General features: G+C 38.0%; 1 protein-coding gene across 6 annotated transcripts; it reads right to left on the bottom strand.

Annotated features, from left to right (window-relative positions):
• Positions 1-16,994: 16,994 nt before the first annotated feature.
• Positions 16,995-65,530, bottom strand: Rmdn2 (regulator of microtubule dynamics 2). 6 transcript variants are annotated; one of them, XM_070025395.1, is made up of 13 exons: positions 54,091-54,395; positions 53,285-53,560; positions 51,488-52,444; positions 47,408-47,582; positions 45,743-45,845; positions 41,892-41,952; positions 32,208-32,283; positions 31,071-31,148; positions 27,202-27,300; positions 22,670-22,723; positions 22,498-22,578; positions 20,287-20,336; positions 16,995-17,316 (listed from the first exon to the last, which is right to left on the bottom strand). In XM_070025395.1, the coding sequence occupies exons 2-13, from the start codon at positions 53,305-53,307 to the stop codon at positions 17,268-17,270; spliced, it is 1,806 nt and encodes a 601-aa protein (XP_069881496.1). In that variant the 5' UTR covers positions 53,308-53,560; positions 54,091-54,395; the 3' UTR covers positions 16,995-17,267. The 6 variants fall into 6 exon arrangements, with proteins under 6 accessions (XP_069881496.1, XP_069881497.1, XP_069881501.1 ...); XM_070025396.1 differs by lacking the exon at positions 54,091-54,395 and adding an exon at positions 53,615-53,729 and having other exon boundaries at positions 53,285-53,524; XM_070025400.1 differs by lacking the exons at positions 51,488-52,444; positions 53,285-53,560; positions 54,091-54,395 and adding exons at positions 57,102-57,569; positions 65,373-65,530.
• Positions 65,531-72,089: the final 6,559 nt, after the last annotated feature.

The following is a 72,089-nucleotide window of genomic DNA, read 5'->3' as shown; positions in this document are numbered from 1 at the left end:
GAAGAAAACAGAATGTAGATGATTGCTTTTCCAGTCCTTCCCCACCAAGGCTGGGAATTAGAATCAAAGGAGGGTTTGCTCCTCATGCAGCTTTGTCTTGCAGAGCAAGGCCTTAAGTCATGACTTAAAAACATGCTGAGGGATAATGAATGGGTAGTTGAATGTGATTTTTCCTTACCTGGGATTCTCCATCTGGGCTTTCTCACTCCTTCCTCTCGCCTGTATGGGCCAATTAATTCTAGCCTGGTCTTTACCCACAGAGAAGCCAATGCTCCACATGGAAAATAAATCAGGTCAAAAGAACAAGATATAGTAGAAGCACAGTTTATTTCCAAAGAAAAATGTAAATTTCTGAGAGCTAGCATGGTTTGCCATTGCTGCTACTACACGTTGTACATTTGCCTACATGGGTCTCTGCTATTGTTCCAACAGCCTCCATGGACTCCATTGGTCCCCAGCCTTCTTGGTAGATGAATCTTCTGTGGTTTGTACTAGAGGTCAACACACTATGGTCCATGGCCCAATTCTCATCCATCACCTGTATTTGTGAACAATGAATTATCTGACATTTTTTAAATGGTTGGAAGAAACTAAAATAAGAAGAATGTTTCATGACACATGACCAATTTATGAAACAAACATAATCATGCTTATTTGTTCACTCATTGCTTATGCCTGCTCTCATGCTGTGATGACAGAGTTGAGTAGTTGTTAATAGAGACCTTAGGGCCTGCAATGTCTGAGATACTTATTATCTAGCTTTTTAGAAAACAAGTTTGTCAACCCTGATCTAGGCCATCGACTTCACAAGGCACTGTGACAAAGAACATGCACATGAATCATTTTTTCCTTGCTTCAATAGCCTCGGCTCACTAGAGCCCTGACAGTCTCTGATTGACAGAGATTCATAACCTCACAAAACTAAGACCTCCCTGTCCCCCCCAAAAAGAAACAAGTTAAAGGCTTTTTTCCCACAAAGGCAATATTTCAGATGAAGATCGTGTGTCACAGACTAGACAGCTCAGCAGTTTAATGGAAGGCACAGTTCAGAATCATATAACTGTGAGAGGATACATCAAGTTGATATTTCCAACTCTTTACTATACAAGTTAAGATATGTCACCTGTCAAGTTAAGCAAACAAATGACAACTTCTTACAATGGCACCTCCAATAGAAACCACTGACCAAAGAAAGGGTCAGTGCTGGCCAAGAAGTTGCTAAGAAAAGATGCTGCGATCTGAGGGGGTAGACTCAAGAATCAAGTCTAGCAAGACCAAAGTGTCTCTGATCCTACTCATCCACAGCATACCCATTAGTCCTAACACTGGGAACTTGTGAGAAGTTTTTCATGTAACCAACTCACTTTCCATTCTGGTTTCAAGAGACTTTTACTGGGAGCCTGCCATGTGGAAGGTTTTATTCCAGATGTGGTGGAGGCAAAGCCTGTAGCTCTGTGGTCTCTACTGGGCTGTAGGAGAGCTCAGGAAACTCAAAGAACACAACTTTGTCTCCAAATGTTAGAGTACTTGCTAAAGGCACTACAAGCTCCATGGCTACAGATGCAGACAGTGGTAACCAGCCATGAACCATACAGGAGACATTTCAGAATTTCCCAGAAAACAACTTACTCAACATGGAATATCAGCTTACCTCTTGGCCCTTTGCCCCAGACATCAAAATTCACACAGAACTCATTTGATTATTGGAGAAGCCAGAAAACATTCCCAAGGAAATGCAAAATGCTATGGAGAGAACAGGTTACAACTGTCAGTCCACTGTTACTGGACTGGATCCTCCATGCACCCTGGGGTCGCTGCAACCACCTCCTCCAAGGACGCTGAGTCCCCCAAGGGCTCCCACAGCCAAGGCAGGTGCCCGCCAGTGGAAAGCCCCCAGATCCTGCTTCTGGGCTTAAAATTTCTGGCTGAACTGGAGACTGGAGGCACCTCTTTACTCTCTAGATGGGGAAGGAATGGAAGAAAGGAAGGGAAAGGGAAGTGGAAAGAATAGAGGCCTAAATGGCTACGAGAATGTAGAAAGCACGTGATGAGCTCTTCAGGGCCAGCCTGCAAGTATATCCAATAAATGTCAGTCTCCACAGGCCTATCAGGCAGCTCTTAAAATGATTCTCTCGCCATCCCATTCTGAACTATTTGTATGTCACTTTTGACTTGGCAGTCTCTATCTCTGGCACCCTGCTTGGGTTACTTAACCTCAGCAAGCTTGTGTTTTGTCATCTGTAGAATGGCATCATGGCCTGCTCAGGAGAGAGGTGTTTTACACTTGTTAAGTGCTTTGGGGTTGCCATTCCTCAGCTTCTTGCAAGCTTGTCCTGGCCAATCAGAAGCTGAGAACAAATGTGCATTCAAGCACATATCATGAGCATTCTGAACTTTTTTTTTTTTTTTTTTTTTTTTGCCGGTCAAGGGGCCTGAACTCTGGGTCTGGGAGCTGTCCATCAGCTCTTCAGCTCAAGGCTAGCGTTCTACCACTGGAGCCACAGCACCACTTCTGGCTTTTTCTGTTTATGTGGCGCTGAAGAATCGAACCCAGGGCCTCATGCTTGCAAGGCATGTACTCTACCGCTGAGCTACCTTCCCAGCCCAATTCTGAACTATTTTGAGACTTGATCAAGTCAAGAAAACCAGCACCAACTCACCAGCAATGTGCTGGTGCAACTCAGTGAATGAAAATTGCACTAGTAAGAAACTTGCTCTCAAAGTTCCTTTGGTGTTACAATGAAATTCTGGGATTCTGGGAGGTGAATCCACTTCTGAATATAGATATTTATTAGAAGTAGAAGCTATATGTAGGCAACTGCAGCAGTGAATGGGGGGTGTGGACATGCAAAGCCGTGTATACATCTGTGCTCTGTGGAGGGTGGAAGTAGCTAGAAGGGCTGGGGAGGGAAGCTGAGAAAATATTCTCCATGTAAGTGTGCCAGTTGCTTTATGTAAGTTTATTTAATGTTTTAACAAAATCATTCGCAGGATTTTTTATCCCCACTTTGCAGAGGAAAATGAGTGTCAGAGAACTGAAGTCATTGATCTAGTTCCCACAAGTAGACAGCGCGAGGTCTAGAATTGAATCAGGCTCCAAATCGAGTAACTTTTTCTTTTTTATATCACACTGCCTTGTCTAGAGGCCTAGTTCCTATTATTAGGAAGTAGATGGAATCTTATTTTAAATATATGGAATCTTACAATATAGAAGTTTCTAACTAAAGAAGTGAAGGACCTCTATGATGAAAACTTAAAAAACCTGAAAAAGGGAAATTAAAGCAGAACTAAGGAAGTGGAAAAACCTTCCATGCTCCTGATTAGGGAGGATTAACATTGTGAAAATTACAATACTGCCAAAAGCTATCTACAAACTCAATGCAATACCTATCAATATTCCAACCTTATTCTTCAATGAAATAGAAGAAGCAATCTAAAAATTCATATGGAATAGTAAAAGACCCCGAATAGCAAAAATAATCCTTAGCAGAAAGAACAGTGCTGGAGGAATAACAATACCAGACTTCAAACTCTACTACAAAGCCATAGTAATCAAAACAGCCTGGTACTGGCACAAGAACAGACCTGAGGACCCATAGAATAGAACTGAAGACCCAGAAATGAACCCACAGACCTATAGCCACCTAATCTTTGATAAGGGGGCCAAAAAAATAGTATGGAAGAAAGACAGCCTCTTCAGTAAATGGTGCTGGCAAAATTGGCTAAACACCTGTAGAAAACTAAAATTAGATCCTTATATATCACCTTGCACCAGAATCAACTCCAAATGGATCAAAGATCTCGAAGTAAAAGCAGACACCCTGAAAATATTACAGGAAGGAATAAGAAAAACTATAGGGCTCCTTGACACAGGCTGAAAATTTCTTTTTTCTTTTTTCTTCTGTCATGGGGCTTGAACTCTGGGCCCAAGTGCTGTCCCTCAGCTCTTCAGCTCAAGGCGAGCACTCTACCACTTGAGCTACAGTGCCACTTCCAGTTTTCTGGTGCTTTGTTGGAGATGAGTTTCACGGACTTTCCTGCCCAGGCTGGCTTTGAACTGTTATCCTCAGATCTCAGCCTCCTGAGTAACTAGGATTACAGGCATGAGCCACAGGCGCCTGGCTCAGACTGAAAATTTCTTTCTTTTTTGGGGGGGGGGTCCAGTTGTGGGGCCTGAACTCTGGGCTTGGGCACTGTCCCTCAGCTCTTCAGCTGAAGGCTAGCGCTCTACCACTTGAGCCACAGCGCCACTTCTGGCTTTTTTCTTTTTGCTTATGTGGTGCTAAGGAATCAACTCAGGGCGTCAGGCATGCAAGGCAAGCGCTCTACCACTGAGCCACCTTCCCAGACCTTCAGACTGAAAATTTCTTAATAGAGACCCAGAAACACAACAAATCAAAGAAAGGTTGGACAAATGGGATTGCATGAAACTGAAGAGCTTCTGCATGGCAAAGGACATAGCTAGCAAGATCAATAGAGAGCCATAGACTGGGAGAAGATCTTCACTAGTTATACAACAGACAAGGGCCTCATATCTAAAATATACTTAGAACTCAAAAAATTAAATCACCCAAAAACAAATCCTCAATGAAACAACCACCCCATTAATAAGTGGACTAAAGACTTAAAGAGAGACTTCTCTGAAGAGGAAATAAGAATAGCCAATAGACACATGAAGAAATGCTCAACTTATCTGGCCATAAAAGAATTACAAATCAAAACAACCTTGAGATTCCACCTCACCCCAGTTAGAATGGCTATAATCAAGAAATCTAACAACAGATGCTGGAGGGAATGTAGCCAGAAGGGAACCTTACTGCACTGTTGGTGGGAGTGTAAAATCGTTCAGCCACTCTGGAAAGCAATGTGGAGTTTCCTCAAAAGACTCCACATAGAGCTCTCCTGTGACCCAGCAATCCCACTTCTGGGCATTTACCCAAACGATCACCAACTAGGCCATACTGGAGCTACCAGCACAACTATGTTTATCGCAGCATTATTTATCATAGCTAAGCTATGGAACCAACCCAGATGCCCCTCAGTAGATGAGTGGATCAAGAAAATGTGATATATAGTATCATGATGGAGTTTTATGCTTCCATCAGAAAGAATGACACTGCCCCATTTGTTAGGAAATGGAAAGACTTGGAAAAAATCATATTAAGTGAAGTTACCAAGTCCCAAAGAAATTTAGGTCCCATGATTTCCCTTATTTGCAATAATTAGTATACATATAGGATAATCTTATCAGATGAGCTGAAAAGCTCAAAGGCCATGTACAAATGACCATATAAGATGATGCTAAGTGAAATGAACCCCAATATAAGGACACGAGAGGTCTGTCTTTATTGTTATTGTTTTAAATTACCTTGTGATTTTATTTGTTGTTTCCTTTGTATGTTCTTTCCCCTATGGCAGATCCCCTGTTGTCACTGTACTTGATTTTGATACCCTGCATCTTGTATATACATATGTCTATGTATATAGACATATGGGAAGGGGAAGGGGAAGGGGAATAACAAAGTGCCGAAACAAGGACACAGGATGACCCATTGCAACAAGGATACCACAAGCCAGTATATTGGAAACGAATTTTACAACTTCAGGCAGAGTGGTGGGGGATGGGGGGAATCGGTGTTAGTTTTTTAAAGAAGAGGCGGCTGAGTAAGAGCAGCACCACACACGTGGTATTCAGGTAAGGGGTAGGTTTATTCATCGTTCTGACTGGCATCAGGCCATGCTGGCACTCCACACCTCTGGAAAAGGGCGCGTCTGGCCCTGGGCTAGGCCTTATCTAGGGTAGGGACAGGAAAAGCTGTGGCCACATTGAATCCAGATGTGACCTCAGCGGATGCAGATGTGACCTCTTCCAGGTGTGCCAGTTATGTAGGCAAAGCAGGTACTAGGTGGAGACCTGGCTGCTAGGAGGGCGGAGTCTGCTCGCCATCCTGGAGCGGATCTTACAATTGGGGGGAAGAGGAGGAGTGTGGGAGGTCGGGGAGGGAAGGGATAGTGGGACAACAACAAGGGAAGGGGTAACAATGATCGACAAGTAATGTACTCATTGCCTTACTCATATAACTGTAACCCCTCTGTACAGCATCTTAACAATAAAATAAAAAGAACAATACAGAAGTTTCTTTGCTCTGCATCTCAGTCTCTGGAAATAGACCAGACAGCCACCACAATACCTGTGGCAGCATTGTTCATCCTTGCCAATCAGTATTTGACACTTCACAACACACCTCTGGCCCTGTTTCTTCCCAACAGAAGCCCGCTAAAGAGTTACATGTGGCAACACAGAACAGAGCTTTAATCTGAGCTCTGCAGCTAAGAAAGTCCTTGCGGGTTGCTGTTTCCTGGCTTGGCTTTGTGACTTCCCCAGGGTTCCTGCAAGACTCAGTTGTCTGCTGTAACGAATGCAAAGAAAGCATTGTAGGAAGATGTTCATTACTTGGATGGAAGGTATCGGGACTCTGGCAGGACCTACATGGTCGGTAGCATCAAATTCTCCTATGGCTGTAAAAAGTGACAATAATGAACTTAGTGCTTGTCACACACTAGACTCAACTCTAAGTGAGCCATTATTCTTTGAGCATCACTCACCAGAGTTCAAAAAGCGTATTTCACGTTTGTCATTTCCAATATTCAAGGTGACCTCTGGGGGTGGATGCCACAGGGCTATGCCTCTTGGCTCCTGGAGTGATGTTGCCACACAGACAACTCTTTTGCAGATAGCACATCAGCATCACTCATCATCAGATGAGATCTTCAAAACCACCTCCCATGGGCACATCTTTATAGTCAACCTGAGCCACATCTATGAAGGATGGGCCCAGTTAGGCCATTTTCTTCCTTTCATCTTTCTTTCTCCTTGTACTTATTTCTTCTAAGCCCTAATTTCCTTCCTAGCAAGCACATACTTCCTTGCTATGGTATTCAGAATGTAATAGCAAATACACCTGTTGCTTCTGTTGAACAACTATGTTGTAACATGGTGCAGTCTCTGTGCTTGGTATGTAAGGCTGGGTCAAACACATGCACAGGAGCCTCTGAAATGGATCAGTGAGCATTGTGGATGAGCTGAGGATGTTTCAGTTTGTTGCTTGAGCTAAAACAATTGCTTGGTGATTTTATAGCCTATTTCATCTCTCTGTCACCTTTGTGACCCTGCACGGTGCATTTATTGAGCACTTTTCTATGCTACTTTTACTGTATATTAAATTTGCGTGTGTATTTGAGACTTTTTAAATTCTGTTATCATTTGTTCTGGCTATTCACTCACAATATTTCTTTGAGCAATACAGCTTTGCACATTTTTTTCCTGTCTAGTTGAAATTACTCACATCATTTAACTTACTTGATATTTTCAATATTTTCATAACCACTCAGAACTTGCAAGTTGTTGCTTTGTCTTCTTTTCATTTGAACTTAGAATACAAAACAATCCTATTATTTATATTAGAGTTACATCATGTTCGTTGATTAACTGAAGGGTATTTGATTATTTTAGGATTCTATGTCCCTAGTCAAAATATAGCATGTATTTCTGTTTGTTCAAAGCTTTGTGGGGGTGGGGGTTTATCCATTGGACATTGCTGTTATGTTTATTCATAGATTTTCAATTCTGTTGTGGTCAATGAAGTGTTACTGTCCAGTACATCTTCTGAATGACCTCTATATCCACTGCAGTGATTGATTTCTATACATTAACTAATCCTCTTATAGTTGAAAATAGTGTACACATAGTTCCCTTTACACATACAAAGTTATTAACCAGTATAAGTGATGACATGTATTTTCTTAGTACATTACTTTTCCAATTGATTAGTCTTTTCCATTAGTGCTAATACCCCCTAAACACTATTAAACAGTAGTATTGATATTATGCTTGTCCACCCCCACCCAATGTCAAGGCTCTGTTCAAAAGTACAATGAGTTCAGATAGATTTATCATATTAACAAAATATCCATTTATGTCTTCCTGAAGGATATTTTAAATCAAGAAGGAGAGATAATCTTACCTTCTCTAATGCCTTATATTTGTACACGTGTTATGAACAGTTTGGTAAGGTATTAATACGTATAATTTATAGATAAATAAGTGTAACTACATTACAGGATGCTAATTTTTACAAAATGATTCAAGCATTCAATCAAAACGTTTGTAAGCCAGATGTGGAGGCACACATCTGCAATTCCACCACGCACACTGGAGAGCCTGAGGCAGGAGGGTCAGAGGTCAAGGCTAGTCTGGGTTACCTAGAGAAACCCTGTCTTAAACAAAAAAAAAAAAATTGAGATCGCGAGTTTAAAATATTATCACAGGGGCTGGGAAAATGGCTCAGTGGTAGAGCGCTTGCCTTGCATGCCTAAGGCCCTGGGTTCGATTCCTCAGCACCACATAAGCAAAAAGAAAAAAGCCGGAAGTGGCGCTGTGGCTCCAGTGGTAGAGCGCTAGCCTTGAGCTGAAGAGCTGAGGGACAGCGCCCAGGGCCAGAGTTCAGGCCCCACGACCGGACCAAAAAAAAAAAAAAAATTATCACAAAATTACTATATACTATGTTATGATGAATGCATACAAATTTCTTATTTTGTAATATAGAATACCAGTTAGGATCTTTAATGCTTCAAGATCATGATTGTTCATTGATAGGTTGGTTAACTGAGAATCAATTTGTGAGAAGCTGAAATTCCCCACTTAAAAAGCCTAATTTTTATGGCCCTCGGGGCATCTTATTCTGTACCAGACAGTTTTCATAAAGCAGCTAGGACTAGACTCTCCTAATTTTCCTGAACTTTCATTACACAGAAGCACCAAAATTTGTCAGAGGTAGGAGAAGAGGTTAGCCATCCAAGCTGGGCCCAGCCTGTCTAGATCAGAATCTACAAGTAATGTCCTGGCTGCACGAGGCAATGTGGGAGCTGACACATCCACGGGCAGAGCAGGCAAAGGGTAGGACGGAGCCAGGCCACAGAAAGACCCGATGCCGTGTTTCTGCACAGTGGTGACTTCCTCTTGGGACAACTTCCAGAGTTTTCCTGTGGAGATGGTTCTGAAAAGGAAAGAAAGACCAGCACTCTGTAGTCAACGGATTACCAAAAAAAGAGGAAAGATAGCTGGAGGCATAAATATCTCTACCAATAGATCTTTTTATCTTAGTTTCTGCAAATTTCTTCTGAACCAAGACATGTTATTTTAAAGTGAATACATGCTGTTCAAAACTCAAAACAATATGCTGATGTACTTCATAACGATGATTCCCAGACTGGGGTTTGTTTTACATTGTCAACATAGTGGAGGTTGGGGGAGGGAATCTCACAAAGTCCTGGAGCTGGAAAGTTTGTTTTCTTATGAAATGACTGTTCTGAATGTTAGAGTAAATTTGACCTCAAATTCTCTCATATGCTCTCAATTGTATAAAGAATAGGCAAATTAAACTTTTAAATTGGGTACTATGGGAACACAAAAATGAGAGAAGTTGGAGTGCTTTTTACTGAACATGTGTCCCTATGAAGTAGATGCCACCTGGAAAAATGGAATTGAACAAAATAAGGAGCATCGATTGTGTTGCTAGAAGTCTGAGAATTTATGACTGGCTGTTGGGATTGTATCAGTGGAGATTCCATAAGTGTAGCTGAATATGAGAGAAAGAAGGTTATATCTCTCCATTTCTCCAACAGCGTTTCAACGCCACAGGCTCAGTCTTTCTGTACAGGAGATTTCTGAAGATCTATTCTGAATAATCTCATTTGGAAGTAAGAGTGAAAGGAGGTCCTCTGTCAGTTTGTTTATATATAGACACTGTTAAGTCAAGAAAGACAAGGATTAAGATGGCTGAAATCAGAGTAAGACAGAAAACATCAAGTGGAAAGGAGAAGGTGAAACAACTGGAACTCTCATGTATTTCTGATAAGAATTAAAATGTTCAAATCATCTGAAAAGTTGTCTAGTAGAAGCTGGGGTGCCAGTGGCTCATACCTTTAATCCTAGCTACTCAGGAGGCTGAGATGTGAGGATCGTGGTTCAAAGCCAGCCTGGGCAGGAAAGTCCTGAGACTTTTAGCTCCAATACATCACCAGAAAACTGGAAGTGGTATTGTGGCTTAAGTGGTAGAGCTCCAGTCTTGAAGAGCTAAGGACGGCATCCAGGCCCAGAGTTCAAGGCCCCCCCCCCAAATTGTCTAGTAGTCTTTTACAAATATAGCTTGTTAATAAGTATGCTCAGGGCTGGGATGTAGCTCAGTGGCAAAGCGCTTGCCTAGCAAGTGCAACATCTTGGGTTTGATCCCCAGTACCAAAAAAGAAAAGACAAAAAAAATACAGTTAAAAAAAAAACCCAAACAAACAAACAAAAAAAACCAACCCTTGCCGGGCGCTGGTGTCTCACACCTGTAATCCTAGCTACTCAGGAGGCTGAGATCTGAGGATCGAGGTTCAAAGCCAGCCCGGGCAGGAGAGACCGTGAGACTCCTATCTCCAATAAACCACCAGAAAACCGGAAGTGGCGCTGTAGCTCAAGTGGTAGAGTGCTCGCCTTGAGCTGAAGAGCTGAAGGACAGCGCCCAGGCCCAGAGTTCAAGCCCCATGACTGACAAAAAAAAAAAAAAAAAAAAAAAAAAAAAGTATGCTCACTAAGTGACCCATCTATGTCATTTGTTTGTACATCTTCTTCCCATCCCCCCAGTGAAAACATACTTCCAAATATTTGTCATATTCTTTCAAAGAAATAAACAACCTGTAACCTTTTCTTTTCTTTCTTTCTTTGTGCTGGCCCTGGGGCTTGAACTCAGGCCCTGGATGCTGTCCTTGAGCTTCTTTTGTTCAAGGCTATCACTCTACCACTTGAGCCACAAATCCCTTCTGGATTTTTTTGGTAGTTTAGTGATGATAAAACACTTTCCTGCCTAGGCTGTCTTCAAACTGTGATCCTCAGATCTCAGCCTCCTAAGTAGCTAGGATTACAGGTGAGAGCCACCGATGCCCAGCTTTGTAACTCCTTTTACTTTTTAAAAGTTATTAGCACAAATTAGTTATATAAGGAGGCTTCATTCTCATTGTGATATGTGTTTTGATCAAATATATAACTATATACTCATGTATGTAACTCTTTCTTATCCCTTTTCTCCTCCATCCTCCACCTTTTCTCAAGTTGTTGGTGGGTTTCATTATGATATCAAATTATCTTTAATCATAACCCAAACTGTTAGTTTCACACGGGTGAGACTAATATAAATTAAGGAATGCTACTCACCAACAAAAGAGAATTATTTATGTGCCCAATAGCACAGATGGATCTCAAAATCATGCTTGGCAACAGAGCTAAATGTAAAAAAAGAGTCCATTCACGTGGTGTTTTAGCAAAGCATGTCACCTGGCAAATTGGTGGTGGACCCAGCTGGGGTGCCTGAGTGGAAGGGAATGTCAGGGGATCTTTTCCAGTAATGTACATATTCTATAGTTAATGATGATAGAGATACATTATATGTAAATTTGTCAGACTGCATCCAACTATAATTAAAATGTGAATATTTTGATGTATATTTGTTCATCAATAATTTAAGGTGGAAAGGAGATCACTTTTCTATTTGCCTGGTTTCTAAGGAAGTAAGAGGTAAAATCCACTGTTAAGAGAACTCCTTCAAGTGTTGAAGTGTTGGGTCTGTGAGCAGCTAGTCTTCAGACCTACTAGTGAAAAGATTAGAGCCAAGTGATGCTTTGTTACATGATTCCTTTGAGATCTGGCACAGTCCACCAGCTCCTCCCTTAAACAAAAACGTGAAGCTAGAGTCTAGCTATTTTTGGCCATTGCATTCCTCCAGGGCTCTGTGCATCCTGAGGATAGCACACTTTGAAAGCAGGTCTACCTTTGAGACCAGGGCGGGGGACAGTCAGGAGGACACAAGTAGCTATTTCTGCACCCCAGCAAGTTGTTTTTCTTGTAGAGAAAGTGAATGTTGATAATTTTTAGTTAATTTGGCTTGTTAAAACACAGATAAGATTTGTCCCTTCCTCCAATTTCGCTGGCCAGATCAGGCTGACAAATGGAATAGCTCATAAGTGAGATGGGGCTTTGCAACTGCCAGATATATCATAATTCAAGTAACTATGTTATAAAATGTTAATTACTCTGTAACAATGAACATCCACATTTTCCACATTTTTGCATGAAAATAAAAAGAGATATAAAGCATATATGAGCTACCAACATCTAGTGGCAAAATCACCAATCCTAGGGGAGGGAAAGGATAGTAGGAAAAAATCAAAGGAGGGGGTAACGATGTTTGACAAGACATGTACTCATCACCTTATTCATGTAACTGCAATCCCTCTGAACAGCATCTTTACAATAAAATAAAATTAAAATCACCAATCCTGTGCGAGAAAGTTGTTCCCTAAGGAGAGGAGGGCACCTTTTTAGGTCATTCCCATGAATTTATCTCATATAGACACCAAACTTCTTGTCTCTTGCTCATCTCAAATTATTATTTTCCCTTCCAATCAACCATTCCTACATTCCATGGGAAATACTGACTTGGCGAAGCTAGCAATTTTACAATTTTCAAGAAAAACATCTTTTCCAAAAGAGTCTCCCCTTTTATTTTAGCAGCCTTAAACACTTTGGAGGCAAATAGGAACAGAGAGCTAGTCCCTATAGACTTTAATTATAAATGGCTGGAGACTATGTGATTTGAAATATGAATTCTTTCAGTGATATCCAGGCCAGGGCTAGAAGTCTGGCAACAAGTTCTCTTCCTTCACACTAAATAGGTATATGGAATACATCGTTTCAGCTTTCTCCCTGGTTAAATGAGAATGGTATTGTTTTTTTAACTTATCCCAGCAACAAAAGTTTTATTGACTAATTAGCTATGAGAAGTCTAAGGCTTCCCTTGGCCTTCCCTCAGACTTACTGTCTCTTGTCTGGCCCCTGACAGGTAGGGCTTCCCATTTCCTGACTGTCCTCCCTTCCTCTGCCCCCTACCTTTTTTTTTTCAGTTGGTCTTGGGGTTTGAACTCAGGGCCTGAGTTTTTCTTCTTGACACTAGCCCTCTACCACTTTGAGCCACAGCACCACTTTTGGCTTTCTGATGGTTAATTGGAGATAAAAGTCTCACTGAGGGACTGGGAAGGTGGCTCAGTGGTAGAGCACTTGCCTTGCATGCCTGAAGCCCTGGGTTTGATTCCTCAGCACCACATAGCAAAAAGAAAAAAGCCAGAAGTGGTGCTGTGGCTCCAGTGGTAGAGCGCTAGCCTTGAGGTGGAGAGCTGAGGGACAGTGCCCAGACCCAGAGTTCAGGCCCCATGACTGGACCGAAGGAAAAAAAAAAGTCTCACTGACTTTCCTCTGCCTGGGCTGGCTTTGAACCTCCATCCTCAGATCTCATTCTCCGGAGTAGCTAGAATTACAGGCATGAGCCACCAGCATCCAGCCCCTGCCCTTTTTGTACTTCCCTTCCCTTTGCTCTTTCTCTGCCCTCGCCCTGTCATGTCTCTCGCTAAGGGTAGGCATGACTCTCAGCTTTCTCTTTTATGCTCCTAAGGAACATGTGAAGTGTCTCTCTTGAGTTGCTTGATTTGTTTGTACAGATATTAATGGGGCAAAACTACTCCTGATGTCACCTGAAGATCTTAAAACCACACACACACAATGCTCTTGCTCTTGGAAGTAAGCAAGACTGCAACTGATAATGTAGATCCAAAGGTTTTATGGATGATCTTCCATTGTTCAAATAGGGTTTTATGGGAGAGGAAGATTTTCATGGGCAGGCGTGGGAACAGGGAAAACAGAATAAAACCAAACCACAGGACAGAAGAGTACCAAATGAATTTTTTTGGGGGGAGGGTCCAGTCGTGGGGCCTGAACTCTGGGCCTGGGCGCTGTCCCTCAGCTCTTCAGCTTAAGGCTAGCGCTCTACCACTTGAGCCACAGCGCCACTTCTGGCTTTTTTCTTTTTGCTTATGTGGTGCCGAGGAATCGAACCCAGGGCCTCATGCATTCAAGGCAAGTGCTCTACCACTGAGCCACCTTCCCAGCCCCACCAAATGAATTTTGAGCAACAATCAATCCAGTCTGTTTGGAATGCAGACAGAGTAATCATGACAGGATGGTGCTGGAAGTCTGTTGCAATGGCAAGTAGTATAGGAACATAGGGTACCACTGATGCCTGGCTAACTCCTGACCTTTTTGCATGGACAGTCTGGAAGGAGATAGCCAAGTATTGGGATTAGTTAGCTATTGTTCAATGGGTGTCATTTACATGAGCATGTGCTCACTCTCGTCTCCTAGTCTTTCCTCTACCCATCCACTCAAGAGCAGCCCTGTCTCCAGGAGGAAGGCTTGGGGGAGCCTGGCTCCTAAACATTATGGTGAATCTGATGATAAGTATGGTTAGCAGGCAAGCTTCTAACTTCTAAAGCATCCAGTTCCTAGGGCAGGTTATTTCTGGAGGCCTACACTGAGCTTTATTTAGATCCTGCCTTTAACCCTCCTTCCTGCAAAGAGAAGAATATAAACAAGATGTTGCTTGTATCCATCCCTGGACCTACTATGACTCAGGCTCCAAGGCGTATTGGGATCCACCCACAGCTGGGTTGAGATGGAGCTGGGCACTGGAGGTGCCAAGGTTTGGAAGAGTTGAACTGATTGCTCCAGGCAGCTTTAGTGAGGGAAATTCAGCCTTTGGGTGGATGTGCTCAAAAGCTCTCTAAGGGCTCACCCTGGGAAGAAGGGCTGCTGAGGAAGTTGCTTCGGGCCCCTGCCAACAAGAAATGAGACTGAGCAGAGCTTTCCTAAATCATGTCTAATATAACACAAATGTCTCTTGATCATGCTAAATACCAATATTTCATCTTCTACCATTTCAACAGAAAATGGCATTAAAATTAATGCCATATGGTGAAATGAGAAAAGAATGCATTAAAGAAAATATGCTAAAGACAAAATGCTAAAGAAAACATGCTAGAGGCATGCCACATCATTAAGGAATAATCAGATGTTATTTTTCTAGCTTTTGTGTTGTCTGGGCTATTCATCAGCTCTTTATATCATATAATTTGTCACAATGTCTTTTTTATTACAAGCTCAATTTTATATTTGTAGCATTATATCCTTTTTTCCTAAAGATCCCCAACTTGTATATTCTTCAGACCCTCACAAAATTTGGCACAGCTTCCAGATGGCCCCACAATATTCTCAATAAATCTCAAATTAATTACAATTGCAAAGTACACTGAGCTCCTTAGAACAAAAGAATGCAGGGAAATTAAATGTGTCTCAAACAGAGACAAAATAAACTATTGAATTAATGGTTTGGCTGGGAAAATCACTACCATTATGATTGAGACCTTTAAAAAATTATGATCCTCAGTGCTGGGCACCAGATGAATTCCATTCCCAACATGGCTAGGACTGTGCAATTAGGGCTGGAGGCACAGTTGCATGACACCAGTAACTTCCAACTCACTTTCCACATGTAACTTCCAGTTCATAATTTTCCCAGGCACAAATTAGATTTCCAAATTTTAAATTAGTTGGGATGTCATATCCCAACCAAGTATTCAAGAACTTTCCCTTTCTTGGTGGAGGTAGTAGGGAGAAGGTGGGAATTTGAGACTTAATAATGTAAGGGAAGATAACACATTTATTGTGAATTAAAGATGTGAAACTAGAAAATACAGGCTAATATTAAAAAACTAAGTCTAAGACTTTTCATTACTTCTTACTGTTTTCTTTCTCTCCATCCATAATCCATGTTACTTTTTTTTTTTTCCCCCGGTCGTGGGGCCTGAACTCTGGGCCTGGGCACTGTCCCTCAGGTCTTCAACTCAAGGCTAGAGCTCTACCCCTTGAGCCACAGCACCTCTTCCGGCTTTTTCTGTTTACGTAGTGCTGAGGGCCTCATGCATGCAAAGCAAGCACTGTACCATTGAACCACCTTCCCAGCCCCATGTTACTATTTTTAAATCAACCTTTTTTCCCCCTTCATCCTTCCTTTGTTTCTTTCTGTTCTTTTTCTTTCCTTTCTTTCTTTCTCTTCCTTCCTTCCTTTCTTTCCTTTCTTTCTTTCTTTCTTTCTTTCTTTCTTTCTTTCTTTCTTTCTTTCTTTCTTTCTTTCTTTCTTTCTTTCTTTCTTTCTTTCTTTCTTTCTTTCTTTCTTTCTTTCTTTCTTTCTTTCTTTCTTTCTTTCTTTCTTGGTGAGGGACCTGAGTTTCTTTTGCTTAAGGCCAGTGCTCTACCACTTGAGCCACAAATCTCCACTTTCAGAACTTTGGGGGGTAACTTTTAGTGGAGGTATGAGTCTCACAGACGTTCCTGCCCTGAGTGGCTTTGAACTGTGATTCTCAGATCTCCGCTAGGGTTATAGGCATGAGCTATCAGTACCTGCTTCCTTCCTTTCATTTTTAGTGCTTCTGCCACCTCCTGTCGTTCATCTCCCCATTCTATCTTCCCCCATTTGCTGGCAGGATTGCACAGTAGTCAGGAGCAGTTGTCCAATGTCAAATCCCTTGCTCATTGTGTTAGGCATGGGTTTTTAGTATCTTGTGCATTTCCTTCTCTACCTACAGATGGGGCAAAAATGAATGCTCCTTCCTCATAGGGTTGCTCTAATGATGAAATGAGTTGATCCAGAACAAACATACAAGCAAACACTTAGAATCAGTAATGGCCATGTAAGTTACAATCCTCTCAGCCAGGATTCTCTGCCAGACTCCATTTGATGCAAATAGCCCTTGGCTTGATGTAGAAGACAATGAGAGTCCAAGGCCTGAAGCCCAATCCTGTCTTGTCTACTAACAGTTTTCTCTCCCTTTATACACCAGAGCTTAAACTGTTCCTTGGTATAATGTGAAGTTTGGTTTCAATGATTGTATTTTACCACTGCCTTTTTTTAAATTTCAAAAGTATAAAAGTATTATAAAACAAAAGCCTCTTCACAACTTTTAGATACAACTAAGAAATCAGACTAACTTTCTTGTTACAATGAAGGCCATCTGTTTTATTGTATGAAATTACAGGGACACCACAACTGTTAAAATTTTAGTGGAACACGCAGTTACTTCGTGAATGTTTTATGAGAAATATCACAGACAGTTGGACGAGTATCTTCTGAAGTTGAACCTATTCACATTTCTGGTTCTGAACTTCACTTTTCCAAAGTTGTACACAAAGTCTCTTGAGAGGTCAGCAGTTTGTGTACTTCATCTGTGAGTGCAGAATGTACCAGGAACTTGACCTTAGCTGTCCACCAGGAGAAATCCTCATTTCAAGAGTACTGCTGCAGAGATAATCTGGGCTTTCCAAAGTCATGCGTCCTGAGTGATGAATGAAGTAACCACAGAAAATTAGAGTCTATGTGGTTCACTTTGTATGACATTCTCTGGAGCAAGTATAATATTCTATATGTAATGCTGTCATATAAAAATAAAATACTCAGCTCCTTTGCTGAAAGCTAGTGCTCTACCACTTGGAGCCACAGCACCACCTCTGGTATTCTGGTGGTTAATTGGAGATAAGACTTTCATGGGGACTTTCCTGTCCCGGCTGGCTTTGAACTGTCATCCTCAGATCTCAGTCTCCTGAGTAGCTAGGATTACAGGCGTGAGCCACTGGTGACCAGGTTAGAAAATTGTTATAGTTGACTTCATCACATTTTTATTTTGTGTGGTTTTTTTTTTTGATCATGTAATTTGGTAAGGACTGCAAATATGACTAAGTGTAAATTTGGAACTAAGCAAATGGTAGTGCTTATTGGTAACTTGAAACGGGTATGACCATGTCCCAAAGGGGAATTTTCTTTAATACCCTATTGGAGAAACTACTAAATGTTCTAGAAATTCCTATTACTCTGAAGCTCAATATTATTGAGTCAAGCCTTTATCCATAAACTACTATACCACTTATCCAATCGGTGGATTCCAACTTGCCTAGAGAAGACATTTATGAAAAGGACAAAATAGGAACATTATTAAAATAAATGAATGTTGATCAGACATTATGCCATGTTTCAATTATGAGTTCCAAGTCTTACTTCTTTTTTTGTTTTTTTGATCCGGTTGTGGAACCTGAACTCTGGGCATAGGCTCTGTCCCTCAGCTCTTCAGCTCAAGGCTAGTGCTCTACCACTTGAGCCACAGTGCCACTTCCGTCTTTTTTTTCTTTTTGCTTATGTGGTGCTGAGGAATCGAACCCAGGGCCTCATGCACACAAGGCAAGCACTCTACCAGTGAGCCACCTTCCCATCCCCCGAGTCTTACTTCTTTATCTACAGGAATGAGCCTCTATAGTCTTCATAATTTTTAGAGGAAGTCTTTGTACTATTTTCTACTGGAAAGAGCTGTTTTCACAAGGCCTATGATGTAATTTTCTATTACTTGCTGCTCTCACAATTTTCCAGTTCTTTTCATTATGTAGAGCTAGCCAGAGTATCCATAGTACTGTGGGCTCTAAATCCATGAGGGCATCTGTGAGTCCCTGGCCTCCATCTAACCTGCACTTCCAATATGAGACCAGTTGCAGAAAAGAGTGGGTGAGAATTAGTATAAAAGATGAAAGAGAAAAAATAGTTCTATTTGATTAACTGACACCTCTAAGGTAAGGCTTGAAACTTTTGAGTTTGTAAGTCAGTGTATATATGTGTGCATGTGTGTGCACGAGCACATATGTATTAAGAAATTCAAGTTTATTCTGATTTATAGACCGAGTTTAGTTAAAGGATACCAGGGAATCCTTTATAGATTGTTGCAAGCTAAATTCTTGGTGTGTGTGTGTGTGTGTGTGTGTGTGTGTGTGTGTGTGTGTGTGTGTGTGTGTGTGTGTGTGTGTGTGTGTGTGTGTGTGTGTGTGTGTGTGTGTGTGTGTGTGTGTGTGTGTGTGTGTGTGTGTGTGTGTGTGTGTGTGTTACTAGGAACTAAACTCAGAGCTGTGAATTTGCTAGGCAGGCTATCACTTGACCCATACCTCCATCCTTTTAGGTTTTAGTTAATTTTTTTCAGATAGGGTCTCTTTTTGTCTGGGCCAATTTTACATTATGATTCTTCTATCTCTACCTTTTAAGTAGTGTGATTACATACTTCAGCCTCTATGCTGCTCTTATATTCATTTTTTAAAACATTATATACATTTTTATTATTCAAATTGGGAAATGCAGCAAACAAAAAACAATTTTACAGAAATATATAAACTATAACCATTTTAGTGTATTTCTAACAGAATGACTTTGAATTCAATCCAAAGTGCATGGATTTCAGTACCACCACACCAAACAAATACTAATTTCTTATGTCAGAAATAGTACTGTAGTGCATTTTAATTCTGATGTAACTGTTCTCTTAAAATTGGATATGGTTGGGCTGGGAAGATTGCTCAGTGGTAGAGTGCTTGCCTTGCATGCCTGAGGCCCTGGGTTCGATTCCTCAGCACCACATAAGCAAAAAGAAAAAAGCCGGAGGTGGCACTTGTGGCTCAAGTGGTAGAGCGCTAGCCTTGAGCTGAAGAGCTGAGGGACAGCGCCCAGGCCCAGAGTTCAGGCCCCATGACCGGACCCCCCAAAAAAAATTGGATATGGTTATACTGGTATGAACATTTGTATATAAAGCATTCGGACTTTTTTCTTTAGCAATATCTCCATAAAATGGAAGGGTAAAGTTGGAGTTTATGTAGCTTAAAGGCTCTAGATACATTTTGCCAATAGTTTGTTCCCAAAAATGTCCTCCTGCTAATAGTATATGAGACTATTTCCTCTTGTGGCATTGGCATTAGTATTTTCTGAAAGAAGAGAAATCCTTACAAATTTGATAGTAAAGCAATATTTTATTATAATGTACCATGTATCTCCACTTAGTAGTTGTATTTCTTCTTTGGGTTTTGCTACCAACAACTGTGCTTATTATTTTCAGTTTTCAACATTAATAAAATTATTTTGCTTTACAAAATCTCTATTGAAACAAGGATTCAATATTAGAATTTATTTATTGGATTGATTTAAATATTTTATTTAAAGAAATATTCTTAAGGCTACAGTTTATTGATAGGAAAAATACAAAGCATACATGTTTATAGATCATTATATACTGACATTATAGTAAATAGCATTCTCCAAATAACATGATTTGTTTATAATGCTGCTAATAAGAGTCATTATGAAGAAACACATTTTTACCTTCAAATCAGAGCACATTACCCTTACATAGTAAAGAAAAAAATGATGATTAAAAATATAACTGTGAGAAACTTAAACTTTAGTAGACCCATCGGATTTTTGAAGAGTAAGTTCTTTTATTTACCTCTTCAAGGCAGCAATTATTTTTTTCACTTCTTTATGCGCTTCTTTGTCCTATAAAAGACAAATATAATGAAATTTCACACAATTACTCTGGTACTTTGAAACAGACTACAGTGGAGTACAGGCATATTTTTTGAATGGCCTTTACTGAGAAACTGGATTTCTTAGTACTGAGCAGGATGGAGATCTATGAAAATGTGAGTTAATGTGAAGAGTTATCTTCAGGCTCTTCCTCCATCAGAACTGGAGTGGTAAGGACTCAGGAAGAGGAAAGCCTTCCATGTAAGTTCACACAATGGATCCACCAGCATGTCAACAGGATTGCTGTTTTTTCTCTTCAACTGTGAGATGTGAGGAAGCCCTAGTGTGCGCTCTCTCTCTCTCTCTTACTCTCTCCCTCTCTCTCTCTCGCTGTGTGTGTGTGTGTGTGTGTGTGTGTGTAATCTGTGTATGTGAGATGGCCTTTATATATTTTTTATAGCCACATCCTGCTGTGAGCTGAGGACCTTCCATGTAAGTTCACACAATGGATCCACCAGCATGTCAACAGGATTGCTGTTTTTTCTCTTCAACTGTGAGATGTGAGGAAGCCCTAGTGTGCGTTCTCTCTCTCTCTCTTACTCTCTCTCCCTCTCTCTCTCTCTCGCTCTGTGTGTGTGTGTGTGTGTGTGTGTGTGTGTGTGTGTGTGATCTGTGTATGTGAGATGGCCTTTATATATATATATATATATATTTTTTTTTTTTTTGGGTCCGGTCGTGGGGCCTGAACTCTGGGCCTGGGCGCTGTCCCTCAGCTCTTCAGCTCAAGGCTAGTGCTCTACCACTTGAGCTACAGCGCCACTTCCGGCTTTTTTCTTTTTGCTTATGTGGTGCTAAGGAATCGAACCCAGGGCCTCGAGCATGCAAGGCAAGCGCTCTACCACTGAGCCACCTTCCCAGCCACATCCTGCTGTGAGCTGAGGACCTGTAACCACATGAACATTCATTCGCTGTGCCCTAAGTGTGACGATTTGTCTGCTGCACAGAGTTTAATGATCAGCTCCTTCCTGTGGGGCTTGTCTTGTTCCCTCTAGTCTTACACCTAACTAGCAGCATTAGGATGCTTTGTATGCTAGCTGCCATGTGAATGTCCATTAACGATTCAACTGATCTCTCAGGGAAAGGTTATCTCACAGAAAGGGAGAAAAATTTGAAACTTTATAGTACATGTAAAAATCTAAGTAAGAAATTTTTTTTAGAGCAAGGAGGATCATTTAGTGCTAATATACTCAGGAGTTCATCAATCTTTTTCAACAGTTGACAGGTGAAGGATGGAATAGCTTCTTTGTAATATGAGGACAAACGTTCCATTCTCACATGTAGTTATAGAATACCAATCACACTAGCACTGACATTGTAACAAATGAGTTCTTCCAAGGAAGAGTTACTTAATCCATAGACCAAGACAATAAAGAGTTTGCATGTTACTTTGGTTAGAGAAAAGAAAATAGTGGGGTGTGGGCAAAGAAACTAGGTCTGTCTGAGAGTTTGCTACTAGGCTATCTTGATATAACATTTGTAGTGACAAACTATAACATGGTCTCAGTTCCTGTTCAATAAATCCCTGTCAGGTTTATAGATATTTAAGGCCAAAAAGCCCAAATGTTTTTGTATAAAAGAAAATGCTGGAAGTGGCGCTGAAGCTCAAGTGGTAGAGCGCTCGCCTTGAGCTGAAGAGCTGAGGGACAGCACCTAGGCCAATTGTTCAAGCCCCATGACCAACAACAACAACAAAAAATGCTATGACAGAAGCAGAAAATAAGAGAGTGATTTACAACTCCCCTTTCCCCCCACACCAAATGGCTGAAGGGTACAAACTTTCAATTGTAGTATAAGTAAGCTGTAAAAATATCCATCTTGTGACTGTAATTAATAACACTGTATTGTACACTTGACGTTTGCTAAAAGATGAAATTTTTGGTGTCAACAGCAGTAACAAAGATAACTGTGGTAATGGATATGTCATTTAGTTTGATGGTGATTATCATTTCATAGTATATACATATATTAAAACATCAAGTTATACACCTTACATATACAGTTCTATTATATTTTAGCAAACCTGGAAAATAAAAATAAGCAAATATTTAGAAAATTAAGAAAAATCCATATATACTAAGCTAGCTGTTTATGTTTTATCTTGCATAGTACTCTTGTCACTGGGTAGACTTACCTCTTTGGAAACAATAGGGAGTAATAATGCCATGTTACAGAACTTCCAAGCATCCTGATTTTTGTCAAGATCAAAACAACACTAGAAGTGAAAAATAATTATATTAAAGGTAGCAATCTCATTTTTATGTAAATAGATTCAAAGTGATCTTTAAACAAGTAGTCTTCATTACCTTGGCCAAATACATGTAATTGGACATAGAATAGCCAGATTGGAGTTCTTCAGCCTGATTTAAGAGAAAGCCGACAGAAAAACAGTCAAATATCACAATAATAACATTAGCTACAAGAGATATTATGAACCAAATTGTGCTAATGACTTAATGTGGTTATTTCACAGTTGACTCCTTAGCCAGTACCATTTATCAATATCTTTGGGGAAAAACATAGTCTTTGAACTTAGCCATTAAAGTATAAATAATCTCATAAAGTAATGTCAAAAAAGGAAACTCACAAATATGTGTGTATACATATACATACATGTACATACACATTCATATATAAGCATATGTCTTTCCCTAGACTAATAATTGATTTCGGATTAATTCAAACATGACTGAATAACATCAGAATTACTTCAAATGTTTTAAAAGGAAAGACAGATCCTTGAAACACCTATTTCAAGTAGTACACAACAGCAGAGAAGGAACTTAAGGAGGTACTTTTATTTAAAAGGGATTTTACCCTTCACTATTTCTCCTTTATGGACCAATTATGTATCTTTATCTTTGGAAGAAAAGGCGTCTTTCCTAGATATGGTAGTGCTAGAGCAAAGTATTAACCTCAATCCCCAAAGTGATAAACCCAAGCATAGAAGGAAGCTGAATCTAAGAGAGGGACAATTCTAAAACCTTCCAAAAATATGCTTGTTTTACAAGGCTGAATCTAAGAGAGGGACAATTCTAAAACCTTCCAAAAATATGCTTGTTTTACAAGATACAAACTATCTTGACATTTCCAAAATTTAAAAGGTGAAAGCTTCTCCTTTCAAATTTTCTTCTCAGTTCAATCCCATTTCCCAGGAGTAACCACTATCAACAGTTTGACACATACCCTATCAGATTCTTCATAAAAGTCCAGGGCAAAGGAAAAAAAAATGAGACCATTTTTTAAAATGTGAGCCTTAAGCTACTCCCTCCCTTCAGGTATTACAAACACATTTTCATGTTAGCATTCAAAGTTCTACTTCATTATTCCTAGGAGACATATTTCATACTATAGGTATTCCATGATTAAATTAAACATTCCCTAATGGTATTCTCTATTTCTACTATTATCAATATTGACCAAACACATGCTTGATCCTACATGCTTGTTGGAAAGAGACTAAAACACATGTCTAACTGTGAAGTGGAAGAGAACTAGCAAGGCCAAAGGAAGCTGTAGCTCAGACCCAGCCAGGCCTGGCTTTGAATGTCCTGTGGAGCCTCCCACGGTGTAGGTGGAGCCTGGCTTACCCACGTGTTTTCTTGTCTAACCATTTCCACTTCAACATTTGTAGTTCAGTATTATTTTTAAGCTAGTCTAATAAAAAGGCGTGGACTGAAATTTGGTCAACTTTTCCTCCTTCTAGGTCCACTAGCTGCCTGAGCTTTGTGCAAATCCTATCTGGATAATTTGCCTCAATCCATGCATCTCTAAGTAGCTTATTTCTTTAATGTATACTTTTGAATCCTTTATACATATTTTAGTGCCCAGATTTAATTAATAAAAGTTATTATAAATCAGAATATTTTAATTTTTATTTTGTTCTTATGGCTAAAAAACAAACCAAAAGCTGAGCACTGGTGGCTCATGCCTGAAGTCACAGTTACTCAGAAGGCTGAGATCTAAGGATCGTGGTTTGCAGCCATCCCAGGAAGAAAAATCTGTGAGATTCATCTCCAGTTAACCACCAAAAAAGTCAGAAGTAAAACTGCAGCTCAAGCGGGAGAGTAGTAGCCTTGAGCACAAGAGCTCAGGGACAGCATCAGGTCCTGAGCACAAGCCCCAGGACCAGCACACAAACACATAAAAAATCCCCAAGGAACAGTCAGGCTATGAACAAAACTGAATTTCCAAAGTGAGGCCAATTTGGACTTTTTACCAAATTCCTTAATGAATTAAAAGGAGAGTAGTATTTAGTATAATGCTTGAATTAGTCTCTCTCTCTAGAGAGACTCTTAGAACAGTCTTTGTCATAATATGTGGCAAAGAATACTACACGTGTTTACTTGCTCTTGGCTATCCAAGCTCCTTAAAGGCAGGAGCTGTGCTGGTCACTTCTGCGTTCCCTACATTTATAGTATGTTTGATATTAGGTATCTGCTTAATCAACATTGTTGAATAATAAGCTATGCTTTAAAATAGAAACTCAAGGAATTGCTTGCTTCTTTTTTTCTTTAACTATAACAGCACATAAAAGAAAGCTTAGAGGCTAGGAAGTTGGCTCAGTAGTAAAGTGCTTGCCTCACATGCATGAGGCCCTGGGTTCAATTCCTCAGCACCACTTAAGCAGAAAAAAGCTGGAAGTGGTGCTGTGGCTTAAGTGGTAGGGCGCTAGCCTTGAGCTGAAGAGCTGAGGGACAGCGCCCAGCCAAGTTCAGGCCCCACGACCGACAAAAAAAAAAAAAAAAAAAAAAGAAAAGAAAAAAGAAAGCTTAGTAGCTGGGGAAACAACTGATAAAGACTAGAGATCCTACAATTGGAAACAGTATGTAAAATCATGGCTGCTGATCTATCAATTTTGTCATCCTGTCCTCTACTACATTCACTCTTTCTTGGGTCCCGTAGTTCCCAACTCTGCCATAGGTTTCCAGAAATCACTCTGAAAGCTTCAAAACTACTGATCAAACTTCAAAAACATGTGCTATATATTCAACCATTCAGTCCCTAGATATAAACCTAAGAAAAATAAAAACATGTCCACACAAATGTTTGCATATAAATATTTATGGATGCTTTATCCAAAACAGTCACATATTAGAAATAACTCAAATGTTCACAGATTGTATAAGATATAAATCTTGTAGTATAATACCAATAAGAAAATATTACTCTGAAATAAAAAACAATAACAATATACTAAATAAAATAAATCTAAAATCATTCTAAGTGAAAGAAGTCACGTATACATACAAGCAAAAGTTGTATGATTCCATTTATATAAAATTTTAGACCAGGCAAAACTAATCTATGGTGACAGCAGATTAGTGGTTACCTGGAGTGGAAAACTGCCTGTAAAGAGCCAAAGGTAACTTCATGGTGATGGAAATGCACTATGTTTTGAAATGGTGATGATTACACAGGGATATAAATTTGTCAGATTTCATTGAAGTATGTTGAAATGGGTGTAATTTATTATATATAAACTATACTTCAATGTACACAAAGACTCTCAAACAATTACTGTGAGTCATGGCCTTGGGTGACATATTTTAAGGCTACAATGATGTTAACAAGTAGCAGTTTTGACTGTCACTGCCCTAGAGAAGAGTGGCAGAATTTTGGATGAGATGGGAATCATAATCCATCTTGAAAGCATTTCTATAGGAAGTCATGGATGATGATTAGTCAACTTTGAGGCCATGGAAGACCAGATTTTCCATTAATAAAGAAAAAAATTTCTATATCTATGTATATCTATATTTATATAGGTACAGGTAAATATTTACTTGCAATCCTTAATGTGCTAGACCTCTGGGACAAGACGATTGCAGGCACTGCTGTGTATAATTTTTACAAAAGCTGTACAAAGTAGGTACTATGCCTACTTCATAGATGAACAATTTATGATGTAAGAAAAATAAAAGAAGACATCCAGGTCATGCAGACAGAAAAGACTCACTCCCAGTTTCATTTTTCCTATTCTAAAGCCTGTACAGGACCCAACTGAATTATGCTCTGCCTAGAAACAAAGTCCTGGTCCCTTGAACTCTCTATAAAGAGATGGCTAGGGGCAAGAACTCCAAAATCTGAAACTTTTTGAGAGCTGACTTGATGGTACTCAAGTTTCAGATTTTGAGACATTCATGATTTCAGATCCTTAACCTGTAACTAAGATTTTATAATCAGTTCCAGAGAAAGGAATGAGACCAATCAGATGTTAATTATATGACTAGATATATTATACATTTCCATGAGTGCCTACTTTCATATAACTCTTCAAAGTTATATTAATATAATAGCTTTGCATTTTAATGTAAGAATAAAAATACTGGATCTGATGTCCTAAGAGTCTTCTACAGAAATGTCTATAAGGCTTTTAGGAGGTAGTTTTTAAAGTAACTCTCCCTTTGGGATATTTTAATTAAGATTAAACCAATTCCTGCTTAAGATCATGAGTAGTGTGGGAAGCAAGTCTGAATTAGAGCCTGATTGTTCCTACACATGCTACATGAGGTGGAGCTGCTTCCAGATTTGGTAGGAGGATAATATGATGGGGCTGCTGTATCTAAAGTCTCATGTAGATAGCTGGATGATTTTTAAAAAGGATCTTGTTATTCCTAGGACTAGCATAGCTAGAGGATCAAAAATGTTTATGTATGAAGCATACTTTGGATCATATGATGCTCAAAACAGCATCGTAAAAGCCAGGATTCATTCTGGGGTTTCAAGTAGAGAACTATACAACAAAGAAGAGAAACATTTCCTTGACATCAGGGGTAGCAGGGACTGGTGAAAATAGCAGGCAGTCTGACACTAAAATAACAGAGAAAAATTATACCTTTAGGAAGTTGTGAAAAGATTCTTGTATAGTTGAGGATGGTATTTTTCCAAACAGAGTAGCAGCCATTTTTTTCTCGATCCAACTCAGTTTTGAGATCTGCAAAGGCAAAGTAATATCACTCTTAGAAGTTATTCACTTTTTGAATCTAGTCTCTTCAATTCAATATAAATGTATATATCTATGTGTATGCATTTAGATAAGACAAATATAAGTACAAATACTTGAGCGATCTCTTCCTTTGGGTAATCGAGTATAATGTTTATTTTATAGATTTTTTTGGGGTGTGTACTGAAGTTAGAACTTAGGATCCTCACACTTGTTAGGCAGGTACTTATCAGCCACGTCTCCAGTGGTATTTTACAGTTTTGAGGCTGTTACTAGGAGCATACTGGCTTTAAAACACTTTCTTGGTGAACTGATTTACTATTTTACTGTTATTCTCTTTGTCTCTAGAGATAATTTTGCCTTTAAATTTATGTATGTGTGTGTACCTATGCACATATGTATTTTGTTTACAATTTGACTGATACAATTTTTACTTATTTTTTCACAGTTTTTGATGGCTATGAATATATTAAATCAGTGCTTACTGAAGGATAAGCCTCATAGAGTTTTTATATATTATTTATAATTTTATACTAATTGTTATGAGTTTTTATAAATGTACACAATTTCAAACTACCACAACAACCAATAGAGTACGTTGGTATCATCCCCAAAGTTCATACCTTCTCCCTTGCAGTTAGTGTGCTCATCCTGTTATTACTGCCAGGCAATTACTGATGTGTTACCATAGCCTACCTTTTCTAGTTTCACATCAATGCCATTATACACTTAAGCTTTGTGTCTTCTTGGCATAATGCTTTGATGTTTCATCTGTGTTGTTAGGCTGCTTAAGCTTCTGTGACCCCTTAGTCTATGTATGCAGCTATATTTTCATTTCTTATATTATCATCACTCAATTTGAGAGCCCAAATATCCTTGGTATTGTCTTTTTAATTTGAGCCATTTTAGTGTGTATAAAGTGATTCCTCCCTGTGGTTTTATGTGTTTAGTTGTACTAAATACGTTGAATGGCTTTTCATAGGCTTACCTTACACACTCAGACTTTTTTTGTGAAATGATTTAACTAAAACTTCAAACATATGCAGTAGAGACAAGTTCCAGTTTATTCCCTTTTGATTAAATTTTGTGGCTATAGTCAGTAAGAGACAAACTACTGTAAATGTTATAAAAACTGATATCCTGGAATAAAAGATAAAAGCTCTATCAAGTCCTGTAGTGAGTTACAGTTTCACTTGTTTCAAAACTATAAACTAATAGGTTATTTTCAGAGAACAGCTTTAAATTTTGTTCATGGTTATCATCCATTTCACCTTAATATCTTTTATTTAATAAAATACATTATACAAAGCTGTTCAATATTCTGCTTGAAAGTCTTTTAGGTTTATTTCTGTTCTATTTGTCCATTTGTTCCTGTTGGCTTATTTCTTGCATAACTGACTATTCTTGACTGAGTTAACTATTATTATACTGCTTGTATATTCTTCATTCTCTAAAAGTTTTCTTTTTCAGTTACTCAGCCATTCAAGCAACAACTTGGTATAAAGGTACCTATTTAAAAATTTATTAAGGGGAAGCACAGAAAGGGTGAACACAAAGGGTGAACCAATTCAGCAGTGATACTCACTAGACACTAGGTTGGAAATGAACTATACAACTTAGGGACCTGGGGGGTTGGAAGGAAAAAAAACTGGGACAAAATGAGGGAGGGGATGACACTGTTCAAAAACAAATTAGTTATTACCTGACTTACATAATTTTAAACCCTCTACACATCACCCTCACAATAACAAATAAAAATAAAGTTGAAAAATTATTAATTCTTTTATTATCCTTAAATAGCTGTACAAAGGGGTTTCAATTCAACATATCAATTCATGAGTATAATGAAGAGATGCTTATCTTAAGTGGGAAGATCTGGGCTTGCTGCTGAGCACACCAAGAGGTGTAAAACATGGACCTCTCCATGTAACCTCTTCCAGATAACTCAGCTTCAAAAGAAAGTAAATAGCATGAAAAAGTAGGAGTTGTTGGGAGGTATTACAATTTTTTTAAAACAACAAATGGTATAGTTAACAGTTCACTATTTCAGAGAGAGAGAGAGAGAGATCAATGCATATTTTATAACATTAAATAGATAACTAAAATGTGAGTGCTATAATCATTCCATTATTTGACTTTGCAATCTCCTATCTAGGACAAAAAAATGGGGAAAAATTATTTACCTTTCTTCTTTTCCTTATCAAAATGTAAGCTTCTTTCCTATGTGGCAGTATATGAAAAGCATGGATTTTGAATTAAACTTGAATTCCACACTGGCTCTTTCATAAACTACTTCGTTTATGAACATGAAGAGTTAGTTTCTTGTTGTTGTTGTTTGTTTTTTTTTTTCTGCCACTCCTGGGGCTTGAACTCAGGGTCTGGGCACTGTCCCTGAGCTTCTTTTGCTCAAGGCTAGCACTCTACCACTTGAGCCACAGTGTCACTTCTGGCTTTTTCTGTGTATGTGGTACTGAGGAATTGAACTCAGGGCTTCATGAATGCTAGGCAAGCACTCTACCACTAAGCCACATTTCCAGCCCCAGGAGTTAGTTTCTTAATTTTATTTATCTATTTATTTATTTTGGTTGGACATGGGGCTTGAACTCTGGGCCTAGCTATGTCCCTGACCTCTTCAGCTCAAGGCAAGTGCTCTTGAGCTACAGCATCACTTCTGGTTTTTTGGTGGTTAATTGTAGATAAGAGACTCATGGACTTTCCTGCCCGGGCTGGTTTTGAACCATGATCCTCAGATCTCAGCCTCCTGAGTAGCTAGAATTACAGGTGTAAACTACCAGCGCCTGGTTTAGTTTCTTAATCTTTTAAAACTGGAACTGCTTGAAGGATTCAATGCAACAATGAATATAAAGCATAAAATGCATATGTAGCATACTAAAGCTGTTCAATAAAAGCAACCTTCCCCCCATAATTCTCTTTCAGGGGTCAGTGATAGAGGACTCGTCTAGCAGGCAAGAAGCCCTGGATGTGATCCTTAGCATGGAAGATAGAGATACAGAGATAAACATAGAGATGATTGACCTTAATGAAAAGGTTACTGCTTTTTCTCAGCCTACTTTCCATATTTAAAATAGCATTTTCCTGTTGTGGCAACTTTTTTTTTTTTTGACATTTTCAAACTTTGTTACATTCAGAATATTTTTGCTTTCTATTACTCCTCTGTAAACTAATAAAATTCTTAAGACACTGGGTCTTAGCATGACTGGTACTCACATCAAACTACTTCAATATGTCTCATATCTCTTCTAAACTAGAGTCCTTAAAGAAGGAACAACACACACACACACACACACACACACACATACACTTGAACATATTTTGTGTGTATAACACTGAATCATCTTCTGACACTAAATTAGTACATATTTTTGTTCTGTAATCCCTGTGGGATGAAAAGTAGCCTTCCCACAGAACTATGAATGTACCCACACATACAAGTGTGTGAATGCCTGACCTCAACCAGAGAGAGCACAAAGTAGTCTGCAACCTCTTAGTTGTGTGCAATATATAAAGTGCTAGCTTATATATTATAAAATAGACATTACAAATTATAACATGTAAATTATAAATTCACAGTGAAAGATAAAACATGTATGTTGCATTAAAAATTTATACTGATTTTGTGATGCTCCCTCCAATAAGCACCAAGGTAAAAAAAAAATCAAAGAATGAGTAGATGACTGAAAATGTATCATATCCTCATAGTGCATTCAAGTAAGATTTATGAGCATAGACACTCAACTTACAGTGTAACAGTATCTTCCCTTGAGATAATACAAAAAGGGTTCTGCAGGTAAAAGTTCGATTGCCATATCTAGATGCTCCTAAAAAAAACAGCAAAAGGAAATGTCAACTCTCAAGTTTCAGATATTTCTGAATGACTCCATTCTAAATCCAGTGAACGTTAAGGTGGTTTTTCACTGTCCTAGAAACCTCCTCCATCCTTACCATTAATACAGTTAAATACTTGTGACAATTCAATGATCAAAGACACTTGCAAAGAGAAGCCAAACTATGGCTGTGAGAAAGGCAATAAGCAATCAAAAGCTCAAATGCTACAATAAGAAGAGAAAGCATTCAGGCTGAATATTTGCCTCTGAGCTCACTAGATTTGCCCAGAGAAGGATACAGATTCCTAATGACATGGAGTATGGAGTAGGATGTAACAAAAGAAAATATAACAGAGCAATATGGGCAAGGAATAGATTCCTTTTGCCTTGCCAGAATGTTCTCAGGAAGCCAGCAAACAGGGAAGAACTGTTTCTCCTTCCTGCAATTACTGATCCTAGGAGGTTATTTACTAAACTATCCTTAAAGGCAAATAGCAAATGGTTTGTATGTGGATTACTTATTTTGCTCATGCATTGTAGTAAATTCATGCTCTAGACTAGTTGCTGCCATATTTATGATGATGGTGAGCTCATGACTAACAGGTCAATCCTTAATCTTTAAAAATAAATAATTCTTATCTACTGTTTAAATTCTTTTTTAAAAAACAGGATCTGGGATAATAATATTTAACCACCAAAATAGTTTGATTCTTTTTGTCATAGTACTATTTAAAAGAGTACCATTTTATTTCCTTCTGCTTAAATGACAAAAGAATAGGAGAGTTTACCTTCCATAATTTAAACATTTTTAAGTATCAAGAACTAACTTCCAAGCTCAGAGAGACAAATGGCGCATGTTTTCTCTCGTATGTGGAAGCTAGATCTAAAACATCCTAGAACACTAGAGATTCCACACAGTGAGACTGAAAGAGAATTCTCTTAGGGGAGGAATGCAAAGGCCCAATGTCTTAGTGCCTCTGATCATATAATGTAGTATTTATCAAAATGAACTCCAGAAAATGGAAACAAGAGTTTTTTTCCTTCAAGAAATACCTTGAAGTGATGTCCATAGTTGATTTTGTTTTGTAAGCCTTCAAACTCAGATACACATCCACACAAAACTGCATACCTGCAAAAGATTAAGATTATGTAATAATAACTGAGATTAAAAAATACAATTTGGGACGCTTTCTCAATCATCTATGTAAGCATAATGTTCATATACAAAATGAAGGAAACGCTTCCTTAATTTGAAAAATGACATTATGAATTTTGACAAATGTATAATGACATTCAGCCACCACTGAAGTAACTTATAGAATTATTTCACTGTTCTAAACACGTCCTTGATGCTCTGCCTATTCATGTATGATAACCCCTCCCCCAACTCCTGACACTGATTCTTTTATTGTCTTAATACTTTGGTATTTTCCAGGATGGAATCACAAGGTGTTTAGCTTTTTCTAATGGGCTTCTTTTACAGGGTAGTATTCATTTACGGTACCTCCATGTGCTTTCATGATTGATCATTCTTCTCTTTTAATTGTTGAATTATCTATTATCAGGATGTATTAAGTTATACTTAGCTATTCACCTTCTTGGCTGCTTCAAAGTTTAGGCAGTTATAAATAAAGCTGCCATAAACATTCATATGCAAACATGGAAACAAATTCTCAATTCCTTTGGGTAAATATCATGAAGCATGGAGGCTGATCATATGTTAGGAGGCTGATCAGATGGTAAGAGTATGCTTATCTTTATAAACAAACAAATACACACCAAAACCTGTCCCAACTGCTTTCCAATGACTTTACTATTACACATCCCCACACCAGGTATACATAAAATCTCTGTTGCTTCACATCCTTGTCAGGAATTGGTGGTGTTAGTGTTTCAGATTTTGGTTGTTCTGGTAGGTGTGCATCTCATTTTTGTTTTAATTTAAAATCCCCTGTGACATCATGTTGAACGAACATTATTTCATAGGCTCACTTGCCATCTATATTTGCCTTAGTGAAATTTGTCCGGGTCTTGTTACATTTTTAATTACTTTTTTGGTAGTCCTATTGTGGAGTTTAAAGTATTTTTTTCATGTATTTTGTATAATAGGCTTTAGTCAGATGTATTTCTTGAAAATATTTTTTCCCATTAGCTTGTCTTCTCATCTGTTGACTGTCTTTCATGGACCTTTTAAATTTTAGTGAAGTTCATTTTGTGAATTCCTTCATAGATTGTATCTTTGGTGTTTGTTGTGTCTATAAAGTTATTGCTATGTGCCAGATTATTTTGTTTTTCTATAGGACTATAATCCATTTTGAGCTAGTATAGTGAAAGATAAAGGCCACATCTATTGTCATGTGGATATCCAGTTGCTTTAGTACTTTTTGTTGAAAAGTCTGACTTTGTTCCTTGTATTCATCTTTGTTCCATTTTCAAAGATCATTGACTATATTTATGTGAACTCATTTTGTCCCATTGATCTATTGGTCTCTTCTTTTGGCAACATCATTCTGTTTTGATTACTATAGCTTTATAGTCAGTCTTGAAGTCAAGTACTTTGCTTTGTTTTCACCTTTAATATTGGGTTGGGTTTTTTTTTTTGCCTTTTAAATATATGGTGTTTATTAACAACAACAAGGTAAATAGCTGAGATTTTGATTAGGATTGTATTTGAATCTACTGATCAAGTTGGAAAAAATTGGAATCTTGACAATGTTGGATTCCTCTGTTTGGGACCCTGAAATACTTCTCTATTAACATTATATATATTTCACCAGAGTTTTGTAGTTGCTCTCATATAGATCTCATATTCTACTAGAACCTAAGAATTTCAATTTAGGGATGACAATGCAATGCAGTTTATTGTGTTACAGATTCCATTTGTTTTTCTACAGTAACCTTGTATTCTGTAACCTTGTTATAGTTGCTTAATCTCTCCTTTTTCACCATTTATTTTGGAATTTTTCAGAAAATCATGTCATCAGTAAATGGAAAGTTTTATTTATTTCCTCCCAGTCTGCACTTATTTACTTTCTTGTCTTATTGCATTAGCTAGAATCTCTACTAGAATGTGGAATAGCAGTGATGACAAGGGAAGGTCTTACCTGATACTACTTTTAGTTTTATTTTAATAATAGGAAAGTTTCTACCACTAATATTGTTTTTGTATTACCTACAGGTTTTTAGTAGATGTTTTTATTAAGTTGAGGAATTTCCTTTCTGTTCCTAATTTGCTGAGAGGTTGTATGTGTATGTCTGTGTGTGTATGTATATGCATACCCACATGTATGATTTTGTAAGTCATTTTCTGTATTTATTAATATGATCATTAATTTTCTCCTTGGCCTGCTAAAGTAATATATTAATAAATTTTCAAATGTTGAGCCATGGTATATAATTATTTTTATACTTTGCTAAGATTCACTTTGCTACTTCACTCAGGAGTTTTGCAACTATATTTATGAAACATACTAGCCTATATTTTTATGTTATTATATTATTTTGTCTGGTTTTAATATTAAGGTACAGGTATTACAGAATGAATTAGAAAGCATGCCTTCTGCTTCTCTCTTCTGGAAGAGATGATAGACTATTAGTATAGACTATTTACTAATTATTACTAATGTCTATTACAATTAGCATAAGTTTTTCTTAAATAACCCATCTGGACCTGGTAACTTCTATTATTTATTTTGTTCTTTGGTAGATAAAGACTTACTCAGATTGTCCACTTATCATAGTCTTTGGAATGCTCTCTACAAGTCTGTTGTACTATTCTTTTTTTTGGGGGGGGGGGTCCTGTCGTGGGGTCTGAACTCTGGGCCTGGGCGCTGTCCCTCAGCTCTTCAGCTCAAGGCTAGTGCTCTACCACTTGAGCCACAGCGCCACTTCTGGCTTTTTTCTTTTTGCTTATGTGGTGCTGAGGAATCGAACCCAGGGCCTCATGCATGCAAGGCAAGTGCTCTACCACTGAGCCACTTTCCCAGCCCCTTACACCTAGTTTCTACTATTACTAACATCTTATTTTGCTACATTTGTCCCATGAACTCATTAATATACTAATATTACTAAACTTCATACTTAATTTCTAAGCATTTCTCTAATGTTCTTAGCAACTTCTCTTTTCTTTCTCTCATTCCTTCCACCTTTACTTCTGTTAATTCACATATTATTATATCTTTAACATGTATAATCTCTTGAATTATTATTATCATTTATCATAAACTGTGCTCCTCCAGATTTTGTGTTACCTACAGCTTCTATAAGAATAGCTTTTTGGGAAGGGGAAACAAAGGAGGAGGCTACAATGCTTGATAAGAAATGTACTCATTATATTGCCCATGTAATTGTAACCCCTCTGTACAGTATTTTCACAATTAAAAAAAAGAATAGCTTCTATTATCTTCATCAACTCATAAAATTCTTAAACATATGGGTGTCTAAAATATAGACTTGTTCCTAAAACTACTCTTAGATTCACAAGATCTATTGGATATCTAAACCTTAAACCCTTCTGGGAGTCTAGGTAATGTATCTGCTTGCCCAAAGATGTTTTAAGGGATACTGATCCAATTCATTGTTAAATCTAGATGTACCAGGACAATTTTTTTATTCTACTTAGTAGTAAGGATCTTAAAAAAATCATCATGTGTTTTTACAATAGATGTCTATATTGGCCTGCTGGAACTTTTTCTATCACCTAGAGATTCACAAAACAGACCAACTTTTTTTGTGCTACAATCAAAGGAATAGGTAGCACAAAGTCATGGAACTGACTTTTCAATTATCTGAAAATCAGAACTTCTTATGTATTATCTCCAAGTCATTGAGTGAAAAAAGCAAAATTATAAACAAAGAGAAATTCTATGAATAACAAATGCCATTATTTGAAATACATATGTTTTCTATTTTAAACAATGTCACTCGACTCAAAGACAAATAGTATATGTTTTCTCATATGTGGAATCTGGAATCTGGACTTTTTAAAAAAAAAAACATAAAAGAGGAACTATTAGCAGAAGGACCAGCAGGAGATGGATAGAGAAATGAGAAGGTATGAGTTGAGGGGAAATGATTCAAGTACATTATATGCATGTCATAAAAATGTCGTAACAAAACACATGTAAAAATTTACAAGCAAGTTAAAAGGAGGGAACAGGGAAGAAGGAGAAGAAAGAGTAATAGAAGGGGTGAATATGACTGAAGAACATTATATAGAAATATCATACCAAAACCCCTTAGTTTGTAGAGCTAATATAGTTAATAATTCAAAACACACATATGTAGCTTTCTAAAGTCTCTTATAAGCAAATATTTGTAACACATTTAACAAAGTTTGAATAATATCATAAAAAATGTCACTAGTCTTGTTTTTATAATCATTAAACAAATCTGCTTCTTAGCCAGGCACTGGTTACTCATGCCTGTAGTCCCAGCTACTCAAGATGCTAAGATCTAAGGATCACAGTTGGAAACTAGCAAAGGCAAGAAAGTCCATGAGACCCTTATCTTCAATTAATGACTAACCTGAGCTATGCCTCAAGTAGTAGAGCACTACCCTTGAGTGAACAAGCTAAAGGACAGCATATAGGCCCTAAGTCTGAGCAAAAGGAAGGAGGAAAGAAAAAAAAAGAAAGAAAGAGAGAAAGAGAAAGAAGGAAAGAGAGAAAGAGAGAGAAGGAAGGAAGGAAGGAAGGAAGGAAGGAAGGAGGAAGGACTCTTCCTTTAAAATCTAAAATATTTATCATTGTTCATATCATAAATTCAAAGCTCACCTGGTTAATCTTCCCCAAAAGGTAATTTCTTCTCTTTCAATCAACTGTATGTGCTATGATTTTTATTCATTTATAATATATTTTAAGATTTTCTCAGACTTCATGTTAAAGAAAGTTAGTTCACAATATGGGATATTACTTCCATCCAGAGGCTGTTGTAACTATAAATGCTTTAACAATAATTCAGTATTTTCTCTCATTGATTGAAATAATCCTTTGTAGTTGACAACTGGACTGTTCCAACAAATACTAAAATAACTGCTTCCCTAATATATGTATATGTAAATATTTAATAATATATACACATATATATATATATACATACATACATACGCACATATATATTGTACCTTTACCAGGGTTTGAACTCAGGGCCTAGGAGCTGTCTCCTAACTTTCTTGCTCAAAGCTAGTACTCTACCATTTGAGCCATACCTTCACTTTTGGCTTTTTGGTAGCTAACTGGAAATAAGAGTGTCATGGACTTTCTTGCCTGGGCTAGCTTCGAACCATGATCCTTACATCTCAGCCTCTTTTGTAGGTAGAATTATAGGCATGAGTCATCAGTGCCCACCTTCCACCTTCCCTGAAACATTTTCCATTTCTTTAATGGTAAGAAATCAGTGGCAGCCTACTGTAACAAAGCAAAGGCTGAGCAGATAGGACAACAAAATCTAGGTTCTGGTTTCTGTTTTCCCACTTATTGTGTGGCCCTGGTTGCTGATCAACATATACACACTTGTGCTTTCCTAACTCTGTTTAGAAAATCGAAACAGGCTGTTCTCTGAATCACATGCTAGAAGGCATGTGGATATAATTTGCAAACAGTAGAATACAACAAATCTGTAAGACATTATTTGTAATTAAAGCCAGACCTATTTGAGCAACAAACTGCAAATCAACTTTATTCTCGTGATTCCAGAAGTATTTTAGACTGGTACAACAAAACCACAAAATCTTCTAGAAACTTACACAGCTTTAAAATCATAAAGCAATCTCATTTTGGAAAAGATAAAGGTAATTGCTATTTTATGCTGATAAAATAATGTTTTTCAAATAGTTTCCAAAAATTAACTATTCATGAAAATTATCCTTAGCAATTACATCTTCTCTTTCAAAATGAAGGTTTATAAAACCATCATACATTTCTGTAAACCATGGGTTTATATGAGTATAAGGAAAGCAAAATTTGCTTCAGGATTAGATAATAAATATTTCAGGCTTTGAAACCAGATCAATCCTGTTGCTGTGAACAAATGTATTGATGTGGCTATTTCCAATAAATATTTATTGACAAAATAGATTTGCCTTGCAAGCCATAGTCTGTCATTCATGCTGAATGATGATTAAAGGTTTTACTACCATCTTAAGGACTGAAAAGGACTCCAACAGGTTAAGATCTTGTCTTACCCCAGGAATCCCATTCCTGGGCATTTACCCAAATGACCACAAACAAGGCCATACTAATGCTACCAGCACAACCATGTTCACTGCAGAATTATTTATTACCATAACTAAGATATGGAACTAACCCAGATGTCCCTCAATAGATGAATGGATCAAGAAAATGTGATACACACACACACACACACACACACACACACACACACAGTGGAGTTCTATGCTTCCATCAGAAATACTGACATTTGAAGTAAGCCAGGCCCAAAGGAAAGTAGGTTGGATGGTTTCCCTAATTTGTAATAATTAGAATATGTCTATGATATTCTTAGCCCCAATTGCTAAGTATATAGGACCATATATAATGAATTGTATCAACATGAAGTCTACGAATTGGAACCAAGAGGTTCTTATTATGCCCTGTATACAGTTCTTTCTTTTTTTTTCTGTTTTAGTTTTCTGTACCCCTTGTCTTGTTATTAAGTTTTTCTGATCCCTGGAAAGGAAAGGGAATCTCAGCAACAGCAGGACAAAGGATGATCTAATGCAACAATGATACTCACTTGACACTATGTTGGAAATGAACTATACAACTTGGAGGGGAAGGAAGTAGGGAAGAGTAAGAGGGGGAAAATGAGGGAGGGGGTAACAGTGTTTAAAAAGAATGTACTCATTACCTTACTTATGTAACTGTAACCCTCCTGTTCATCACCTTTACAATATTGTAATATTTAAATATTAAAAATTTAAAATATTTTTAAATTTTTTTATTTTAATAAAAATATTTTTTAAAAAATTTATTAAAAATATTAAAAAATATTTAAATATTTTTTAAAAAAGATCTTGCCATTTTCTTAACAATTCAGTATATAATCAGTTTGCCTACAAGTCAAAGTTTCTTTTTTTATAATCATAAACCTCTATAACTTAATTGAATGAGGACTTTTGTGTTCAGTAGATATAATTTATTCCAAGAATCAAGACTGAACTGGCATTCAAATTCATTAAATACTAATTGATTTGTTTTTAATATATTTTTAATTAAAAACTGATCATGACTAATTAGTCATGTGAAAGACAATTAGATCATTGTCTTGTGGATGTTCTGGAAGACTTCATCTCACTGCAAAAGCCCATTGTTAGAAACAAGGCATTTAATTCACAAGAAAAAGTAAAACAGATAAAGGAGATTGGTGGTGGAGAGACAAGGCAATCCACTAAGGGTGAGTTTTGCATGATCAGTGCTTACAAGATAGAGTTCATGAAACACAAAGCCCTTAGAGAAGATTTAGTATTGTTCTTTTGTAAAAATTGAAATCCTGAACTGATAAATTCCCTCAAACTGAGGATGAACATATTTAATGTGACTCTTCATGCATACAGATGAATACAGAGGAGGAGGAGGAGAACAAGAGAGGAAGAAGAAGCATAGGAAGAGCAACTGAGGATGGAGGATGGAGAGAAGGAGGCAAGAAAAGTAGAAAGAGAATGGAAGTAGGAGAGGGATAGAAAATATAGGTATTCTTTCTGCATGCTAATCTAGCAGAACAGTTTTGCAATAACTCCAATTTCAAAGGAGATGTAGAAATATAGCTTTCTCAGTATAAATTCAATATTACCCCTAAAAGGGGTATCTTAACACATAAGGATGTTAATTTATTAGTAGGTATTAGCATTATATAAATGAAACGTCTAGGAAAATTGGCTATAGAAATGAAAGCCAAGATCCTTATGTATTAGAGTAGTGAACTTAAATCTGTGCCATATGTTAATTGCATAAGTACCTTTTTCTTCTAGTTTTCACAGAGAAACCAACTCTAAGAATAATATTTTCTCTACTACATGCTTCAGTTCCTAAATCAAGATGGCATGTAAGGAAATGATTCACAGGTTCTACCATCTAAATACCTTTTCATGTTTTGTCATCTGTTTGGAATTTGGGAGCCATACAAAATGTTACTGGATCCCTGCCTTTTAGGTGCAATCCTGTAACTGTAGCTCCCCCTGGTGATAGCAGAATAAAGAAACAAGTCTGCTTTGGAAAAAATGATTTGCACAACTATGTTTATTGCAGCATTATTTACCATAGCTAAGATATGGAACCAACCCAGATGCCCCTCATAGATGAATGGACCAAGAAAATGTGGTATATATACACAATGGAATTCTATGCCTCCATCAGAAAGAATGACATTGCCCCATGTTAGGAAATGGAAAGACTTGGAAAAAATTATATTAAGTGAAGTAAGCCAGGCCCAAAGAAACATAGGTCCCATGGTCTCCCTTATTTGCAATAACTAGTATATTTCTGAGACAAGCAGAAAAGGTCATATATGATTATGTTAGGTGAAATGAACCCCAAGATAAGGGCACAAGGGGTTTTTTCTTTCTTGCTATTGCTTCTAACGTATTTATAGGGTGATTTTTTTTGTTGTTGCTTTGTATGTCTCTCTCCCACGGTATAACCCCTGTTTTCACTGTACTTGATGTTGGTGTAATTTGGGGAGGGGAAGGGAAAAACAAAATGTTTAAATAGGGATACAGGTGGACCTATTGTAACAATGAGATGTACAAGATGCTATGTAGAAAAATGAACTTTACAACTTTGGGGTGGGGTGGGGAGTGGTAGGTGTAGTCATGGAGGTGGGAGGGCAGGGATGGTAGGGGAAAAACAAAGGAGGAGGCAACAATGCTTGACAAGCAATGTCATCATTACCTTGCTCAGGTAATTGTAACCCCTCAGTACGGTATTTTCACAATGAAAAACTTATTTAAAAAAAAGAGAAAATGATTTACACTTGAGAGTTTAGCAGAAAAAAGCAGAGTTTCCTGAGAAACAAGTGGGGAGCTATGAAGAAGGAGCTGTTTTGAGAGAGGTTTTGCCTACTAGTGTTCCCAGGGAATAAAATAATTGGGAAGAGGGGAAGATTGCTGAGGAGAGACATGAATTAATTTATTACCATATCTTCCTGAAGTCATTGGTGAGAAAAAAAAGAACAACAATAACAAAAATAATTAAGGATATAAAAAAGTAAACACATGACTAGAAGTAAAAGGAAGACTAATAAATTAAAACAATGTTTCTTTTTATTTGTGTTTTATAATTCCAATATACAAAGGGTCTAAAACCAACCATAATCATCATTTGTTTGCTCTTCCCTTGAATTTGCTCTTTTTCAAAATTTGTATCGCATGACTTAACCAAGTTGGAAGAAAATGGCTCATATAAATTATTCCTTAATATTTTTTAAACTTTGATTAGAAACATGGTATTATTTCAACATTTTAAAACAAATTGTTATATTTACTAGATTTAATTATCTTCAGAGCCATCAGACTTGAGCTATTCATTGACTAGTTCATGAACTAGTCAATGAATAAAAATACATTTAAAATACGCCTAGCAAATAAACTTAACAAGAACAGTAGCTGTAGTATCTACTAAATACATTTTTCAGTGAATATGGTGACAAGTTCAATGCATTAGTCATATTTTTAAAAATCTACTGCAGTGCCAAAAGAGGCACATTAGAATTTATAAGACCACATAATTCCTGAATACTTACCACAGATGGCAGTATCCATTTGTAGGTGCTTTACTAATAGCTTGTTCACCTAAACTTTTCCCTGAAAAACAAATATATTTACATTTATCGCCTTCATCTGAGTTGGTAGGAGATAAATCTTGAATTCAACCAGTGGTTTCTAAAGTGTGATCCCAAGAAAAGCATTAATATCACTTGGAAACCTGTTTGAAAAAGCACATTTTCACCACATGAGTGAACCACCTACTTTGGGGGTGGGGCTCAGTAACCAGTAACTCTGAGACCCACTGGATGAATTGATTGATTTAGTCAAATACTAGAAAAGTCATTCAATTGTTATCTCAGTAACATTTACCGAGTGCCTACTAAGTACCACATCATGTGAAGATCTGAAAATAAAACACAAGCCTTGGCACCTAAGTGTTTACAGTTTAGTAAACATCCTGTATACAAACAAGTAATCCATATTTTAAAAAAAACAAAACAAGAAACAAAGTATAAAAAGAGCACAGCACAAGTAACTGTCCAAAGGAGTAAGGCTCCCTGAGAAGTTCTTGCCTAATCTTTCAAACCAATTATTCACCTCAGGGATGTAAGAATTTTTCTAATGAGTTTTAGAATAGCTTCCAGAGTAGCTTTTACTCATGTAGTAATGACTTTGGATAAAGGTTTGTATAATGTTATGACTATAATGGGAGGCTTTCTCAAAAGGGGCCATTTTGTTTCATACCTTTTTCCTTCTCTATTCTATTTTTTTTTGTCTTGACGAGATCATTCAATGATATACAAAAAAAGCCTTTCTATACGATTGTTTTAAATAAATTGTTATAAATAAGGCTCTTTCTTTTCGGAACCATTCTCCTATTTGTCATTTGGTTAAAGCAGCTTTATAAAACTATAGTCATAAAGAAAACAATCTTATGTAGGAAATGACAAATTGAAAAAAAATTAAAAGTATTTCAGGGACAATTGATACTATATTGTGGTCAGACATTAGAGGAGTATGACATTTTTTCATGATTAGAGACATTCTCCTTAGTGTAAAAACAATAAAAACGAAATCAAGCTTGGTGCTGCAATTCCAGCACTCGGTCTTTATAGTAAGATTTGTTTCCAACAAATAAAAAACTCCAGCAGCATTTCAGCTTTCTCCAAAGAACCAAACTTTCAGCACACCAGAATGTGTCACAATGCAGAGGTGATTACTTTGCTCTGATAGAACGCGGGCAAAATGCAGACTAGTTTCATAGCCTTCCTTAATGCAGCTCCAACAGCATTTTATAGTCTTTTTGAAGTATTCACTTAATTATGTAATCACTTAATTATGAAAATTATACTCCATCATTTTTAGTATAAGATTTATATTTTACTTGGAATACAAGTTATGGTCAATCAGAATACTTCACAGTACTGTGCTAGTGATCACTTTTCTAGTGATCAATTCTTTTCTTAAAACACACTATTATGGAAGGAAAAAAAAACCTTTAACATTTCTCTCTCACACTCAATCCTAACATTCTTCAATAGCTGGTCTGAGTCCTATTCTTAGCTTCATGGTTAGTTCATGACCTTACTAAGCATATACTCCTCACACACTGAATTAAATAATTAATTGGCTGTCTCTATTGGTCGCTCCATATCAAAGTTCCCTAGCATGGGACTACCTTAATTATGTATACATCCTTCATTGCCTCTCTTTTCTTTCTCTTTACCCCTCATTTAATATTGTTCCTGGACATAATAATAATTTTGAGTAAATCTTCCATCTTTCCTGTCTTCCTTTTATTCATCTTGGGGTTTGAACTTACTTGCTGGGCACCTGTTCTCTCACTTGGACTACATCCCCAGACTTTTTATGCTTTGGTTAGTTTTTAGGTAGGATCTTGTGTTTCTACCCAGGTTCTGGGGAATCCTGAGTTTCTCCTACTATCTCTGTTATAGCAGGGACCACAAATGTGGGCTATGATACTTGGCTTGTTGATTGAGAGAGGCCTAACATTTGCCTGGGCCTACCTTGAACTGTGATCCTGCTTCCTGTATACATGGAATTGATTCACTATGTCTGGCCTTCTCTTTTTTCTCATAATAGCTTACTTCAGTTTGTATGATGAAATGATATTGCCTTCCCATAAAGTTATATGTTCCCACATAGTCAATTTTGAGACCATGTTAATTTTGCTGTCCTATTCCTACCTGCTAGCATAAAGCTCAGGGAAGGACAGTATATAGAAAAGGAATGCATTTAATATGAGTGAGTAGAAAGTTTTTACATAGATATGCTTGAAATTTTTCATTACAAGTAGATAAATTCTTTTGTTCTCTTTGGTCACATTTTAACTTTCCTTTATGTTAATAAAAATTATCTTCTAGGATTCTACTTCATATGGTCTGCAATTTGCACTCCTGCAAAAACTGCCTGAGAAAGCTGATGAGGATATGTAACAGAACAAGAGGGCAGGTGCTCTTATTTTCCTCTTATTTGGAAAAAAGTCAAAGTGTAGAGGTCATTTAGCAAGGAAATATTGAGTAGAAGAAGGAATATTGCAAATAGTTTGGTAACACATCCTTCATGGAAATAAAAATGACAGAACTAGACTGGAAGGAATTTTCTCTTGCTGCTTCTTCTTCATTTTATCTTTGAGAAGGAAACTAGGAAAAGATAAGGCTTTCCACTAAAGAGAGAACAAAGGGAATTATGAGGTAAAATTTACAATGCACAAGCTTGAAGAAATGGCAGTTAGAAGAATTTGTAAGAGGGCATTTTTGACCTGATTGAGTGAGAATCAAGATGAAATAAAAACACAATTGCTAGATATGATGGTGCATTCCTATACTATGAGCATTCGGGAAGGGAAGGCAAGGCAAGAGGATTGCAAGTTCATAACCATGACATGGCCATGTCTCAAAAAAAACAAAATAAAATAAAATAATAAAAATATATACCACTACCACTAACAATTTTACCTTCTGGTTATTTTGTATTGCTATTGTGGAAAATTTCAAAAACATACAACAAAGTATGATAACAGAAAGTATAAGATCACCATGCTTTCTTCATTCAGCTTAGCAACAATCAAATCAAAGTTAATTCTAGTTCAGTAGAATTTTGTGGTCCCTGAAGTTCTACAGGAAGTAAAAAATAATAGTGACATTTTGGTGTTTAATGCTGGAGACAACTGTCCTCTGCCTATTAATATTTCTCAAATATTATGAGGGTCTTATCTTGATGTGATTTCTTTAAACTTTAAAAGGTGAAGTCTAAGTTTACTTAGTTGCTTACTTTAGTATGTTTAAATAATTTTGAAAAAAATTTAATCCCAAAAGGGAGTTTCTCTTAGACTGTGTATTTTTTGGTATTAAGGTATACTGAAATAGGTTAAATATGTATATTTATATAGTGTGTGTGTGTGTGTGTGTGTGTGTGTGTGTGTGTGTGTGTGTGTGTGTGTGTGTGTGTGTGTGTGTGTGTGTGTGTGTGTGTGTGTGTGTGTGTGTGTGTGTGTGTGTGTGTGTGTGTGTGTGTGTGTGTGTGTGTAAGAGAGAGCTGGCCCTGGGTCATGAACTCAGAATTTTATGCTGTCCCTCAGCTTTCTTGCTCATGCTGGTACTCTACCACATGACCAACATCTCCAGTCCAACATTTTGTTGTTGGTTAACTGGAGATGGAGTCTCACAGACTTTTCTGTCTGGGCTGGCTTCATACCACAGTCCTCTAGGTCTTGGCTTTCTGAGAAGCTAGTGTATGAGTCCACAAGCATCTGGTAACATATTGATTTTAACTAAGATAATTTGCTTTTAATTAAAATTCATTCATGGTTTGCTATTGATCACAACTACCACTTAAGAATGACCAATCTTGACAAATTACTTACCAATATTAGCATAATGTTTCTTTTCTTGTGTATCTGTAGATAGCTCATACATGTCTCCATAAGCACGGGCAAACCGCCACATAAACTCTATTTCATCTCTAAACTGGAAAGATAGAATTGCACATTAGGTTAACTCAGTAATTTGTTCAGACTACAATTGTTTCTACTATGACTATTAATAATAAGCAGATCAACTGGTATTTATAGATGACTGAATTCATGTCTATGAATATTTACATATATAGTATCTAAGTATTCATAGGTAAGAAGTGTGACATAATATAGTGCTATGATTAGATCTTAAAATCAATTAATATCATTTAGACATTAAATCCACTAATTAGAAGAGAAAATTACAGAGGCTAGAATCAATCAATTCTTCCTGGTGATAATATTCTCTTTATTTCCCTAAGTTATCTACTTTCAATAGCTGAATGAGTAGTTCAGTTAATGTCTATACATTGAAGACCCTATGCTTAAGAGTAGTCATATTCATATTTTTTATTTTAAATTATATATATATATATATATATTTGTCCGTTATGGGGCTGGGTGCTGTCCCTCAGCTCTTCAGCTCAAGGCTAGCGCTCTACCACTTGAGCCACAGCACCACTTCCAGCTTTTTCTGCTTATGTGGTGCTGAGGAATCGAATCCAGGGCCTTCTGCATGCAAGGCAAGCACTCTATCACTGAGCCACCTTCCCAGCTCTAGTCATATTTTTTACTTGAATTAAATATAAACCTAGATATCTTTAAAGTTTTAAAATATTTTATTGGTAGATAATTCTTATATATCTACTTGGTGCAGAATTTAATGTTTGGGTACATTTGTATATTATGTATTATCCAACTCAGGACACTTGGGTTTTAGATAATGTGCTTAGAGTTGGGCTTTTAAAGTCAGGACCATTGACCAGTTTGGCTTTCTATACCATGATAGCTATTCTATTGATAATAATCTAGAAAACATAATAGCTTGGGATTAGGAGAGATGAAGGGGAAGGATGAAAGGGGTGACATTGATGCATTGTATTCACAAACTGACATGTTGAACTAGAATGTCTTTTACAATTACTTAAAGATCATTGAAAAAAAATTACAGGTTCATGCCTGTAATCTTACCTGCTCAGGAGGCTGAGAGCTAAGGATAGCAGTTTGAAGCTAGCCTGGGCATGAAAATCCATGAGACTCTTATCTTCAACAAATTACTAAGAAAAAGTTGGAAGTAGTGCTGTGTCTCAAGTGGTAGAGTGCTAGCCTTGAGCACAGAGTAGCACAGGGACAGAGTCCAGACCCTGAGTTCAAGCCCCAGGACTGGCAAACAACAACAACAATTTAAAAAAAAATTGTCTTTCTCTCTAGAGAAAACATACAATATGCCTTGGTATAATACCTTATTTTTTATCAGTTATAAAATAGATAATAAATACACAAACTAATAGAAAATAAAAGTCAATCTGTATAATTATAAATGTGGTTCCTATTTTTAAGACTTCAGGTAAATCTAATTCTTGCATACTTTTAAAATATTTTAATCATTTTATAGAAAAGCCCATGTACTTTATATGAAATGTTGACACAAGCATCATGGTTACAACATGAGCAGGATATTAGATTGAGTCAAAAGTAGAAGCTATAAGCACATGTTAGTCACACTGTTCTTACCTTTTCTTTGTGATCACAGAGTAGTTCAAAACTTTCCATCTTGCCAGATTCATTCAAGCGTAAACGATCTGCCTTCTGCAGAAGAACATCTAACTTCAATTCCTCTACATGTGTGTTAAATGCTTTTGCCACTGGAAAATTCTGTTCTTCTGTGTCAGTATTAGCTGTCATATACCTAAAATTGCAGGAACAATTGTCATCTCCTTTGGAAGTGATACATTAACAGCCAAACAGGTTCTCTAAAAAAGGCAAGTTAAATTGCAAGGGTGTCTGCTATCTGAGAAAAAGCTCAAGTCTGACAGTCTACCAGGCCTTGTGCAATATCCCCACCCTATTCAACATGAATGCTTCTCTGACCTTTATTCAGGTTGTCTAGTAAAGCCTGTCATGCTCCTACTCAGGACCTCTACCTTCTAATCTTGAGCGTGTGCATGTGTGTGTATACATGTGTGTGTGCATATGTGTCACACTGTTCCCTTAGACAGCCATGTAACCCATATTGTTAATTCTTTCAAGTCTGTACTCGAATAACATTTTTCTGAGTGTGGCCCCATCCAGACCATGGTATTTATTTATTTATTTATTTTTATTATTATTTTTTTTTTGTCGGTCGTGGGGCTTGAACTCTGGGCCCGGGCGTTGTCCCTCAGCTCTTCAGCTCAAGGCGAGCGCTCTACCACTTGAGCTACAGCGCCACTTCCGGTTTTCTGGTGGTTTATTGGAGATAGGAGTCTCACAGTCTTTCTTGCCCGGGCTGGCTTTGAACCGCGATCCTCAGATCTCAGCCTCCTGAGTAGCTAGGATTACAGGCGTGAGCCACCAGCGCCCGGCTAGACCATGGTATTTAATGCCATAACTCTCGCACTGCCTTTAGTTTCAATTTCCTGATATACTAGATTTTCCCTCTTTAACATAATATGATGTAGTATATTACTATGAAATTTATTAATTTCCTACACATGCTCTTTCACTATAAGTATCAAGTGCCCAGAACAGTGCCTAGATATTGTACACATTCACTAACTGTTGGTGAATGGTGTTCTCTCCTAAGCAACATACAGTCTTATCAGCAAGTTCTGTTGGTTCTATCTAGGGAATATATACAGAATTTAGCCATTTTTCACCATCTTACTGTCCATTACCACACTGGGCTACACCATTAACATCTCATCTGCATTAATGCAATGGCCTCTTGTATGTATCCTGGGCTTTAATCCATGATTCATATAGTCTTTTCTTAATTCATATAGTCTTTTCTTAACACATTAGCCATTATGAACCTTCAAAAATTTCCATCAGATCATGTTCTTCCTTTACTTAAAATCCTGCCACAGATGCCCAAATCAGAGCAAAAATCTCAGCCCTTTCAATAGTCTAAAAGGCCTTACACAACCTGAGCCAGTGTAAGGTTGCAGGATATAAAATCAACATACAAAATCAATTGTCTATATTGCAAATGAACAATTCAAAGATGAATGAAGACAATTCCATTTGTGATACAATTTTTAGAAATATAGTTAACAAAAAAAAACCCACAAGGAAACTAAAGATGAAAAGCTGTTAAAATTAAAGACCTGGTAAATAAATCTTACATTCATGGGTTGAAAGACAATAATATTAGGATGCAATACTCCTAAAAAGACAATCCATAGAACATGAGAAAATACTTGTAAAACATATGCCTAAAAGGAATAACTATAAGAACTGTAACTTGATAATAAACACCAATAATCAACTTAAAAATGAGCAATTATGAATTAAGTACACTTTAAGGGAAGGTGTGTGTGTGTGTGTGTGTGTGTGTGTGTGTGTGTGTGTGTGTGTGTGTGTGTGTGTGTGTGTGTGTGTGTGTGTGTGTGTGTGTGTGTGTGTGTGTGTGTGTGTGTGTGTGTGTGTGTGTGTGTGTGTGTGTGTGTGTTCTGGTCCTGGGGCTGGAACTCAGGGCCTAGGAGCTGTCCCTGAGCTTCTTTGGTCATGGCTAGTGTTCTACCAGTTGAACCACAGTTCCACTTTCAGTTTTTTGGTGACTAATTGGAGATAAGAGTCTCTTGGACTTTCTTGCCAGAGCTAGCTTCTAACTATGATCCTCAGATCTCAGCCTCCAGAGTAGACAGGATTACAGGTGTGAGCTACTGGCACAGCTGCTAAGAGGATAACCCTGTTTTGTTGTTGTTGTTCACTAGTGGTGGTTATTGGGCTTGAACTCAAGCTCTAGGCACTGTCCCTGAGCTTTTCTGCTCAAGGCTAGCACTTTATCACTTTGAGCCACAGCTCCACTTCTGATTTTCTGGTGGTTAATTGGAGATAGGCGTCTCAGGGATTTTCCTGCCACGTGAGTAGCTAGGATTACAGGTGTGAGCCACCAGTGCCTGGCTGAGAATAACTTTTATAGTAAAGAAATACCTCAATCTTGAGAATCTTAAGGATATAATTAAGTAAAATAAGACAGAAAATAGCAGAAACTATACAATTCCACATATAAGAGACAAAACATAAAAAGTGAGCTGGTGGCACATGCATGTTATCCTAGCTATCAGGAGGCTGAGATCTGAGGATTACAGTTAGAAGTGAGTTGGTGCAGGGAAGTCTGTGAGACTCTCCAATTAAATACCAAAAAGCCAGAAGTAAAACTTAAGTGTCTCAAGTTATACAGCATTAACCTAGAGTGAAAAAAAGCTCAGGGATAACCCTGAGTACGGGTCCCAGGACCAGCACTAAAAAAACAACAACAACAACATAGAATGATGGTTGGCAGAGACTGAGAGGATTATTGTTAAATGGATGATAAGAGTTATGGCGATGACTGGTCCTGCTGGTTGTACAACAACATGAATGTATTTAATGCCATTGAACTGTACATTTAAAATTTTACAGTGATGAACTTTATGTTGTGTGAATTTCATTACAACTGAAAAATGTAAGATTTAAAACATTTTCAAGGTGTTTCTGTACATGGTTGAGGTATCTTGCAAAAATAGTTCATTACTTTCTTGTCCCAGGAAACTCCATAAAATCAATCAAGCGAAGAGGTTCAAAACTTTGTGTTCAAAGAGAAACTGATATCAAAAAGCTACTGAGAATCTGAAAGATGTCACTTTAAACAAGCATTACAATGAAGCCAGTCGACATGCCCAGGCTAAATACCAGGTTTGGACATAAGGCTGGTGGCCCTAGTGCTGAATTTTTGTTTGGCGTACCAAAAATGCAAGTGATTCAACTTTAAGAGTTTAGGCATAGATTCTCTGGCCATTGACCATATCCAGGTGGGGAACAAAGCATTTTAAGATGCATCACCATTCTTACAGAGCTTGGAGTAGAATAAACCCTTACCTGCGCAACCCCTACCACATTGAGGTTTTCCTACTGAAAACCTAACAAATTGTTCCTAAACCATAAGAAGTTGTCCAGAAAAAAAGATATTCCAGAAGAAACAAAAACTATGGCATAGAAATTAATTCAGCATAACATAAATGCAAATAAAATGATTAAGTTAAAAATCCTATATACATCTATTATTATGACATCGTTTCCTTATAATTTGATTCTTATATTAATGGTAACATTTGTGGGCTGTCTAGCATGAGAAAGACAGCTATTAAGGTCAATATAAGTGAAATTGTGTGATCTGATCAATATATTGCTAAAGATTCTGCAGGAATGGACCTCTAAAGATTAAAGCAAGATAGAAGAAGGTGCTAAACTCTTAAAGAATGTAATGCTTTCACAACTTATACATTAAAGCTTGATGTTATTTTCAGACAATATATCACCAGTGTCACTTAGAAATTTGTAGGTAGCCAATCTCGAAACTATAATTTGAAAAAATCCTGAAACTCATGAAAACACTGTTGGCTTCTACATTCTAATAATGCCACAAAACTGACTTTCCAAACTATAGCACTTAAATTCAGACCAAAATATAGGAATCTTTTTGTTTGTTTTTCCAAATAGGCAGCAAAGAGTAGGAAGGAAATTTCCAAAAGAAGCAAATGATGATGTCTTACAGACTTTGGAGTGTGACAAATGGGAAGATATCTACTTATAAGTTGCCTTTCTAAGACAAGATAAAGTCTAAGAGACCTTGTAGATGAATGGTTGTCTTCATCTTCAGCTGAGTCAGCTGAGTTTTCTTCTTCAATGAAGTCTGTGTCGATATTATTTTGATCTTGAATAAAGCTACTGGCATTTTCATAAGACAAAGAAAATCCAACATTTTGGAAGGAAGGAAGAATTATATTTTCAGAGGACTGTTGCATCACAGCTGGAGAATAACTTGTAGTGTGACTTTGAAATCCAGAATAAAGGTAATCTTTTGCATTTCTATTTAATAGACCACTTTCTTGTCTATCAGCAGCAAATTTACTTGCTTGATTGGAGGAGGAAACAACAGTTGGAAGAGTAAAGAAAGATGCCATGCTTTGTTGAAAGAAGGTTCTATCAATGGAGTTCCGACGGATTGCAGTGGGAACTTTTGCTTCAAAACTCACGACATGCTTAGGGATATATTCATGGTCAGCGAAGCTTTTTTGTTTTGGAATCTCAGGATTACTTGGGATTTTAGAGAAGAGTTCAATTTCCTTTAGATTTAACAGGTCCTGATTACTTGATTGAGGATCAAAAAGAATGGAACTCTTGTAGCAGGAAACTATACTTAGTTTACGGGAAGAAAATCGTCTTCCAGATTTGGCAGTACCAAAAGTGTCTGAGGAAAAGTCTTTATCATTGTAGTTTATGTCTTCTTGAAACTCAAAGTTAACTCTACTTTGTTGCCGAGAAAGGGAAGAATGGTTCTTATAAAATTTAGCAAATAAAGATTGTCGTTTCTCAGAGAAATATGAAGGAGTAGATGTATTCGATATAGAAGAGAATTTTCTTCTTTTGGGTGAATGGACTTTATATTTTGCAGAAGGACGAGATGTTATAAGACCAAGAGATATAGTTGGTTGTGGAATAGAAGAGGCTTCATGATGGTCAAGTTCTGAAGTGGCTTGATCTTCAGTATGCTTTGGTTGGAAAATCTGGTCCTCTTTGTAGCAGCTAGAGTGAAAGAACATTCAAGTGAGGGAAAAAAATAGGAAGCAGAAAGGAGACCTGCCAAGTCTCCTATGAATAATTACCCACCTTACCAGCATGAATATTGACCTTATTGCCTACAGGGTAGCTGAAGCTGAGAGCCACACAGATGCACCCAAAAGAATGTATGTAAAGGTAGATGATCTCAATCTGCTTACAACATCTGCCCACTGTATTAAAGCTTGGGGAAGGAAGCTGAATCACTTAGAAAAGCAAACCAAAAGTCACAGGGAAACATCAGAAAGGACATCAGAGTTAAAGATCCCCAGAAAGAAAAACAGAACTTCCAGGTTTAAAGATAACAAACCATAATGATCTATTTGAAACTATTAAATGACTATATATAAAAGACTTAACTAAACTAATTCAGCTTACTAATAGAACTTTAAAATATTAACCATGGGTCGAGGGTAATCTCTCTGGGAGGATGTTCCAATGAAATTACAGACTACTCCATATACCCAGTTATTATTGGAAATAAGGAAGCAGTAAAGCTTGGCTCATGAATGTTTTCAGTGTCTTTTACCATATGAGGCACAAAACACATGAAGTCTTTTTTATTGTTGTTTTATTTTGAAACACTTACCTTAAGCATTTTCCCATATTTAATTAAATCTAAAGTAAGTCTTCCCTTCTAGGCCATCATCCTTAAGCCATAAAATGCCTTGTGTAGGTGGAACAGGTCAAAAGACTGAATTACTTAAGCTACATGTGGAATTAACATGGCAACAACCCGGAATGCCATGACAGCAGACTCTAGAATCTAATGACATCAGTTTAGAATGAAATTGTTCTGTGGCTCACCTTTCTGGAAAGCTGCAGTTCATGTGGTGGTAGAATGTATATTCTGACTTCAATACATTCAAGAAGTTAGCCAACAAACCAAAGGTAAAAATAAAAAAAAATCCCGCTGGATGAGGGCCAATAAAATGCAAGACAATTGCTCAGTTATTTCCTTAGGATTGTCTTTTTTTTTTTTTTAACCAGCAGTTTGTTTCATTCATCTTTCACTTGAATGTTCTTTATTCCAGGTTTTTATATCCTCTAGAGACATGGAAGAGGATTGTTACAGACTTTGGTCTAAAGATATATTGAAATGAGGACAAAATTTTAGTAACAAGTGTCATTTCCTACCTCCCCGCCCCAACAGCTTCTTCCACAATGAAAATAATGCATGCCATCTGATTATCAAGCTACATGCACTGATTATGGAGATCTTCTATGTCACTCTTCATCATCTTACACTTAGCTAATGATGAGATTAACAGAATTATTAGAAAATATTAACTGTTCTTCCCTTTCCCAGCCCAGTTTGAAGTATGTTCCTTCATGTCTATAATTATTATATGAAATGTTTTTCTATCTCTATTCTAGGGCATTTGTTCCATTTGATCACTTCCTTATTGATTAAAAACAACTTGTTTTAAATAATTTATTACAGATTAGGCACAACATAAAGCACCTTTGGTATCATCCCACTTAAGATGAAGCAAAATAAGACATGCATTATTAACTACATTTTAAGATAAATCAATTCAGGTTTAAAGAATTGATTGATACATAGTTAACAGCTAAGGAGCTAGGATAAGAGTGATTCTAAAATCCAGGACCTCCATTATTGTTCTTGAAACCTTGTGGTTCCTTGGTTTCTGTCACACTTTGTCCTTTGGTTCTTTTTCCACTTTGAGCAATTGTCTTCTTTGTTCAGTCAGCTCCACCCATTGTCAGTATGATTTTAGAAGGCTATGTAGTATGTTCTCTTTTCTCTTCCCACATTGTATATTCTGCTTATACAGTAATATCAATTCTTACAGCACCTGGGCTTTGTACACATACTAGTGGGATGCTCAGGGTTCTCTCAACCCTGTAGCAGTTTCCTTTCATGGGCTGTAGTCTCATGCAGGCAGTGGCTTCAAGCTCTTAGCAGGTCGTTCTCAAGAGGCTCTAGTGGTACTTGGCACTTGTTGCTTTATCTTTGGTCCGTGGAGCTCTGGTTAAAAGACACTTAGAGCAAATCTCTTTAACATATTATTACTTTAAAAAGAAGTTAAAATTGTCAAACTTTTTTTTCCCACAACAAACCAAAAGTCCAGACAGTGCATGGCACAGAGTAGACATATATTCAATGAATAAAAGAGATTTCAGGCGGGCACCGGTGGCTGACACCTATAATCTTAGCTAGTCAGGAGGCTGAAATCTGCGGATCCTGGTTCTAAGCCAGCCCAGGCCGGAAAGTCTATGAGACTTGTCTCCAATTAACTACCAAAAAACTGAAGTGGCACTATGGCTCAAGTGTTAGAGTGCTTGCCTTAAACTGAAGAGCTCAGGGATAGTGCTCAGGCCCAGAGTTCAAGCCCCATGACTGACAAAACAACAAAAAACAAAACCAACCTTCAACTAATTAGTGATATCCTTTTTCTCTTGCCTCTCTCTCTGTCTTGTCTGTCTCTCTGTATCTCCCTCTCTCTCTCTCACTCTCTCTCTCTCTCTCTCTCTCTCTCTCTCTCTCCCCCTCTCTCTCTCTCTCTCTCTCTCTCTCTCTCTCTCTCTCTCTCTCTCTCTCTCTCTCTCTCTCTGTCAGTCTTGGGCCTAGGTTCTGTCCCTGAAGTTCTTTTTGTTGTTGTTCTTCAAGACTAGAGATCTACCACTTGAACCACAACTCTACTTCTGGCAATTTTGTGGCTAACTGGAGATGAGAATCTCATAAACCTTCCTTCCTAGGCTGGCTTTGAACCATGATCCACAGATCTCAGCCTCCTGAGTAGCTAGGATTATAGGCATGAGCCACTGACACTCAGCTCTCTTTTTATTTTTAAAGGGACGCAAGGAAGAGAAGACCTATTAGCAAATATACTAGAAGATACTTAATCTTACTATAGTTTCTAATAAGGAATTCCATTTCCAGGTGCCAGGGCTTACACCTATAATCCTAGCTAGTTTCTAGTTGGAGAAGAAAGTCTGCAAGGGTCCATCTCCAACTAACCATCAGAAAAGGCTGGACTGGAGACATGACTCAAGTGGCAGAGTATCAATTGTGATCAAAAAAGCTAAGCAAGGGCATGAAACTCTGTAGTACAGGCTTCAGAGCAGCAAAGAAAAAAAAAGAAAGAAAAAGAAATGCAAACTGGAAATTAATGAGTAAACTCCATCATGTTGGCTAAAATTCAAACATCTGACAATAATTTGTATGGTGACATAAGAATTTTCTTATACAAATGCAGCAGTGGTACTGACTAGACACTATCTTGAGAATGAACTATACAACTTATGGGTAAGGACAGGAGGGAAAAACTGGGTAACAGCAAGGGAAGGAGTGACAGTGTCCAAAAATAAATGTACTCATTACCTGACTAAGTAACTGTAACCTCTCTGAATATCACCTTTATAATAATAATATTTAAACATTAAAAAAGAATTATCTTACATATGAATTTGTACCTTTGACGTATGATTTAGTAACATATGGATATAGTTTGGATATTATGGTTTGGATATTAAGTGTCTCTCAAGTATGTGCATGAATTGAAGGTTTTGCCCCAACTGATGGTGTTATTTTGGGAGATTCTGGAAATTTTAGAAAGTAGGGAATAGTTGGAGGAAGTAGGTCACTGAAAGCTAATCCTTGGGGATTGTATCTTTTCCCTGGAGGTCATGAAAAAGGTGCCTAACAATTCTAGTCCTAGCAATGAGCTCTAAGACTTATGACCAAGTATTTACATTTCTTTATGCAATTACCCTTTTATCCTTACTCTTTATTATATCTTTCCTCCAAATACTTCCTCCCAATTCCATGGCAACTTTGCAGATGATCATTCATGAAAGTAATATTAACTACTCTGTTCAGGGCATAGAACTAAGCCATTAGGAATTTCATATTGAAGATATAAGGTTCTTGCCTTCAAGAAGTTCAGCTTACATAATATATTCACTAGTGCTTTTATTTTTTTTAACCAGTCTATTTTGCTCTCCAAAAAATACTAGTCAGAAACGATTTCTTATTTCATATGGTGTTTTTACCTGAAAAAACAATTACATGTTCTTTGTGTTAGAATTCAACGAATTAATCCATATAAGTTTGAAACTTACATTTTCTGCACATTCAGTATCTACTAGCCCCCAGTAGCTATTTAAATTTACTTAATATTAAGTAAAACTCTAATTACAATGAAATAGAATACAAAATCATTCACTGCCTCAGTTGTACCATCCGCATTTTCAGTGCTTAAGACCCAACCACAGATGGTTAGTGGGTACTACACTAAGGTGACATTGATGTAGCCTATTTCCATCATCACAGTAAATTCTATTTGACAGTATTGGTTTAGGGAGTTCCTATATAAGAGGTCATTTAGGGACCACATAAAAATAATTATTAATTTTGGCAATTAGTGACTGCTAATTAGTTTTATAACACCACTTACCACTATTCACTAATATTCCTTTCATTAATGTGGTCTAAAAATAATCTAGCATATACGATATTGAGCAAGGTTATATTATCATGTAAGTCAAAATAATTCATTTTCATTTCTTATTCATAGCAAAATAGACATACATAAAACTAAATAATAGCAATAATGCAATAAATAACCAATTCCACATGGGAAATACGGAAACTTACCCTCCTTCGCTTTCTGCTTCTTCTGAACTATTACTTGTTGCTGATGGCTGAACAGTTGTGGGCTTTCTCTTTCTAGCTCTGTGCTGAGGGCTTGTCTTATGAACTGTAATCTTTCCTCCAAGTTCATCTTGTATATATTCTTCCAACTTTGGGATAGTTTCTTTAAGAAATCTGATATCTTCCTTAAGTTCTTCCACATTTGTCAGTAATTCATTGAGTTTCTCCAGAATTTGAAGTTGCCTTCTTTGAAAGATCATTATTGTTCCTTCATCACTACACTTTCCATCTTGAAATGTGATTGAATCAAATGAGTTCCCCAGAGAAAGAAATGTAGGTAAACTCATTGCTGCTCTTGGTTTATGGACCTTGTGGTACCACAAAACCAGCAGACTGATTCCAGCAGTTCCCACCATGATGCCAAGTACCAGTTCTTTGTTTGTGGAATGAGGCATTTCCTGTCTTTTGTTTCTAAAATCAAAAGCATAAATGTAAGTGAATGTTTTTTCTTGACTTTGTCCAAGAGCAATATTAGTGTTTTTCAATTAATGAAAGTCAATTTAACATGATAAACTGGAAGCTAAAGTATATTGTAAGTCAGTACCTCTATAAAATATGTGATCAGGGCTGGGAAGGTGGCTCAGTGGTAGAGTGCTTGCCTCCAATACATGAGGCCCTGGGTTTGATTCCTCAGCACCACATAAGCAGAAAAAGCCGGAAGTGGCACTGTGGCTCTAATGGAGGAGGGCTAGCCTTGAGCTGAAGAGCTGAGGGACAGTGCCCAGGCCCAGAGTTCAGGCCTCACAACCGACAAAAAAAAATGTGATCCAATGACAGTAGTTTCTTTAAGGATATTAATGAAATCTAGTATAAAATAACTTTTAATTCAGTTTCTATTCTGCATACCTAAAAGGAAATTTATCCTTCACTTATGTTTATAAAGTTTATGTTTATAAACTTATGTTTATGTTTATTAAAGCAAAAGTATCACTATAAATTTCTGAGAAAATTATTTAAGAATTAAAGTTATCCTCAACTTTTTCTGATGTTATTTGTACACAATGTGCTAGATGTCTTAGACTTACTAAGTCTTCAGTATTAAGCTGAAGCAAACAGAAGTTCTGTGAAGAAAAATAAAATACTTAGAATTTCTTTTAATAAACTTGATTAAAAGTAGAAAATTAATGGTAAGACAACCAAAAATCATCAAATATGAAGATAGAGCAATAAAAATTATACCAGATGAAGAATGCAGAGGAAAATACAAAACAAGCATTGCTTATAGGGCAATACTAAGCAGTTTAAAAAAATGGATGGAGTTAGAAAGGAAAACAGAAACATCCCCAAATTCAACAAAAATTATAAAGCCATACATCCAAGAAAGTCAACCTAAGTGAGACAGAATAAGAAAAGGAAACCAAGGTACAATATTATTAGAATAATAAAAATCAGTGATAAAGAGACATTGTTAAAGAAGCCAGAAGAATAAAAGGACACATTATACATAAAGAAAGAATAAGATTACTGCAGGTGGTCTCAGGGGACTGGTCAAGCAAGAAAATGAGATGTAATATCCTGAAAAGCTGGAAGAAACTTTCCACTTCCATTTCTGTACTCAGTGAAGGTAAAATAATTATTTCTTTTTAGATAAAGAAATACTAAGAATTCCTAACCAACATACCTGTAGTATCAGAAATGTTAATAGTTTTTCAAGCAAAAGGTAAACAATAACAATTAGAAACTTTAGACATACACAAAGGGTAAAGAAGACCAGTATCTTTGTTTTTCCTGAAACTTTCTCAAAGACAGTAAGTAGTTTAGGGCTACCTAAACTACTGCTACCTATGGCACCAAGAAAAGGGAAAAAAATGAAGAAATGGTACCAAAAGATCAATAATAGCATTTTTGTTTGCCAACAAAAATCCAATAAAGAAAAATCTGGTGATGTAGAAGAAATAGTAGAGAACTATACAGTATGAACTAGAGAAGGCAAAAGCAATGAACTCGAGGGCACAAGGGATGACCTTGGTGAGAACACAAACCATTCATTCATTGTAATGAAAGGGCAGTTGTGTGACTAGTCAGGTAGGTGGTTAGATACTGTGGTAGGAGTTTAAGAAAGCTCTCTGTATCTTGTGCTCAATAGGAAGAAAAACAACAGCTTGTGAGAACTGGGACAAAAGTATTGGAAAGATGTAAATTTTGAATTGGGTTGCATACTTGAAACTTGGCTTCTTATGGCTTCTGTCCTAAGATTCCACATATTCTGCCAAAGCATTAATTTTTCATAGACAGTAACTAGGCAACTAAATGTAAATTTTTAAAAGTTCTATGGAATAAAGTCTGAAAAAAATAAGCATCAAAATCTATTTGAGAAGTCTACTTAAAAGAATGTCTCTCTTTAGATTATTATCCTACACCATACACAGGAACTGAAGGAATAATCCTACTTGGATATGCTAATTTATTGCAAACTGAATTGTTAATGAGAAGGACTGGTGGTAAAATAATCTAGAAATTACCTCAAATGTTGATGAAATCCTCCAGAGGTTTAACAATCACTTCTCTTAAACCAGAGAAAATCCTGTTGTTTAATCTGGCTTGCCTGACCTTGGATATTTTGCTTGGGATTTTTTTTTTCTTTTTGGGTCCAGTCGTGGGGCCTGAACTATGGGCCTGGGCGCTGTCCCTCAGCTCTTCAGCTCAAGGCTAGCACTCTACCACTTGAGCCACAGTGCCACTTCCGGCTTTTTTATTTTTGCTTATGTGGTGCTGAGGAATCGAATCCAGGGCCTCATGCATGCAAGGTAAGTACTCTACCACTGAGCCACCTTCCCAGCCCCAGGATTTTTTTTTTAACTAAAAAATAATTTTACTGATTGGAGAACTGGAAACAGTAAACCTAACCATGTGCCCAATTGCACCCATACAGGAAATATGCCAGCAACAGATCCCAATCAATCTGTAAATCCAAACTAAAATTCTAGGTAATTATTAATGCTTATTTCCACAAAACATTACACTATATCACAAAACTAAATTATCTTGAGATTATCACACACAAAAAGAGATAAGACAAGTCACCATATGCCTAGGGTGTATGCGTGTATGCCAATAATCATCATTTAAACTTAATCATCTTCAGTTTTTCTCCCCTCCCCAGCCCCTTGGTTTTGGTTGATAAACACATTCAGGCAGGGATATAACTCAATGGTAGAGATATCCTTCAGCATGTGTGAAGTCCAGAGCTAACAAAATACACACACACACACACACACACACACACACACACACACACACACACACACACACACACACACACACACACACACACACACACACACACACACACACACACACACAGATTAATGTAGGATGCCATCTGCTAATCTAGGCATCTATTTTTTAAAAATCTACCTATACTGAGTGCTTTCTTTGCCCCATTCCTACTAGGTGCCAACTTTGAACTTCACATAAGTTACATAGCCTGGTTTGAAAATATTCATTTATTAAACATAACTGCAAAAGCTACTTAGGAGAAAAGACTATGTCTGAGGCAGAATCAGGTTTAAACATGTGAGAAACAATTTTTTTTGGTCTTTCTTTAGGAATTATAACAGTTCTACATTATCTCTTTGTGGAAGGTCAGAATGGTTTTGCAGAGAAGCAAACTGAAGCACACAGCTGTCAAGTTATTTACCTAGAGGGTCATCTAAGAAGGAAGTGAGAAGTTACCCTTCTAACTCCCATGGTGCACTTAGCTGCATTTGGAAGATTCAAAAAGAATCAACAAGGACATGAGAATCAACAAGGACTAGAATCAATAGCTCAAACTATTTGACTCTTCTATCAGTATAAAATGAAGGTGCTTTTCTACCAATAATTTGAAACATGACGTTAAAAAATGAAGCATAAAAGTAATAATTTAGAACAGTTGCTTGCCTGCAATATAATTTTAAAGGTTGTATGAAATTTAGTTCATACACTCTTAGTGACCATATTGGTAGCACACACCCGAACTATGGTCTAACAATACAGTAATTAAAATTTCTATTGGGCAGATCTTTTAACTCTGACGTTTTAGTGATCAAATACATGGTATTTCTGCCACAATTCTTGATCTCTAAGGCAGTTGCGGCCAGGGAAAGTGACAGATGTTATTTAAATGTAAATTTTAGTCATCTAAAACACCAGGCGTAATCGATAACCAAAGGTGATTGACAGAGGTGCAAAACACCGAAAGGCAAATTCTAATGCAGTCAATCCAATCGTTGGCCGCCAAGAAAACTCGATCCTGAAAATGCTGTCTGAAGAAAACCGATCTGGCGCTGTCGGGTTCCGGTTTTGGGTGTGGAAGTGGTGCTGGGCTGACCACCGCGGCTCCGGGCCCGCCCGCGTCCGCTCGTTCACCGTCGGCTGTCGGGCGTCACCGACAACCCGGGGAACGAGCGAACCGTGAGTTCCTTCTGCGTGCCAAGGAGCCGGGTGGCAGGCAAGCTGGGCTCGCGTTCCCCAGGAACCGCCTGACACCCTGGGCGGAGACCCAGACGCCGACACTCCGGCGACGAGCCGTCTTCAGTCAGCTGTCCCGTCAGGTGCTGTCAATTCTGGGCCGGGTCCGTGAACGGGGCGGGGCGGCGGAGAGGACCCGGATGCCCGCGGAAACTTCGGGGTTCGCCACGACCCGCCAGGCTAAGGGGTGCCGCCAGCCCCTGCCCCCCCCGCGGCCCGAGGAGAAGGGGCGTCCAGCGTGAACAGACCCGCGCGACCCCCGGGGGTGCGGCTCCCCCCGGCGGGCGGGGCCTCTGGCGCGGGAAGCGCGCGGCCGTGCCCGAGCGCCCCGACACCTCGCGGTGCGGCCGCGACCCGGAAGCACAGCTACCGCCCCCGGAAGTGCTTCCTCCGCCTCCAGCGCGCCCGCCGCCGCGATGGCCTCCCGCCGTCCCCGTCGCCCACTCCTTTCGTCCGTACGCACCTGTGTTTGCTGGGCGGGGTGCTCGGCCGTGGGGGACCGGGGATCCCGCACCGGGACCCGCGGGCGATCCGGAAGCGGCGGACGCAGCAGGCTCTATCCCGAGAGCCCGCGGGTCCACAGGTCCGGCGCCGCGGCCGCCGCGTCCTGACCCGGATGGCGGAGGCTCGAGGGGCGGAGCCGGCCGGGGGCGACCGCGGCTCGCGCCTGCTGCGGCGGGGACGAGGGCTCCCCGGGACGCGCACCCCGCAGCCTGGCCACCCGAAGAGAGAAGCTGGCTCCCCCTTGCCTGGCCCGCGCCGGCCCCGGTGGCTCCGCCGCCGCGCTGGGCCCGCGCCCCGCGCCCCGCGCCCGCCGCCCCGGAGCCGGCCCGCCTGCCCCGGCTCGGCGCGGCCCGCCACCCGGCCTGCGGCACGGCCGACGCAGATGTCACCCCGAGGGCAAAATGACCGATCCTGTCCGCAGGCCAGCTCCACTGCCCTGCAACTCATTCCCCTTTGGTCCTGAACTGGACCGTGGCTTGGCGGTGGTTCTTCTTCTTTATTTTGATTATCATTAGAGAGCCTTGTTTCTACGATTTTTGTCACTTGAATTTGCTTACTGATTTTAAGAGTGTGTCCATGGAATGCATCGACAAGAGACTAAAACCCTTTTGGACTGCCTTCTGAGGATTTCGAAACAGTAGAAATTTGTTTCCTTACCTCTCCTTTTAAAATCTTTTTTATTACTACATATTGCACGTTGTGACATTTCATACATGAATACAGGGATTTTTATGTTCCTTTTTAACAAGCAAACGTCTACTAAAAACCACCATCTTTTCCTATGACTGGTGTTCAGATTCACAATTTCACTTACTGTAGTTTGTATAATTTGTCAAATAAATTCTGTAAAAAATTAAAAAAACACTGTTCACATACTCCAGCATTACTGGATTAGACTTAAGTTTATATAGAACTTAGTCACTAAATTAGTCATCAACTTCCTGACAAAAGTGATTATATCCCTATTCTATTTATCAAGATTCTCTAAGGAATCAGATGAATTGTATAATACATAGGCTTCTATTTACTGACAGAGCTTTGAGGATCTTGTATTTATAAGGTTTACTTTTTAGTGTGATTTTTGTTTTGTTTTTGGCAGTACTGAGGTTTGAATTTAGGATATCAATGCTCATTAGGTTGGCACACTTTCAGTCCCATCTTCTAGCTTATAAGAAAGCAATATTGAAGGCTAGCCACTGTCATTTTATTTATTAAGAGTAGAGAGAGAAGGTGCTGGGGTATGGCTCAGATTTCTGAGGCCTTGTGTACCACACACACACAAAAGTAGAGAGCAATTTAATACTTAACCTTTTTCTCTGGTTTGAAAGATGCCCTTTCTGAGAACTATTTTCACTCATTCCTGTCTTGTGGTTTGCAAAATACTATCTCATGAAGGGTAGCCCTAGTGGCTTACTATCTGTAAGATTATTGTGCCCACCTGGCTCAAGTTAGGGAGGGAATACACTTTGGGGAAAAGAGGGAAAATAGTACTATGTCTAGTGTAAATAGTTGTTCACTTTTTTTTTAAGATCTCTAAGCCACAAGAAATTTACAAAAGAATAACTTCTGGAGATAACTGAATAAAATGGTCTTTCCAAGGAAAGTGCTTTCTTGGTAAAACTACAAAGATGCATTTAATAAATACTTTTATAAGGCTGCTTAGTGCATCAAATTATTAATCATATGAATATAATAGAATGGCTAGCTCAGTATTCCTGAAGCCAAAGAATAAAGTATTTTAGAAAGACTTGTACAAACAACAAATTAGCAATCTCTATAATATTATTTAGCAATTCAAGGTTGAGTCAATTGACTAAAAATATAGCTACCTCATTAAGCTATAGATTTCATATTAGAAGCTTTCTATCTTGTTAGTAAAGTTGCTTTTGTTCAAGGCATAGCCAGTACTTTGCCTAATGGATACTAACCTTGCTCAGTGGTTATCAGCAATTTTTCCGGATTGTTTCAACAAAAGAATGAAGTGTCTTCAGAGATTGCAGAAGAGTTTTTAAGTTGCATTTTTATACTGACCTTTGGAAGCCTTCTCAAAGTATGGTCATGGATACGCCGTTAAGTGGAGTTAAACATACTAAGAGAGAAGAGTGAGTATGGCCCTCCCTCATTCTTTCATCATGAGAAAGAATGGTCAAGGACATCCTTGACTGTGTGTATGTCATGGCCACAAGCCAAGGTCACTTTCATAGTTGAAACATTTAAAAAGTTGAACATTTATCAGACAAAATGTTGTTGGAATACATGTGAGTAAAACTAGTTAAAATAACTAGTTTATTTTGAATAAGAACAAAACATTTCATTTTGGTCTTGAGTGTTAAGTCAATTTTGTGTAATATTCTTCGGAAAAAGTTAGGTGTTAGCAGTTTTCTAGGCATCCTTTCCTCAGACTATGGAAAAAGTGATTATATTCTTAGGAGGAGATCTTGTTCAAGAAATTGCTCAGGACATCAACCCAGAACAGAACAAAACAAAACTCTTGGTATATAAATATATTTGTAGAATGAATTTACAGTCACAACAAAGGTACATTAATCATTGTTAAAACTATAATTATGATATAGTTGGACTCTCATTCAGAGAAGCAAATCTAGAAAAAAATGATAGTGGGTTTTATCTAAAATCTAATGATTTTAGCAGAAAGCCTGTTTTATAAAGCAAGTAGGCAATTTATATTGTGTACCTACATAATCTGTATTGTGTACCTACGTAATTATGATTTTTTGGCATATCACATTTGCTAGGCAGGCATTGTACCATATTTATTTAATAACTTATCTGTTGTTATGGCCTTGAGTAATTGATCTCAAGTGGACAGATAAGGTAGACATGTCCTTTCCAGCTATCCATTATCCAAGGACAAGAGAAAATCCACAGGCTCTACTAGATTTCAGCAATACCAAGGGAAATACCATCCTTTTAGCCACAGGGCTCTTTGATGTTCTCACATAAGGCAAAACAGCCTTCCAATACTCCTTTGAAAATAAAAGTAAGACAATTCTAACAATAATGACCTTATACTTACCTCCTCTCTTGGCATCAGAAACATCTTCTTTCTCAAACAGTAGACACTAGAAGGAACCTTTCTACAATGCAAATTCAGTCATTCACAGTACAAGGAGTGTCCTACTTAATAGATTAGAGACATTAACTGACGAATAAATTTGAATATCTGCACACAGAAATTCAGTAAGACCGCAGAGAGTGACTTAACAGTAACTTAAAGGATTTTCATAAAATACCTACTTGTGAGATTGCAGCTGGAGACAAAATGCTTATAAGTAGGCACTATTATTTTCTCCCCCTTTTAAGAAATAGAAACTGTAAAATAATATAGTTCTACTGTGGCTTACGTTGTTGCTTCAAAAGTATCATACACCTAATTCAAGTACTTTTAAAACTCTGTCATCAGAGTGTTCTACATAAATAAACTTCCCATTAACTCAGCCTCCCCTCTCAGTCTCCTCCCAGGCAGCTTTCCACCTGCTTAACCCACTACACCAACTACTAAAGCTGCTATCATCATAAGGGCAAAGTTTTTTTGATTTCCCAGATAAAATGTCTTTTGATCTCTTTGGAACAGAGTTTCTCAATCTCAGTGCTATTGACTTTTTGGACCAGAGGATTATTTGTTGTAAGGAGAATTCCATGTTGTCCAGTGTTTGGCAGCATCTCTGTCTTTTCACCCTAGTTGCTTGTAGACTATATGGTAATGTGGCACTTCATAAATTCTGAGCCCTTACTAACAGTAAGGAGCTGGAGCATGGGTACATTCTTCTAGAGAATTAAATAATGCTTGGGTAGGCTTTTTAATGCCCCAGTTCTGAAAGAATAGGCTACAAAAGTTTTGGATAGTTTCTTTAAAGTATAGTTCATGTCTTATTCATTTTCTTACTTCATTACTTGACATTCAGTGATATATATCTTGATCTTGGATGGATGAATGAATAAGTGGATTAAAAAAATATCCACTTATTACCTGACTTCTACACTGTTTCTAAGTGGGAGGAAACAAGAAGAAACCCAAGTTCACTCATGGGTACTCATTGACCAATTATGTCCTTGGGTAGGAGAATTAGTAAAGTATAAAGGCCACACCCATGGAACATTTCTTTGGACTCCCAGTTACCTGGGCCCTTTTCTAGGAAGAGCCTATGCTTAACTTTCACTTTCAATAATAAACTTGTTGCACACACACACACACACACACATACACACACACATGCATGTATATAAATATATATATATATATATATATATATATATATATATATACATTTTTTTTCACTTTCCAACTACAAGGTTTGGCAAGATTCACATATATGAGACTTTTTATAAAACTGGTTAACATCAGGTAAGATAGCTCTCAAAGGAGAAAGGCCCATTGGTGGTGGGATGTGGAATTGCAAGAAAACATAAAGCTTGCAAAAAATAACTTGACACCATTGACTTTACACTGGAAACCTCAATTTTTTCCAAAGCCAGTTTTGCTTACCAAACTAACTTTTCTCATCAGAATTTACTATCCGGTGTTCGGCATTCTTTCTAAATCTATATATACAATATTTTAAAAATGTTTCACTGTTGTTAGTTCTGCTATGCAAAGTCCACTTCATCTTTTAGGTAGTATTTGTAATTAAAATGGCAAACCAAAAGATAGGGTATTTATATTCATATAATCAACTGGATTGCTTGCTGATTATGATGATTCTTTGGCCATCAAACCTTTGGATTCTTAGTTGTCAGGTGGAGACAAAACTCAGGAATTTGCAGTTGAAGAGACTGGTGAGGTTGCATGAACCGCTTTTTTGAGAAACTTGCTTATACCAGTCTACTGATGAATTCTCAAATAAAACAGAGATCCGGGAGATGAGTTAGAGGAGCCATAGTTGAGTCTGTTCTTCATTTGTTTGATTTTAGTCTTTTATGCAAAAGGGGCTTAAAGGATCATTCAGAAGGAACAAATACAGTTCTTGGTTTGGAACTTCATTATTGAACCTCCAAAGATAATACTATGGTTTGAGTGTCTTCCTCAAAAATCTATTGAAATTTAATCCTCATCTTGAAGTATTGAGAGGTGGGACCAGGTAAAAAATTAAGAGGTAAATAGATAATTAGGCATCTGTCCTTTTGTAAAGATGAATCCATTTATGGTGTTCCTTTCTGATGTTCAAGCTTGAGGTCAGACAGTAAGGGCTCAAAAGGAGAAGATAGTACTAATTAAATTATACTGTATAAATCAAGGAGTTCATCTTCAGTTTTTCCCTTACCCATATTTACTTAGTAGGAGGTAAAGACAAAATGTTAAAGAATAAAAATGTTACCCTTTATTTATAAATGATTAGCAAAGCACTAGATGCCTATAGAGATGCAATTTGGGTACGTGTATATCTGTGTGTGTGTGTGTGTGTGTGTGTGTGTGTGTGTGTGTGTGTGTGTGTGTGTGTGTGTATGTGTGTGTATGTGTGTGTTTGATCTCAAGTACTGATTATGCTCTTTTATTATTTTTAGCCAGCATTGATTTTCAGTTACCTTCAAACTATGTTCCACCCATGGTTTTCTGGAGATACCTGATTTATTCACATCACTGTAAGTTTCTGTGGTGTGCTTATAAATTTATATACTTGGAGTGAGGAAGGACCCAGGGAAGTCACTTTGAATTTCTAACACATTCAGGTGGCATTTGGTGTATTTCCAAAAGTTCCAGGAGTGCAGCGACAGCCTTGTAGAAGTTAGATGTGCTTGTGCTTTGACTGGTGCACTTTGGGAGAAATTGACACATTCCTAATTAGGTAGACTGAGCTTTACATATCCAAGTGTAAGATTGGACCTATTCACAAGAAACATGTAAGTTGCAAGTTCCAAATACTTGCTCAACTGAGACTTTACTCACTAAAGTACTGCCATGATTTCTGACAAGTATTCTCACAGAAAGTAAGAGTCTTGGAAAGCCTATCCAAAGCATATGAGTGATAAATATGACAGCCTTATAACTTACCTGGAATAAGTTCAAATAAGGGAAGTCTACATTCATTATTTGAATTGCTGAGAAAGCATTCTCAAGATCACAGATCAAAAAGAGTATGCTTCTTTGTGCTTTGGTTTATCTAGGACAATAAGAAATTGGTGATTTTTGGACTGGCCTTTCACAGCATCAGTTAGATTACTGAACCAAACAATAGAGGGTATGAATATTGACAATTGTAGAACAAAACAAAACACAGAGAAGGAAAATCTAGGTAGAAAGAGGATCACAAAAACAGCACAGAGGCTGGCCATCCTGTCCACATCTATATTTACAATCAATACCCATGATACTAAGTTTCTTATTTAGTATAATAAATAAGTTTTATGTTTATACTTATATATTTATATATTTGTATTATATTTATATTCTATGTATATATTCTATTTATATACTTATATTTATACTAACTAAGTTTTATTTGTTATGGTATTGTGCACATTCCATCTGAAAACAACATAAACTGTATTTAAAAAAAAACACTATCAGGAGTACTGGGATTGGAAGCAAGGTAGGGAGAAGATGGTATGGAACAGGCAGGAAGAAAGAATAGTGCCTGTGAACACCCAAAGAGCAAAGATACAAAATGAAATCGTTCTTGTGGCTCTTAGCACATCAGCAAAGTGTGTTAGGGTTCAGTTTCAGCCTTGAGCTGAAAACACTCAGTGTTGAGTCATCGGAGCTCTTTGCTGAACTAACAGAGCGGCTTCTGAGTTGCACTTGTGAAGAGCAATCCCATTAGCAATGGCCAGCAGCCTCTTGACACTACAAACCCAGCCTTGCTTCTGAGATCTCAGCAGGAAGAAAGTGACATGCTGGATACTCCATGCTCTTTTACCAGAGGGGCATGGGAAAGGGTAGAAGTTTGCCAAAAGAATCTGTCATGCAGGAAAGCTGGTATTCCTTCCTCTTCACCTCCAGGTGGAGCTCAACTGGTTAGTCTTGGCTCAGCCCTCCTAGGGCAAATGAGTCTGGAAGGAACTCTGGGGAGGATGAACAGGTTAGAGAAACAGTCACGTTCCTGATCTGAGTTAGTAGAAAAGCAGTCAATGAATTATGGCCTATAGAATTTGCCGATGGCAACATAAGTTGATAAACTAAAACCTCCCGGACAAAGGAATGGAGGCAGGGGTCTGCAAAAGAATTAGAAAGTAAGAAGGACAAAAGAATGAGGGAAGCTGGGCGCTGGTGGCTCACGCCTGTAATCCTAGCTACTCAGGAGGCTGAGATCTGAGGATCGCCGTTCAAAGCCAGCCCGGGCAGGAAAGACCATGAGACTCCTATCTCCAATAAACCACCAGAAAACCGGAAGTGGCGCTGTAGCTCAAGTGGTAGAGCGCTTGCCTTGAGCTGAAGAGCTGAGGGACAGCGCCCAGGCCCAGAGTTCAAGCCCCACGACCGAAAAAAAAAAAAAAAAAAAAAAGAATGAGGAAATAAGGACAGGGAATGAAATCTTTAGTCTTTGGCATCACAACTTTACAGGAAACAGAGAGGAAGCCCATCAACTGAAAGCCATCTTCAAGGACTCTGATTCTCCCCATTTAACCCAAGGCCAACTTCTGTAATGAGGAAGACACACAAGATGGCTAAGAAAGGCTGAAGTGCTGTCCTGTAGCATGCCTATGCCATGCTGCCATATTTCTTCTCTAATAAACTTTCCTATGATCTTTACTATGTTTGCATCTTGTCTGACTTCTTCTCCTGCTGGATACAAGGACCAAAGTTTTTTTTAGCTCCCTGAGCTTGCTGGTAACATGTTTGTTGTGTTGGGCAGAAAGTTAGGGATTAAGTATGTCTTTGTCTGACTTGGATTCGTTGAAAGGTAACATTCTAAGAAATACTGAAAATGGATCCCAACTCACCAGTGGAAGTGATAGACCACTACAGGGCTGACTGCGGACCATTGCAAAGAGAGAGAGAGAAACTTGGGCATTTCACAGTGTGATATTTACCTTCAGCTGAATTGACTTGAGAAGGAGCATTCAGGCATGGTCACTTTTCCCATTCAATGACAACTATCCAGGCTACAATGAGTCTGTGCATTTGATCAGCTGTGATGACTAAGAGAAAGGGGGCAGGACCAATATCACCCCCCTCTGGCTACTTCCCTCAGAAGCTATTCAGATGTAGGAGGCATCCCAATCAAGCAGGGAGAGGGCACACCAACCCCATGAGAAGTTATCCATTCTACCCTTCCCACCTGCACTGATGGCAGAGGCGCAGGAGTTGAGGTGGGAGAAAGGGAGAGAGGGTGAGGAGAGGTGAAGAGCTAGTCTAGCCCGCTCTAGGGTGGAGAAGGAGTCTAACTTGATCTTGGTTGACCAAGAGTTCCTGGGTGGAGACTGAAATGCCAATTGGGCTACATTTCTATATGAAGAGTTAGGGGGCCAGGCTGCAGTGTGATCCAGGCAACCCACTCTGCAGTAGAAAAGGGAATTTGGTGGTGGAATTTGGTTGTGTCTCTTCCTGAGACTGAATGTGGTTAAGTCCAAAAAAGAGAGATTTTTTGGAAAGACAGTAACGTAGAGCAAGGATCTAATATAATTTTCTGAATTTAATTATCTTCCAGGAAAATTTTTAGTTGTTCAAAACATTGTAGTTTGAAGGTCAGCTTCACCATATCTTCAGCTATCAAAGGAATATAATATAATATATACATAGTTTTTTTTTTTTTTTTTTTTTGTCGGTCGTGGGGTTTGAACTCTGGGCCTGGGCGCTGTCCCTCAGCTCTTCAGCTCAAGGCAAGCGCTCTACCACTTGAGCTACAGTGCCACTTCCGGTTTTCTGGTGGTTTATTGGAGATAGGAGTCTCACAGTCTCTCCTGCCCGGGCTGGCTTTGAACCGCGATCCTCAGATCTCAGCCTCCTGAGTAGCTAGGATTACAGGCGTGAGCCACCAGCGCCCGGCTTATACATAGTTTTTTAAGGGAAAACAATGGTGTCCACTGGGAGAACTGCTTAGTGAACATGGTCATACTCTATAATGAGAAGGCCCAGTAGAAGAGTGTTTTCTAAAAGAACAAGTAGTATGTATGGGGTGAACACAAACCATAACAAATGTTGGCAGGGGTGTAGGAGAAAAAGGGACCCTGATGTATTGCTGGTGGGAATGTAAACTAGAACAACCATTCTGGAAAGCAATCTGGAGGTTCCTCATAAAGCCAAACATAGACCTTCCCTATAATCCAGCCATACCACATCTAGACATCTACCCTGAACATCATAAGCCAGGATATGATAAGGACACCTACACATCCATGCCACACTGTTAACAATACCCAAGATATGGAAACAGCCCAGATGCCCCACAATAGATGAGTAGATCCAAAAAACGTGGCACCTATACACATGGAATTTTACATAGCTATTAGAAAGAATAAAATAATGTCATTTGCAGGGAAATGGATGGTACTAGAACAAATCATGTTAAGTAAGATAAGCCAATCTCAGAGAGACAAAAGGTGTATGTTCTCTCTGATATGTGGAAATTAGATATAAAATACACTGGGATGTGATAAACTATACAAGATTCTAAGTATGTGCACACAATGAGACCAAAAGAGGATACTCTTGGGAGAGAAACTCAAAGATGCAATGCCTAAGTGCCTCACTTTATTTATATAAAATAATATACATATCAAAATGAACTGCAAGATAAGGAAACAAGAGATCTCTCTTTTAAAATTATTTTTAGTTTATAGTCTTTATTTTTGATGATTCTGTCTTTTGCTTATGTATGGCATATTCAAGTGTATATCTTTGGAAGAGTTTGGAGAAGGGAATTTGAGGGGAAAAGGGAGAAGAAGTGCATCAGAGGAGCTCTCTGGACACTGATGAAAGTGAACTACACAACTCATGAGTGGAGACAGGAGGGAGGGGCTGGGAGAGTGAGGGGAAGTAGACACTGTATGAAAGGAATGTGCTCATCATCTGACTCG

The sequence above is a fragment of the Dipodomys merriami genome, unplaced genomic scaffold, assembly GCF_024711535.1.
Source record: "Dipodomys merriami isolate MVZ:Mamm:240054 unplaced genomic scaffold, mDipMer1.0.p SCAF_17, whole genome shotgun sequence".
Lineage (NCBI taxonomy): Eukaryota > Metazoa > Chordata > Mammalia > Rodentia > Heteromyidae > Dipodomys > Dipodomys merriami.
This window is presented reverse-complemented; position numbering and strand designations above follow the sequence as displayed.

Excerpts from the sequence above, each read along its gene's own strand:
- Rmdn2 (XM_070025395.1), bottom strand. The coding sequence starts at position 53,307 with ATGAACTGCAGCTTTCCAGAAAG. Across the intron at positions 22,724-27,201 it reads CTTTTCACAACTTCCTAAAG|GCTGAAGAACTCCAATCTGG; the intron begins GTATAATTTTTC and ends CTCTTAAATCAG. Across the intron at positions 17,317-20,286 it reads ATAATTGCTGCCTTGAAGAG|GACGCATGACTTTGGAAAGC; the intron begins GTAAATAAAAGA and ends TTCATCACTCAG.